Source organism: Nannospalax galili, unplaced genomic scaffold (assembly GCF_000622305.1).
Source record: "Nannospalax galili isolate Female #2095 unplaced genomic scaffold, S.galili_v1.0 scaffold185, whole genome shotgun sequence".
NCBI lineage: Eukaryota > Metazoa > Chordata > Mammalia > Rodentia > Spalacidae > Nannospalax > Nannospalax galili.
This window is the reverse complement of record NW_008355474.1, coordinates 2,713,963-2,785,668: the sequence shown is the minus strand read 5'-3', so window position 1 is coordinate 2,785,668 and position 71,706 is coordinate 2,713,963. Positions and strand designations below refer to the sequence as shown.

General features: G+C 44.2%; 2 protein-coding genes across 4 annotated transcripts; one reads left to right on the top strand and one right to left on the bottom strand.

Annotated features, from left to right (window-relative positions):
* Positions 1-32,884: 32,884 nt before the first annotated feature.
* Positions 32,885-41,128, bottom strand: Mrpl46 (mitochondrial ribosomal protein L46). The gene is made up of 4 exons (XM_008852845.3): positions 40,779-41,128; positions 39,344-39,533; positions 38,396-38,569; positions 32,885-33,412 (listed from the first exon to the last, which is right to left on the bottom strand). Exons 1-4 carry the CDS (start codon positions 41,007-41,009, stop codon positions 33,162-33,164), a joined length of 846 nt encoding a protein of 281 aa, XP_008851067.1. The 5' UTR covers positions 41,010-41,128; the 3' UTR covers positions 32,885-33,161.
* On the top strand, positions 41,076-59,915 carry Mrps11 (mitochondrial ribosomal protein S11). Of its 3 annotated transcripts, XM_008852846.3 has the most exons (7): positions 41,076-41,141; positions 41,283-41,416; positions 41,534-41,641; positions 47,079-47,177; positions 49,559-49,688; positions 50,872-50,937; positions 51,566-51,931. In XM_008852846.3, the coding sequence occupies exons 2-7, from the start codon at positions 41,289-41,291 to the stop codon at positions 51,671-51,673; spliced, it is 639 nt and encodes a 212-aa protein (XP_008851068.1). In that variant the 5' UTR covers positions 41,076-41,141; positions 41,283-41,288; the 3' UTR covers positions 51,674-51,931. The 3 variants fall into 3 exon arrangements, with proteins under 3 accessions (XP_008851068.1, XP_029411786.1, XP_029411787.1); XM_029555926.1 differs by lacking the exons at positions 41,076-41,141; positions 51,566-51,931 and adding an exon at positions 59,810-59,915 and having other exon boundaries at positions 41,151-41,416; XM_029555927.1 differs by lacking the exons at positions 41,076-41,141; positions 51,566-51,931 and adding an exon at positions 51,239-51,548 and having other exon boundaries at positions 41,151-41,416.
* The last annotated feature ends 11,791 nt before the right edge of the window (positions 59,916-71,706 follow it).

Below are 71,706 nucleotides of genomic sequence, written 5' to 3'. Positions count from 1 at the left end.
CCAGGGTCCTCTTCAAGAGCAGCCAGTGAGCCATCTCTCCAGTCCTCAAAAACTGAGGGTTTTTTAAAATATTTTATTATTTTTATTTTATGTGAATGTGTGTATTGCCTGCATGCATGTAAGTGCACCCATGTTGTGCAATGCCTGTGGAGTACAGAAGAGGCTGTCGGATCCCCTGGAACTGGAGTTATGGACAGTTGTTAGCTGCCGTGTGGGTGCTGGGATTTGAACCTGAGTCTTCCTCAAGAACAGCTAGTGTTCTTAACTACTGAGCAATCTCTCCAGTCCCAAAACCTGAGTTTTTTAAATAACAGCATCAACCACTGAAAGCCATCCCTGTCCATTTGGTTACTGCCTTTAATAGAATTGATATGCTTCGGAGCATTTCTTTATTTAATAATTCTAAATTAAATTTAGAATCTTTACAGCATTACTATTAAATATGTGTCACCTATTTTGAACCATATATAAAAGTGTTTATAAGAACTGTGTGCATTTCCAAGTATGTACTCAATCTTCTAAATTAACCTTTGAATTTCTGCAAAGTGCCTCATTAAGCATGTCACTTCTCTTAATACATTGCATAAAGAGATTCATGAGAATTAACATTGTTTTGAGCATTCATCTACTTAGTCAAAATTCTGTATATGTTTGTGTGCTTTTAATTAATATGGGATTTTAATTTTTCAAGAAAGGCAAAAATGGCTAATCAAATGTAAGAATTCTGAGAAGCCACAGAGGAACAACTTATTCAACTTTAGAGAGGAAATCACATACACTGATGCTGAACTGAAACCGTCACAGTGAAGGGGAACCAGAGACCTGAGGGGGGGGAAGAAAAAAGACTGGGAATGGGAGAAAAGAGCATGCCGCAGAACAAAGACAAAGAATTATTCCAGATATCAATCATCAACAAGCTCTAACCAACATGGCAGGGCCCAAGGGAGGAAACACGGAACAAATCCAGCATCCCCGTGACCTCACTCACTGCTCTCCCCCACTATGTTGCCCTCCACACTCAAATGAACAGGTTCCTGTTTTTTGGTATTTTTTTCTTTTCACTGATCAGCTTCAAGCCCCGGGGAAAAGCTTTGGACAGAACTTCAAATCCTAGAGAATGATATGGTCTGTGAAGAGTTTGATCATTGGGCTCATTAAAAGTTATATTAGAGAAGCGAAAGATTAACCATTCACAATGAAGTGGATAGGGGAAAATGATTGCATTCATAGCAGGTAAGATCTGTCATAATGAGGTGGGCTTCACTGAGAATGGCTCATTTCCCATCAACCCCTGCTCTTTGGGTCCTCTAAAGGACATTCTGATCCATGCCTCAGGCACAGACTGGATTTGAAAAAAGGACAGACTGGTATGGTGTCCAAGGTGTAGAAGTTGTTTGCACTTGATGATCGAGATTCCTGGCTAATTATTTTCCCTAAGTGTATACAATGAGCACACACACACATATATGCCATGCATGTGTCTCTGGCTACCTGAGCTCTTCCCCTTCCCTTCTAAAAAAGATCATTATGTTTGCATTTAAGGTAGACTTTGCTGAGATCCAAGGACTTCAGTGGCTAGAGGACTGTCATCTGTGAGTACCAGTGGCCTTTTCAGGTACATTCTGAACATTTTCCCCACAGTAACACTTAGGAAAGACATGAAGAGCTTAAGTATGGAATTCCCTAAGTACCAGTGGATCTTAACAAAAACTTTACAACTTTTTCCATTAAAAAAAAAAAAGAAAAAAGATCAACCAGGCATGGTGGCGCATGCCTTTGATCCCAGCACTAGGTGGATCTCTGTGAGTTTGAGGCCAGCCTGATCTACATAGCAAGTTCCAGGCTAGGTGGGGCTACAGGGAGACGTTAAAAAAAAAAAAAAAAAAAAAAAAAAAAAAAAAAATCAAGGGCAATAAAATAATGGCCATTGGGTCCTTGAGTCTGAGTCTGCATTATATTGTTAAGTAGTTGAAAGTCCTTGAAAATGGGGTGATTTTCATAATAAAAGAACAAGATCTAGGCTTCCAACATACTTCTGCCATAGTAATTTCTTACTATGTTCTAAATATACATTCTTATAATTACAGACAAGTATACCTCTCACAACTCATCGAAGAACCTTCTTTTTTTTCTTTTGTCTCTTTTGAGACAGGGTCTCCCTGTAGCCCCATCTGTCCTGGAACTCACAATGTAGACCAGGCTGGCCTTGAACTCTCAGTGATCCACCTGCCTCTGCCTCCCGAGTGTGAACCTTCTTTTTGCAACAGATGGAGAATATTAAAAAGTTCCACAACTGGTCAAACACAGAAAATAATTGACTGTGAGGTGCCTGACCCTAATAAATCTACAATGCGACCTCAACACCTAAGGCTCAGGGAACACTGCAGAAGAGAGAGTGGAAAGAATGTAAGAGCTGGAGAGACAAGACACCTGCTACTAGTTAATGTATTCTAGACATGATGGGAAAGCCTACATAAATGAAATATACGTAGTATTGTAGTCTAACAAAATCTGCATAATGACAAAACCAATTGACATGCCAAAGTGGATGGGGAAAAATTCACAGGTCCCACCTCAAGATGAAGAGCTAGAGGCAATCAGTGGATGCTGAGGGAGGGAGAATCAGTTTTCTCTGGGGACTACCTCCCTAAGAGGTAGTCTCATCCCAATGGACAGCCCTAAACACAGGTACACAGAGCACAATTAGATGGACTCAGTGGAATGTGTGTGTGCGCGTGTGTGTGTGTGTGTGTGTGTTTATGTAACAATAATAACCAAAGAGGACAAGAAATTGAAAGGGAGTAGGGGGGACATGGGAGGTATTGAAGGGTGACTGGGAGGGATGGAAATAATGCAAATACCCAGGTATGAAATTTTCAAAAAGAAAATCTAGTCTTCCAGGTAGGATGGACAAAGTCATGAAAGACAGTCACTGTTCCACCATAGCATGAGGAAATGTGAAAATAAACTAAAAGAAATCAAGCCTACAGAGAACTAGAAAAGCCAAGAACACTAATGACCTAAACTCTAAAGTTATTCAAGCCATTTGTAAGTCTCTAAGGACTAGTGGATGCTTTTACTCTGCCTTGTTATCTATAGAGAGGCAGAGATTGAAACATGCAACAGATAGGGGTATTTTATCTAATTAAGGAGAACCAAGATTACCTTGTAATGACCATAGAGCTGGAATGGTATAGTGGATTTTTAATGGAGTCCTTAAAGCAGAGATGACAATCATGACTACCAATTCTCCCCCACAGGACTTTTTTTGAGTATACAGCTGTGTGCAGACTTGGGCTAAGAAGCAAGACCTTCCACAGAATAAAAATCTTGAGGCTGGAAAGGAAATAAGACTGAGATCATATAGTCATTTAATACTTAGATTCCAATAGAGAGGCTGGATACTGCTCTCAAAATGTCTAAAACCAATGGGACCATTATTTGTTTTCTACTGAAAGAAAGAACATTGCCTTTCTGGGGGTTAATATTCCCTGCTTTAATTTCTACTATCTTCCCTTTATATACCCTGTGATTTAAAATTCTAATAAATGTAAAGAATGACAACTACAACCAAGAGAAAAATAGTCAATAGAAGCAGACCTACAGATGGCCTTAATCATAGAATTAACAGGCAAGGATTTTGAAATAACAATAACAAACATTTTAGGAAATTAGTGAAAATCATAAAGGTAATAGATAAAAAAAAGAATTTCATTTAAGAATCAGAAATTTTAGAGAAGAGTCAAATAGAAATTTCAGGCCTAAGGAAAAAATCTTACCTCTGAAATAAATAAGCAACTTAGTAATAGACTGAACAGACCAGAAGAAAGGATGGGTAAACTCAAAGCCAGATCAATAAGAAAAATAACAGGCATGGGAGCAAGAAGATAAAGAAGGAGGAGGAAGGAGAAGGAGGAGGAGGAGGAGGAAGAGTGTGTCACTAAATAAACAAGCTCAAAGCTAATTGTAAAAAACATACTTTAAATATAAGGACATAGCTTGAAAGTAAACAAATTAAAAAAGATAGGCCATCTAACCAGCAATCAGATGAAAGTTGGAGTGGCCATTCTTGTTTGTATCAGATAGACAGTCCTTTACTAGAAGCAAAAGAGCACATTGTAATGATAAAAGACTTCACAACCATAAATGCACATGCACCTAATGATAGAGCTTCAAAATATATGAAGTAAAAACTAACATAGATTAGAGGAGAGCTGTGCATGGTGGAATATGACTTTAGTCCCAGCATTCAGGAGGCTGAAACAGGTGAATCTCTGTGAGATTGATGCCAGCCTGGTCTACATAGTGAATTCCAGGTCAGCTGTGGCTACAGAGAAACCCTGTCTCAAAAAAGTTAGAGGAGAAACAAATCTACAAACATAGTTGAACATTTTAAATTTTATCTTTATTATTTTAAAATATCTGTACATGAGTGCATGTGTAGACCTAAAGGCTATATAACAAGAACACAGTGCCAGACAGGAGAAACTCCCTTCAATTTTTTGGTCAGAGTATTCCAAGAAACTCCCAAAATAACACAGGCTATTGCCACAGCCCTTGACTTGAAGGTAAGACCCTACTGCTGAAGACAGGACATACTTCAGAGACAGGATTTACTTTGAGCAATGGAGCTGGAACTGACCCGGAAGCCTCCTACCCTGAAGACTAGCTCTCATAGTTTCAGAGGATACTATGCAAGCTGCTAAGGGATAAAATCAATCAATGGTCCAACCCTACTTTAAAGCCTAATAACCACAACAATGACCAGCACAGCAAACTATCTTTATTGGTGCAATAGTGACACTCCTATCTTGGGGCTAATCAACTGTGTCCCAGGGCCCTGGTTCCCCCAAGGGGCAGAGCCTTCTGACGAGAATTGACTGCAGAGAGTTAGCCACAGAAGGAGGGGCTTCTGGGCACCATCTTGGGATGGAAACCACAAATGGCATGCGGCAGCTGGCATGGAAAGAAAGATGGCCCCATGTGGACACGAGAGGAGACATTTACCAACCTAAGGCAAGACTTCAGGCCCAAGATGCCTTGGCAAAAGTTAATGGAGACTGTGGGCGGTGGCCGAAGCAATCTGGAACTGCAAGCCGAGCCGTGCAGAGTTGGGTGCTGGGTGTCGAGTGTTCATTTCTTTGTAAGTTTCTCTATCTCCCCCATCCCTACCCAAGATACAAAATGAAAAATTCACATAAAGCTATATTATATGGTTTTCTGATAGCACAAGAGACCCCAAGAGAACTCGGACAACATCAACAAATGAACAGCTATATAATTGAACTTAAAGCCTGCACAATGGAAGGGAACTCATGTGTGGTACTGTAAACATGGCCAAATACATGGCTGGAGAAGTCAGAGATCCTAGAGAAATCACATCCCTAGACAAATATAATTTCTTACTGTATGCTAAATATGTATCTTTACATTTACAGACACATATACCTGTCACCACTCTTCGAAGAAGCTTCTTTTTGCAACAGATGGAGACAACTACAGAGTTCCACAACTGGTCAAACACAAAATAAGTGTCTGTGAGATTCCCAGCCCTAAGTGACACATCTACAGTGGAACCTCTACACCTAAGGCTCATGGAACATAGAGGAATAGGGGGTTGAGAAAATACTAATGCATCTCTCAACTCTCACCAGTGAAGTTTCTTCATGCAACTAACACAGAATTAACTGACCAAAATATAGATAATAAGAGGCTGCAGAGAACATGTCCCTGGATAGAATTCCTATGTTAAACCTCACCCACCCAGGGCTCAAGGACCATTGTAGAAGAGGGGGCAGAAAGATTGTAAGAGCCAGGGGTGGTGGATGATCTCAAGGAAACAGTCTTCCAGGCTTCTGAGAACTTGCTCATATGAATTTACAGCAATGGTGACTCATGCAAACACAAATGAGACAAAAAACAATTGGGGAAATGGGTAAGAAGCCCCAACCTTCACCAAGGAATTATTGGCAGCTGATCACTGATGGGTGAGGGAGAGTTGGTCTTCTTTAAGGGAATGACATTAGATAAGCTGACCACGTCTAGTGGATGAACTCATACTGAGGGACATCTGGGAACACAAACTTAACTCAATAGAGCTTAGTGTATATGACAAAATGCATGAAATCCAGTTTGGGGGGCAGAGTACAGATAGGAGGAGGGGTCTAACTATGAATAAGATGTATAAAATGCACAAAAACTCAATAAAAGTATATATTGAAAAAAAGCTATTTTTCTTATTTTTAAATTTCTGTGTATGGGGGATGTAGGGGTTGTGCACATGAGTGCAGGTTCCCATGAAGGCCAGAGGCAACAGTAACCCCAGAACTAGAGTTTCAGGCAACAATTGTGAGTCACCTTACCTGGGTGCTGGAAATCAAATGCTAGTTCTCTGCAGGAGCAGCACGTCCTCTTAACCACTGAACCATTTCTCTATCCCTGAACACTTTAACATACCTTCTCAGTAATAGATGGAAAACTGAAATACGTAGAAGATTGAATACTATCAAAACTACCAAGTATGAATGCAACTACTTTATTGAATTGAGATCCATAGAATACAATATTCAACAACTATGGATTATTATAATTTGTGTTAAGTTGAAATGAAAGAAGGCTGGGAGCATAGCTGAGTGAAGTGCTTACCTAGTACCTGCAAAGCTCAAGCTCAATCTCTGCTATCAAAAGTAAATCCAAAGATCACAAGGAAGAGCAACCGAAGGAACATAAAACAAAACTTGATGAATCTCAAAAGACTAAAACCATAGAGCATGTTCTCTGACCACAATGGATTAAGATAGAAATCATAAAATAAAGCTTAAACATAACCTAAACAATATATATGTAAGTAATATACATATAATACAAAATAAAAAGGGGTCAGCAAGATGGTTCAGCAGGAAAAAGTACTTACCTCCAAACCTGAAGACCTGAGTTCAGTCCCCCAGGCTCACATGGTGGAAGGAGAGAACCAATTCCCGCAGGTTGTCCTTCTACTTTCATACACACACCATGGAACACATGGCACATGCATACATGCACATGCATATAAAACAAATAAATGTTAAATCATCATGATGATGATGGTGATGATGATGGTGGTGATGATGATGCTGATGGTGATGAATCACCCCAATTAAAAAGAAAAAAGGAAGACAAGGAATTGAAAAGGATTATTTTTTCTTTTTCTTCTGCAATGTTATGGATTGAATCCAGGGACTCACACCTGCTAGGTAAGCACTCTACCATTGAGTAAATTCCCAGCCCTAGAAAATGAACTTTATAAAAGAAGATACTGAATAGTCAATAAATATACATAGAGATGATCAATATCATCATTCATCGGGGAATGCAAATTAAATCCACAATGAGGTACCATTACACAGCCAGGAAGACAGCCAAAAGTGCTGATGAAGATGTGGATCCACTAGAATGCTCATGCACTGATGGTGGTAATGTAAGTTGATATAACCTTTATGGAAATATATCAGTTACTAATAAAGTTACATGTACCTATCTTTTTTTTTTTTTTTTGGTCTTTTTGAGACAGGGTCTCCCTGTAGCCTCAGCTGGGCTGGAACTCACTATATAGACCAGACTGGCCTTGAACTCACAGAGATCCACCTGCCTGTGCCTCCTAAGTGCTGGGATTAAAGGCATGCACCACCATACCCGACCCATACCTATCTTTTTTTAATTTTATTTATTATTTTTATTTCGTGTATATGAGCGTATTGCCTGTATGTATGTGAGTGCACCTGTGTCACGCAATGCTGCAGAGGTCAGAAGAGGGCTTCGGATTCCCCTGGAACTGGAGTTAAGGACAGTTTTTAGCCTCCGTGTGGGTACTGGGAATTGAACCCGGGTCCTCTGCAAGAGGAGTCAGTACTCTTAACCGCTGAGCCATCTCTCCAGCCCCACATGTACCTATCTTATGACCCACTGATGTACATGTGTGTACCAAAGATAAATTGAATGTGTGTGTACCAAAAATAGACCTATGGAAGTTCATGGTAGCTTTAGTCACAATAACCCACAAGTGAAAATAAACCAAATATTTATTCCTCAAGAACAAACACAGACAAATCTAAATATTTGGTCATACTCAGTAACAAAAATGAATGGCTTAGTGGCGGATACAATATGGATAAATCTTGATACTGGAGCTGGGCATGTAAAGCTAGATGCTTGAGAGGCTGAATCAGAAAGATCACAAGTTCAAAGTCAATCTGGGCTATATAGTGAGACCCTGTCTCAAAACAAAAACAAAAACAGGTATGCATAAACCTAGAAAGTATTATATTAAACAAGAGAAAATAGCTACAAAGAATACAGACTGTAAAGTTTTTAATCATAGGAACTTCAAGATCAGACAAAGCTAATCTATGCTATACAAGTCAGCAGTTACCTTTATTGGGAGCAGGAGAACCCAGGGACCAGAAAAGAGCACAGGGAAACTTTCTGGGGGGTGGGAATGGTCCAGGTCTTTATACATGAAGGTAATATATGCAAAATGTATACATATGTGAAAATTCATTGTTGGTGTGACTTATTGGATGCCAATTATACCTCAAAAACACAACTGCACATACATGTGGTTTCTTTTGAAAGCATGAGATAATCTGGTAAGACAGGGCCTATGCTTCTACATGGCCACAGTTGACTGGGGAAACACATGTGCCACTTCACCACAGACACCATCACACTCTATTGTCACCTCCAACTCACCCCCCACCCCATTTCTACTGCCTGCCTGGCTCCATAATGGGAGCATTTACACCAATGAAATACTGCCCAAATCCAACCACTTTGGCATACCACTTAGGCTATGAGTCCTGAGCAAGGCACAATAGCAGCCACCAACCCAGACTGCAAGCTCCAGGCTAATCTGACTTGAACCATTTCTCTGCCTGACTTTAGGAAGTGGGTCTGCTTCCTTCATAAGGAGCCAACAAAAGAGCCGCAAAAGAGAGATCCCAAATAAACTTCTAAATAATAAAGATTGCTCAAGCAACTAATTGGAGAAATAAAAGAAATATGATGGAATTTGCATTCCAAGCTGGAGAAGCAGATCATATTGATTGCATTTTTAATCATTTAAGCAAACCATGTGCAAAGTCTATTCTAATGGAGACAGACTCTCTCTGTTGTGCCAGTTCAGACTCCAGATACAATGCTTCCCCTTTGTCTTATAGTAGTGCTCAGAGGCCATAAGAGGAGGGAAGTTTCACAAAGTAGCTGACAGTGGTGAGCTAGGCATTATGCCCATAAGTCCAGGCCACTGGATGGACTAACCTGACAGCTTGGGAGAGTGGAGGCCTGTGATACCCAAAACTGGTCCAGCACAGGCTTAACTAATGAGGTGTAGCACTGACTAATTCACTAAAGCAGGAGCCTCATCACTGCAGAGAATGGATTATCAAAGAGTTTGGAATGCTCACCAGAGAAGGAGCAAAAAGTTCTTGAGGTGGTGACTGTTTACCAATCAGAATGAACACTTGTCATTTTACTTTAAGTACTGGTGATCAAACCCAGGGTCTTGTGAATGCTGAGCAGGTGCTCTACCTTGAGCTACACCGTAACCCTGTAATACTTATAAAGCAGCCTTCCCCTACAAGTGGGTGCCAAGCTTGAGTTTTGCTGGAACCAATTTACACCAACCTTTAGGAGCTAGTATTTTGTATCTCTTCTTGGCTCTGCAGTTAGTAGGATCTCAAAGCCAACCATGATGGGAGTATTTACACCAATGAAATCAATCAATACAGGCTGAAAAACATCCTACCATCTCCCACCCACCATTTCCAAATTTTGTTTATTAGCATACTACTGATATGAACTATCAGCTACAACCCAACCCACAAGCAGGATAATTTAGGACCTTGGCAACAACCAGGGTCTTCTAAAGAAGACTTCTAAAGAAGAGTCTTCTTTCAATAGACACTTCAGGGCTAGGGGTGTGGGTTACTGACAAAGTGTTTGTCTAGCATGTGTAAGTCCATGGGTTCAATCCCCATAATCACAAAATGACTGACTGAATAAATAAATGAATGTGCACACATGGGCTTGCAGGATGGCTCAGCAAGTAAAGGGTCTTTCTTTCAAACCTGGCAACCCGAGTTTCATTCCCAGGATGCACATGGTAGAAGGAAAAGGCTGACCAACCCCTGAAACTTATCTCTCACCTCTACACATGTGCTGTAGCACATGTATGCTCACACTCATACAAATAAATAGTGTAATTTTAAATTTTAAATAAGCAAACATAGTCCACATAGCAACCCCAGAAGATATGGGTAATTCTCCAAATTCATACAGCACGTGAGTTCAAACAGTGGTCTAAAGGCAGAATCAATGTGCTTTGCCCCTACATGACACTGCCCTACTTCTCTTTTTTCCCTTTCAAAATCTTGGGGACTCTGCACTTTCTATCAACCATGAATGCAGAATCCAAATTCTCAGCTGTAGAAAACCTGAATCCCCTTCTTTGGAGGCAGAGAAGGCCGTGGCTTCACTGCTCAGGCTTCTTCAAGAGGATGGGAGCGCTTAGCATCTCATCTTGAGAAAAATTACCTTCCCACTACTCCAACCCCAGAATTGTGCCTAATGATGCTTTCTAAACTGCAAAGTTGGGTTTTCATTACAAAAACAGGTGGACTGCCCATATGTAGCATTATTGGTAATGAATGGTTTTCCACATCCCCGCTCTGCTACAGCTGCCCTGCCCTCCTCTCTGATACTGAGGGCACAAACTATCCTAGGCCTTCCAGGCCCCTTGGAAAATGCTGGCCTGGACTGAGGGATAAGAAACACAGCCAGTCCTAGCCCCAGTCCTGTTGGGGCCTTATAGAGGTCCTGGCTAGTAGCATCAAGACCAGATGGCTGAGGAGATTACTACGATTTCATTTCCACATAATCCATAAACTTGGATGAGCTAATGTTTCTTTGTATGCATTATCTTGTAATCCCAGGGAAAGCTGTACAGGGCCAGGAGCCTGGTTCTCTGGCCTCCACATGCCTGGTGTGCTAGTTAATCCCCTGCTCTACCCAACAGGTCTTCAAAGGCCAAGGAGCTCTGCCAGTGAGGGAGAAGATGCTGGCACCGGGGCAGGGCTGATTCCTGGGAGGCTGGTATTTGAGGCAATGAAGAAGGCCCCCAGCCTCCCAGCAGACACAAGAAACCCCACGCTGGAACTAAGAGGACTCTGTATAACAAGCCCAGGCTGCGAATTGGGAATCCCAGAGTCTCTTGCTTTTGCCTCTGTTCCAAGGCCTGAGACAAGTGACTCTCCCTCTCTCTGCTTCATTGCACCCAAATGTGACAAGGGGTGTAGTCCAAGCCCACTGTGCCTCACTGCTGTGAGACCAAGTTCAGCACTGCCTCCCTGTGATATGCCAGGACCTGCTGGTCAGATGTCACCCAATCCCACCCCATGCTAGGGCCCCCCACTATTCTAATTGCTTCCAGTAGGTGTCATGCATGAGCCTGGCATCCTGATGCATGAAGACTGGGCATAAGACCCAGTTCTGCCATTGACTAGCTGCTATGCAAACGTATCCCCCCCCAGTTCTGCCCTCCCCTCATCTGTCAATTTAGGGATGCTTATTCAACCCTACTTTCCTACTGCATCTCAGAAGGATCAGAGAAATTTAGGGCCCTGGACTACAGGGAGAATCTAGCAAAGCAATCTGCTCTGGGTAAAAATATGTTACACTGAATCAGATGCACAGAACTTCCTTGCTCTTGTTCTTCTTCTTCTTTCTCTCTACCCTTTCACATCCTACTTCTCCTAAATGTCCATACCCTTAGTGATTCAGCCTAATCCTATCAGTTCATTCTAATGCATTAACCTAATGTATTAACGATTTGGTTGGTGACTTCTACTTCGCAATACAGTTCCTTGTTTACAGTGGCCCTTCAGCACCTTAATTCAGTTTGTAATAGGCAGATGGCCACCTGGTGGTAATAACACACCAGAAGGTGTTGGGAAAGGAAAAGCCTGTGGGTTTTCTGATCCACAGCTTTCTTTTGGCCATGTGTCTGGGTTGTTTATACATTTGTGTGTGGTGCCTCCCTGTGGGAAAAATATGTTACTGCATGGGACCCACCCGGATCACCAACATGCATGAACCAACAGCAGCCCCCACCAGGATATGAGTCCAATTTCCTTGTGCTACCAGTGAAGAAAACAAGGCCCACATGCTGGCAGAAAACTTGTTCAAGATTAAAAAGTTCCCTTGGCATTTTTCAAATAGAATAAATGATTGGCAACAGTACCTCATAATGCTGGGAACAAGAAAGATGAAGCAAAGTGTGGCTTGCCTAAGTCAGTCTCAGAGCTGGGAATTTAGATTCAATGACCAATTCTTAGATCATATATCTTCAGGGAGACAGAGGCCCCATTCTTACCTGTTTAACCCAGGTAGTGATGGTTCCCTTGCTTCTGAAGCCTACCTACTGATGCAAAAATCTGGTTATACACAATGTCTCCTGTAAACTTCCTCAGGGGCACTGTCCATCCTCCACATGGACTCTGCTCAAGGAGATCAGGACTGTCGTGAGGTTGGGAGAAGCCTGAAGATGTTCCTGAGGTTAGGATTCAGGGATGCAAATTTTTTGTTTCAGAAAAATCCTGGAACAGCAGCAGGGAGAGAGGTTACCTCTGGACTCATTCATTAAGCAAATACTGACCAGTCCAAACCAGGGTTTGAGTCAATGGAGATCTGACGACAGAGGAAACACTGCAGGCCCAAGATGAGAATATTCTGGTGTGAGTGTTGCTCCTGAGTATGTCCTCAATGGAATCAAAACCAGCATATGTTAGAGATACCTGCACACCCATGGTGACTGCAGCATACTCACAATAGCCAAAGCATGGAATCAGCCTCTACATGTGAATAAAGAAAATGTGGCATATATGTACAATGTACTATTATTATTCAGCCACAAAGAAGAACAAAGTCATGTCATTTCTGGGGAAATGGGTAGAACTGAAGATCATCATGTTAAGTGAAATATACTTAAAAATAAGTATCACATGTGTTCTTTCATATACGGACTCTAAAGAAAAAAAATAAGGATGCCACACAAAAGTTGAAGGGAAATACTAAGGAAGAAGGGGGAGTAGGAGGAGGAAGGAGGGAGTAATATGATCAAAGTATATTACATGCGTGTATAAAAGTCACAATGAAACTCATCATTATGGTGTTGGCTGAAAATCAGTCAGGATCCAGTTAGGAAAAAATGGCCCATGTCAGGTAGTTCAAAACAGAGGATTCAGTACAGGGAGCTAATTACAAAGGTGTTGGAAAGACTGAAACATGAAACAGGGTCTGAGAAAGCAGTTCAGAGACCAGCAAGAGTAAAAGGTGCCACTATCCCTCGGTCTGGAGACAGTAGAAGAAAGTGATGCTACCTCAGCCACCCTGAAGGGAGGTGAAACACTGCCACAGAATCTACAACAGAGATGCCGGGATGTGACTAAGCACAGACTGTGCTTAGGTGTGCTGGATAGCTTTAGTTATCAACTTGACACACCTGGGTAGAGGGAGCCTCAGATGGGGGACTGCCTCCATTGGACTGGCCTATGGCCATGCCTGTGGAGCATTTTCTTGATTGTTGAGTGATATGAGAGGACCCAGCCCATTTGTGGTGGTGCCGCCCCCAGATAGGTGGCCCTCTATTGTATAAGAAAGCAAGTTGAGCATAGACCAGAGGACCAATACCTCCATAGTCTGCTCCAGGTTTCTGCCCTGAGTTCCTACCTCGGGCTCCCTCAGTAATAAACTGTGACCTTGGAGATATAAGCCAAATAACCCCTTTCCTCCTCAAATTGGTATTGGTCAGAGTGTTTTGTCATAGCAATAAGAGAAGCTAACTAGAACAGCAGGAATACTTAGCTTCTCTTCCCTTCAAACCCTTACCAGTACCTCTCATTGGCCAAATCCAGATGAAATCCAATCCAAAAGAAAGCTTAAGAAATGTAATTTGCAGAGGTTATCGCAAACATTCCCCAACACACGCACACACACACAAAAAAAAAATCTGAAAGCAGCAGGCAAAGGACCTGAACAATATGAGGTAAATATTCATCAGTGTGTACATGTGATGTGAATGCTCAAAAATGTGTACATGTGTATTATACTATCAGTTTCAAAGATACACTTGAATAATGTACATGTGTGTGGCGCTTCAACTATTCAAAGGTACAGGTGTATCAGATGAATCTCAAAGGTTTGTATCTCAAAGGTCTGTATGTGACAGGGAAAAGCATCCAAGGGTTTGTGTGTGATGTGAACGTTCAAGGGTATGTGACTGTGGTAAGACTATTTAAAGCTTCTGGCGTACACATTTGTGTGTGCTGTGAATGTCCAAGGAGGTGAATATGTGATGTGAATGATAAAAGGCAAGTGACATGATGTTCCAGGATTTCAGAGAAAAAGTGGGGATGGGAGAACAGAAGTGTACAGAAATGTTCTCTGTGCAGCACATGGTAGAAAAATGTGGCCATGGATCTTCTAAAAAATTCTTTTGTTCACTTATGCACACAAAATGGTTAGGAGGATTGCTGTTCAAAAAGCTTGTACAAGAGATATGACTACAAGAAAGAAAATTTGTTTTCAAATCTCACTATACCACCCAAATGAGTGTCATCTTCAAAGTCATCACCTTAAGAAGCTAATTTTTTATTTATTGGTGCAGCCATGGCCTGGTGAGATTTTTAGACCTGTTTTCAGAGTCCACTTAAATGACAATCTCCAATCTCTACTCATAATCACATACTCTTATCAGCTGAGGCAAAAATAATCTGACTTAGTTACTTAACTCATTCCCACTGTTGACTTAAGAACATCCCCCAACCCCAGCCAGGAGGCAAAAGCAGGCAGATCTCTGAGTTTAAGATCAGCCTAGACTACATAGCAAGTTCCAAGTAAGCCAAGGCTATATTAAAAGACCATGTCTCAAAATAAGTAACTACAACTTTTTTAAAAAAGAACCCCTCCCCAGAGTGGGGGAGCTAGTTTGTCATCTTTGAGGCCAAAGCTCCTTTTAGGTATGTGGATTAAAACACAAGCTTTGGGGCTGGAGTGTAGCTCAGTGGTAGAACACTTGCCTACTATGTGAGGCCCTGGGATCAAATCCAACACCAAAACAAACAAAAGGCACAAATGTCATTCCTTGGTAATAAATTGTAGGTAAGGGTGCATGGGGAGCTATAGGAACGCTGTGAACGCAGAACACTGCAGAATCTGTGGTCGCACCATATCATATTTGATTTTTATTAATTCAGACTATTAGAGGTGGCTCTTTGAGGGTGAGACAAATAATGCTGTAAACACTTCTGTTCTTTTCCAGGGCTTGTGCTCTGGGGTGAACCTGGGGCAGGTGAAGTGAGTTCATCTTGAATGCTGGGTATCTGTCTTCATGCAAGCACCTCATAAGTTTGAGTGGTACTGAGTCCTCTTCATATTCTCCCAAATGCCTCAATTTAGCCAGGTGTGGGTACATGCCTGTAATCCTGCACTTGGGAAGGAGACAGGAAGATCAGGAGTCCAAGGTCATTGTGGCTACATAGTGAGTTTAAGACCAGACTGAGCTACATGAGACATTGTTAAAAAGAAAAAAAGAAAAAGCCCTAATTTGGTTCTTTCTAGACATGGAGACACAGACCTGCAGTTAACTGTCCCTCACTGACAAATACAGGAATCTTAGTACCTTATACATTATGGCCTCTGAACAGAAGCCAGATGGTTAATCCTGGGCTCAATCTGATAAAGCATGATTAGTTCCATGATGATAGGACACACTGGCCACATTGGACTCCCAAGAAACCTGGGCCAGCCACCAATGCAACACCTTCCTAAGAGATATTTCCATAGCCAACTTAGATTCCAATCAACATACAAGATGTGATTCTACATGAGATCAAGTAATTTATCCCCTGCCTTCAGAAAAAAATCATTTTTGAGACAGGGTCTCTCTGTAGCCACAGCTGGCCTTGGAACTCACTATGTAGGCTAGCCTTGATCTCACAGAGATCCATCTGTGTATGCCTCCAGACTGCTGGGTTTAAAGGTATGTGCCACCACACCTGACAGACAAAACCAAAGGCAGAAGATTGACTACCCACAGTCTACCCTCCTACTCCCCAGGACTCTGTCCAGGGCTCTGTGGCTTTGTGCAGATTTCTTACCTGTCCTCTCCTAGCTCCCTCCTCCTTATTCTTGGATTCCCAGAATCTCAACTCAGCCATAACTGGGAGGCCTTCTCTGAGTCTGATATGGCCAAGAGCACAGCACACATTCCCCTTTACTTGTTGACAGGTTTGATTTGCCCCCACCCACAGAGTATTGGGAGTATTTTGACCACTGTTTTATCCCCAGTTGTTGGCAGTAAAGTACCCTCCACTGCAAATATTTGTTGCAAATACTGTTGGAAGGTTTCAAGAATTCACTTTTTTATGTGAAGGAAGTCTCAAGCCTACCTTCTCAGAATTCCTACTGCTGTGTCTGAAACTTGCTTCCTCATGCAGATGAACTGACCTGTGTAAGCAAATATACACACAGGAAGACCATGGCTTTTGTCCAAGAGAAACCTTAAGTCCCATAGTTCTCCAAATTCTTCTCACTCTCTAAACCTTTCCAGGGGTCCACCATCCTTCAGTGGGTGTCTTTTGGTGAATGATTCAGTCATTTTGATTCAAAAGGTAAGTGTCCAGGCAGCAGCGGACATGGGTGGCTTCAGAATTATATGGCTCTGGTTCAAATGCTGTTCCCACATATTAACTAAAGACCTTCACAAAGTCTCTTTGCCTCCCTAAACTCATCTACTGAGCTACAAATGGCAAGAATACAACTTGCCACACAGGGCCGACATGAGGCAGATATGGACAGGCAAGACTGTGTGTAGGAAGCTTGGGTCCCTTTTTCCCTTCTAGAGGACACACCCATTTGTGACACTCCTAGAAATGGCCACAAGAACCCCCAATCTGTCCAGACTAGTAGCTTGTCAGCTTAACCCTTGTAGCTTGTAGCTTGCCCCTTAACCCAGAGAGCAGGGAAGCACAGCCTCTACTCAGCCTGAGGCAAGAAGCTGCTTCAAAGGCAGTGACCTAAGACCAGGTTTCCTGGTTAGTTTTCATTGTCAACTTGATACAAGCTAGAGTCACCTGGGAAGACAGAGCCTCAACCGAAGAATCGTCTCAGATTGGCCTGTGGCCATGTCTGTGAGACTCTCTTGATGAGATTGATATGGGAGGACCCACCCACTGTGGGCAGCACCATCCTTAGGCAAGTGAGCCTGGGCTGTATAATCAAGCTAACTGAGCATAAGCCAGTGGGCAAGTCAGTAAATAGCATTCCTCCATAGCTTCTGTTTCAGTTTCTGCTTGAATTTGTCCTGATTTCCCTCTAATAATAGATTGTGACCTGAAGGTGTAAGCTGAAATAAACCCTTTCAACACTGGCTCAGCCAGCACTCTTATGGAGGCTACTACAGAGCTGCACATCTGGTCAGGCACAGATCCCCAGTATGAGGTGACACATCTGCAGTCGAAGCTCTACAACCGAGGCTCATGGAACAAAGGGGTAGAGAGAGGGCTAATGTACCCCTCAACTTTCACCAGTGAGGGTTCCATGTACATCAGAGTGTGATACACACATAAGGCCACAACTGGCCAAGTTTTGGAGAATAAGAAACTGTACAGTGTAGGATGGGACTCCTATATGGAACTTCACCACCCATGGCTCAGGGACCACTGCGGAAGAGGAGGCAGAAAGATTGCAAGAGCCAGGGCTGGTTCATGAACTAAGGAGGTGGAGGCTTCCAGGCCACTGGAGGCTTGTCTGTGGCATCAGTGGCTTCAAACTCAAGACCCATGTCAGGTCAATTAAACGAGGGCCCAAAGGGGAGGTGAGAAATATGTGGCAGGCCAGCACTAGATTGAGAACTATTTAAAATTGATTGCTGCTGGGTGAGGGAGAGTATGACTTATATACAACCATTGGATGGGCTGACTAGGCTCCAGTGGACTCATTTACACTGAAGGACATTTGGGTACAAACACCAGAGTCCTGAATGAATAGGCTCAGCATGTATGGCAGAGTGCATAGGGTTCAGTGGGGGTATACGGGAGGCATGGATGGGGGAGGGGGGCCTGGATTTGAGTGGGAAATGTTGTATGAACTTTAAAAGCTCAATTAAAAAAAATCTGTAACCAGAATTGTCAATTATTACTAAAGAAAGCCATACTGTGGCTGCCTTAATGATGCTCACTTCTTTTAAAAAATTAATTGATTAATTAATTAATAATAAATAAACCCTTTCCCTACAATGTTGCTTTTGGTCATCACTGTAACAAAAAAGAAAACTAGAACACCAGGTGTGGTGAAGGCTTCCAGGGACAGTCTTAGTTCCCAGAAAAAAGTGCACATCACATCAGACAAACTCCACCTTGTAGTTGGTACTCATGGGTATGACCCTACCCACTAGTGAGAAAGCTGCAAGCTACCCATCCATCCTCACATGGCTTCTAAGTCTGGGGTGTCCTATCTTTTTTCACTGTCTACCCCAGGCTTCCTATCTGGAAGTGTCTCCCCAAGTCCCTACTCCCAGTGGGTTAGTGTCATCTATCAGCCCCATTGCCCCCTATAGCTAAAATTCCTTCTGGGACACAGAAACATCATCCATCCCCCTCCTCCTTTGGTTCCTATGACAAACCAAGGTCTGATTTCACCAAACTGCAGTCTGGGAAACGAGTGAGTTTACTGAACTTACATACAGAGCAATGGGTGATTCACTTACAGGAGTGTAGGTGCTCCCCTCCTATGGCCACATTGGAAAGTTTCCATCCAGGCATAGATCATGACTCCCCCACACCAGCTTCACAAAATGTTGAGAGACCCTCCCCATAGCTTCCTCAGTTGATATATCCTTAGCCCCTCCCTGTCATGCAACTAGGACTGACTGGTTGGTTGGGAGTATGACTGACTCCCTATCCCTCCTTTCTTGCTGAAAGTAACAGTCAACAAGTTCAGCTGTGATGATCCTAGGCAAGAAGGTATAACCAAGCTCGGAAAGAGGGCGTCTGTCCATGGTCTGCCTGAAGGAGGATGACAGTCCTATGCAACACTCCACCCCTTCCTCCAGCTCTTACATTCTTCCCACCATCTTCTTCCACAAGAGTCCCTGAGCCTTGGTGGGTGTGACATAGATGTAGAACAATCTTTCTCCCACTATGGAAAGATACTTAACTCTTGGACTTTTTTTTTTTTGTCTTTTTGGATCTCCCTGTAGCTCCAGCTAGCCTGGAACTCACTATGTAGACCAGGCTGGCCTTGAACTCACAGAGATCCTGCCTCTGACTCCGAAGTGCTGGGACTACAAGCATGTGCTACCACACCCAGCTAAATATCAGTTTTATTTTATGTGTATGAGTGTATTTCCTGCATGTAAGTAGGTGCATCCCTTCTGTGCAGTGCCCACAGAGGTCAGAAGAGGGAAGAGGTGTTGGATCCCCTAGAACTGGAGTTAGAGACAGTTGTTACCTGCCATGTGGGTGCTGGGAAATGAATCCCAGTCCTCAGCGAGAGCAGCCAGTGCTCTTAACTGCTGAGCCATCTCTCTAACCCCACTCTTGGATCTTTTTATTATCTGTTTTCAGGACATACTTGTTGACCCATCTCAGTGGTTTTCCTCCTACTATAAAATGAAAAGGAAGAAGCAGGTAACAAGAAAACATGAAAGCAGACATTGACTGTTGTCATAACCTATGGGCATAAACAAAAATGCTTGGAAGGCACCTTACCAGGTGCATCACATCCATCGAACCAAACAATTGCAATGGTCTATAACTTCCCCTGCCACCTGGCACTAGCCTGGCTTGCAGTACCAGACATGTACTGTTCCCCAAAGAGTAGGCCTTAAATCCAATTGGAAAGTTGGTTGTAATACACTTGTCACACTACTATTGAACTGGCAGGCACATCTCACTTGGCATGTTGATCATGTACCATGCAGGCCAATCATTAAGCTAGACTGTAGGGGACAACTCTCCCCCAGTGATCTGCATAGCACCTGCTGGCACTATGAACATCAGCCATTTGGCTGCAGGGAGTTTCCAATTTAGTCCTAGCTTTATTTCTTTCTTCCTTTTCCATGCTCACATCATGTGGTATCTTCAGCAATAGGGTCTTACCATCTAGTTCTGGCATGCAACCAACATTAGTGGCCTTTATCATTTGAGGGGCCTCTGAGGCCTGCACTGTGAGTTTCATTTAGCAATCATACAGTTTCTGGGAGCTTCTGTTTTTATTTGCATAAGCTATCTTTGTTTATTCCTTAGCATCTACATGCCCAGACTATTGTAGACTTTTCCCAACCATGCTGGTGGGTATCATCTGTGCCTTCCCCAACCATAAAGCTCTCAAGAATTTCAAAACTGCAACAGGGCCTTGTATCCCTTGTGAATCTTTTTAATCCTTGTCTCTCGGGGTGTGCTTCATTTCTCAAATGAGTTCCACATCTAAAAAACACTCAGAGGTTAACACTATGTACTAATCAAACATAAACAAGATCTAGCATGGTATGGAAAGATTTTATCCATTTGTATCAACTACTTTCTCAAAAGATTCATGTTAGGTACAATAGCATGGATAAGAGGCATTAACTTAGTTAGCTCTTTACTATGTTCAGTCATTTTCTTGGAGCCATTCAGTATCCTGGAGTTCTTACATGGAGCCTCCCTCCATTTCTCCATCCCTTCTCTATAGTTGACACTGACTCAAGTTGCCCCATTCTGCACAGAGTCTAGGAGGAATCAGGCTCCTCTTTCCCCTGCTGTACCTGCTGGTTCCCTGGGTCACATAGGCCCTGGGTCTGATCCATGGCTGTAGCCACATCTGTTTTCTCTCCAAAAACCACACCTGGATGCTGTGGGAGGTCCTGGTTGATCAAACTGTCTCTGTCCCTAGCATAACTTTTCAGGGGAGGGAAATGTACCCAGGTTAATCTGGAAGGGATCAGTGCCCTCCCCTTGGACAAATTTTATCTTCTGCACCACACCTGTATTGTTTTAGTATGGATGCCTTCTATAAACTGCTCCTCAGGTTTTAAAGCCTTCCAGAAACTTCTTAGCAGAGAACTTGGCTTGTCATTTTTTTTTCTTTAGGAATTTGGGCTCAACACAAATCTTCCCACATTTGCCTTCAAGTAACCCAAACAGACCTCTTTGTCTGATGTCTTTTTCCTCTCACCCAGGTTGCTCTACCATTTTACAGACACATTTCACATGCTAGTCTAAGTTACTTAGATCTGCCAAAGCCTCTCCTACTTCATAAAGATCCTCCCCCACTAAGGGACTCAGCAAAGCCACTAAAGCTCCATACCAATCTTGAAGTCCCTGCTGAATCAAGTTCTTCTTTTAATCTCTGGTGAATGCAGTCCTATCTGACCAGGGAACTGGGCATCATACATTGCTGTGATGGCTAATCCTGGGTGTCAACTTGACTGGATCCGGGATTAAATGAAATTAGATATTCTTAATTGGATCATCTGAAGCTGGAAGACATGCCCTAAATGTCAGTGCTACCTTCTGACAGCAGCCTGTATAAAAGACCATGGCAGAGGAGAACACCTGGCTTCTGGTTGCTTGCCTTCTCTCTCACTGGTGAGTTTATCTTGCTGCTGTAGACTGAAGACTAGCTGATCTTCTGGAATTCATCAGACCTTCAGCGCCAGATTGGGACTACTGAGATATCTAGCCTCACAAACTGAGTGACTACAGGTTCTCAGTCTCTCCAGTGTGGTGCAGCCATTGTTGGACTATTCAGACTACCCTGTGAGATGAGCTGATAAATCTCTAGACATAGATATTCATTCTACCAGTTCTGTTTCTTTGGAGAACCCTAATACAAATTGTGGTACCAGGAGTGGGGTTCTAGAGAAAAAGAACTGAAAGGATGAATTTCTTTAATGGGCTTGTTGGTATTTGGAGCAGGCTTTCCAACTCAGAGTCTTCAGGTATCATGGAGAGCACTGAAAAGCCATGGTGTAGACTATTTGAAACAATTATGGAGATAGATGCATTTGAATCTTCTAACTTACCTCCTGTGAAGAGCAAGAATTTTAGTGACTCTATACACAAAACATTTGACAATCTATGGAAAAATAAGAAAAATAGTGATGTTGGCTGGTTACTTCTAGCATCTCTGGATAAAATGATGAAGATAAACAATGAGTTTAATGATAAAATTGACAAGCTCCAGATTCAAATCAGCAGTTTAAAAGTTTCCAAGTGTTCCCTGGAAGAGAATCTTCTCTCCAGCAGCCAGAGAGCTAAAGCTGCAGAAAATCACACTGGAGCCCTTATTATACGTTTGGCTGACCTAAAACGCAAATTTAATTCCAAGCCTCAACGGGTATCAGCAGTAAAGGTGAGGGCATTGGTAGGGAAAGACTGGAATCCTGACACATGGCATGAAGATGTGTGGGAGAACCCTGAGGACACTGAGGATTTTGAATTCTCAGACTCTGAGGAATTTGCTTCACCTAATGAATTAATCCCACCCTCAGCAGACCCACTCTCCCCACTCTTGCATGAGGAAACTAATCCCATTGAGGAAACTAATCCCATTCAGCAAGACAAAGCTGATGTCCCTCAGGGCCCAGTTGTTGTTGCCTCTAGACCTATAACCAGACTCAAAGCTAAGCAGACCCCTAGAGGAGAGATAGAAAATGTGGTCCATGAGGAGGTGTGCTACACCACTAAAGAACTTAGTGAATTCACTAATTCATTCAAGCAGAAATCTAATGAATATGTCTGGGAATAGATTTTAAGGGTATGGGATAATGGTGGAAGGAACATAAAATTGGATCACGCTGAGTTTATTGACATGGGCCCCCTGACTGGAGATTCTAGGTTTAATATGGAAGCTCGTGCAGTTAAAAAAGGTGTTAAAAGTTTATTTGATTGGTTGGCCGAAGTATTTGTCAAAAGATGGCCTAGTGACAGAGAGCTGGAGATACCTGATATCTCTTGGCTTAGTGTTGATGAAGGGATTGTAAGTCTCAGGCAAATTGGTATGCTCGAGTGGATTCACAGTGCAACACCAAATCCTCCACAATGGGATGGCCCAAAGGACATGTCTTTTACTGATTTTATAAGATGGAAAGTACTGAGCGAGACACCAGAATGTTTGAAGAGCTTTGTTTTTGCTCTTATCCTTATGCCGAATCTTACAGTTGGAGATGCTGCTGCTCAATTGCATAAATTAAATGTAAATATAATAGGTGTAACAGGACTTCGGAGTAGGGGTCAGGTGGCAGCAATGAATTACCAAAGGCAAGGTGAGCGTACTTATCATTATCATAATGGGTGGCAAAGGCAAAACAATACCTATAATAGCATGACTCAAATGGACCTGTGGTACTGGCTAATCAATCATGGTGTTTCCAGGGACCACATACATAAGAAGCCTACTAAGTTTTTATTTGATCTGTATTATCAGAAAAGCTCTAGGACAAATGACAGGAAGTCAGTGTTGGATGGTAGCAATAGAGAATCTCGCTCAGTCAACCAATTTCCAGACTTGAGACAGTTTACAGACCCCTTGAATGAAGGGAAGGCCGGGTGCTCTTAAGGACCTTGTCACAGTACCAAACAGTTATGCTATTCGCCTCTCACCCATACTTCTCCAGAGGGACCTATTGCCTTTTACTAGAGTAACTGTACATTGGGGGAAAGGAAATAATCAGATTTTCCATAGTCTATTGGATACTGGTTCTGAGTTGACACTGATTCCAGAAGACCCTAAAAAGCATTGTGGCCCTCCAGTTAAAGTAGGGGCTTATGGAGGTCAGGTGATAAATGGAGGTTTGGCTGCAGTCTGACTGACAGTGTGTCCCTGAACTCATCCTGTGGTTATTTCCCCAGTACCAGAATGTATAATTGGGATAGATATAATTAAGAATTGGCAGAATCCCCACATTGGTTCTATGATCTGTGGAGTGAGGGCTACTATGTTTGGAAAGGCCAAATGTAAACCACTGGAATTGCCTCTGCCAGGGAAAATAGTGAACCCAAAACAGTATCACATCCCTGGAGGGATTGCAGAAATCAGTGCTACCATCAAGGATTTGAAAGATGCAGGGGTGGTGATTCCCACCGTATCTCCTTTTAACTCTCCTATTTGGCCTGTACAGAAGACAGATGGGTCGTGGAGAACAACAGTTGACTATTAAAAACTTAATCAAGTAGTGACTCCAATTGCAGCTGCTGTACCAGGTATGGTTTCCTTACTCGAGCAGATTAATACATTTCCTGGTACCTGGTATGTAGCTATTGATTTGGCAATTGCTTTCTTATTGATACTGGTTCATAAGGACCACCAGAAGCAACTTGCTTTCAGCTGGCAAGGCCAACAGTATACCTTTACTGTCCTGCTTCAAGGGTATATTAACTCTCCAGCATTGTGCCATAACTTGGTTCAGTTGATCACCTGACTCTTCCACAAAATATCACACTGGTCCACTATATTGATGTTACGCTGATTGGATCCAGTAGGCAGGAGGTAGCAGGTAGTCTGGACTTGTTGGTAAAGCATAAGTGCATGAGAGGATGGGAAATAAATCCAACCAAAATTCAAGGGCCTTCTACTTCAGTGAAATTTCTAGGAGTTCAGTAGTGTGGAGCATGCAGAGACATTCCTTCTAAGGTGAAGAATAAGTTGTTGCACTTAGCCCCTCCCTCCACCAAGAAAGAAGGACAATGCTTAGTGGATTCTAGAGGCAGCACATTCCTCAACTGGGTGTGTTACTATGACCCATATATCAAATGACTTGGAAGGCAGCTACCTTTGAGTGGGGCCTGGAACAGGAAAGGGACCTTCAACAGGTCCAGGCTGCTGAACAAGCTGCTCTGCCCCTTGGGCCATATGATCCAGCAGACCTGATGGTGCTTGAAGTATCAGTGGAAGATAAAGATGCTGTTTGGAGTCTCTGACAGGCCCCCATAGGGGAAACACAGCGGAGGCTGTTGGGATTTTGGAATAAGGCTGCCTTCATCTGCAGACAACTATTCTCCCTTTGAGAGACAGCTCTTAGCCTGCTATTGGGCCTTAGTGGAAACTGAACGCTTGACAATGGGCCACCAAGTCACCATGCGACTGAAGCTGCCCATCATGAGCTGGGTGTTACCTGACACCCCCCCCCCAAAATAAAATAGGACATGCACAGCAACAACCCGTTATCAAATGGAAGTGATATATATGTGATCAGGCCCAAGCAGGCCCAGAGGGCCCAAGCAAGTTACATGAAGAAGTTGCCCAAATGCCTATGGTTCCTACTCCTGTTACGATGCCTCCTGTTCTCAAGCATGCACCTATGGCTTCATGGGGTGTGCCCTACGATCAGTTGACTGAGGAAGAGACTAGGGCTTGGTTTACAGATGGCTCTGCACACTATGCAGGCACCACTCAGAAGTGGACAGCTGTGGCATTACAGCCAATTCCTGGAACAACCCTGAAGGACACTGGGGAAAGAAAGTCTTCACAGTGGACAGAACTTTGGGCAGTGCACATGGTCGTGCATTTTGCTTGGAAGGAGAAATGGCCAGAAGTGCGATTATATACTGATTCATGGGCTGTAGCCAATGGTTTGGCTGGATGGTCAGGGACTTGGAAGGAGCATGATTGGAAAATTGGTGAGAAAGACATTTGGGGAAGAAGTATGTGGATAGATCTCTCCAAATGAGCAAAGGATGTGAACATATTTGTGTCTCACGTAAATGCTCATCAAAAGGTGGCTTCAGCAGAAGACGAGTTCAATAATCAAGTAGATCGGATGACCTGCTCTGTGGATTATCAGCCTCTTTCTTCAGCTAGCCCTGTTATTGCTCAATGAGCCCATGAACAAAGTGGCCATGGTGGCAGAGATGGAGGTTACGCATGTGAGCTGGACAGCATGGACTCCCACTCACGAAAGCTGACCTGGCTACAGCTGCTGCTGAGTGCCAGATCTGCCAACAGCAGAGACCAACACTGAGCCCCCAATATGACACTATTCCCCATGGTGACCAGCCTGCAACCTGATGGCAGGTTGACTACATTGGCCCACTTCCATCTTGGAGGGGCAGCGTTTTGTCATTACAGGAATAGACACTTATTCTGGTTATGGATTTGCCTTTCCTGCACGTAATGCTTCTGCCAAAACTACCATCCAGGGACTTACAGAATGCCTTATCCACCAACATGGTATTCTTCACAGCATTGCTTCTGACCAGGGAACTCACTTCACAGCCAAAGAAGTGTGACAGTGGGCCCATGGTCATGGAATCCACTGGTCTTACCATGTTCCCCACCATCCTGAAGCAGCTGGCTTGATAGAACGATGGAATGGCCTCTTAAACACACAATTACAGCACCAATAAGGTGGCAAGAGCCTGGAGGGCTGGGGTAGGGTCCTCCAGAAAGCAGTGTATGCTTTGAATCAGCATCCAATATATGGTAGTTTCTCCTATAGCCGGGATTGACAGGTCCAGGAATCAAGGGGTGGAAGTGGAAATGATTCCATTCACTATCACCCCTGGTGAACCACTAGGAAATATTTTGCTTCCTGTATCCTCAACTTTGCACTCTACTGGCTTGGATGTTTTGGTTCCAGAGGAGGGAGTGCTTCTGCCAGGAGAGACAACATTCTTTTGAACTAGAAGCTAAGAGTTTCCCCTGGACACTTCAGGCTTCTGATGCCTTTAAGTCAGTAGACTAAGAAAGGAAAAACTATATCAGGAGGGGTGATTGGCCCAGACTACCAGGGGGAAATTGGACTGGTTCTCCACAATGGAGGTAATGAAGATTATATCTGGAAGGCAGGAGATTCCTTAGGGCGACTTTTGGTGTTACCATGTCCTGTGATTAAGGTCAATGGGAAACTGCAACAACCCAATCCAGACAGGACAACAAATGGCCCAGACCCTTCAGGGATGAAAGTATGGGTCACTCCCCCAGGGAAAGAGCCAAGACCTGCAGAGGTGCTTGCTGATGGTGGAGGAAATACAGAATGGGTAGTAGAGGAAGGTAGTTACAAATACCAACTTAGGCCACATGATCAGTTGCAGAAATGTGGATTGTAATTGACATGAGTATTCTTGTCCTATTTGGTTAAGAATAGGCTGTGCATGTATACACATATGTTAAGCACATACTTGTTATACTTTTTTGAATGTGCAATTGAGATTAAGTGTTAAGTGGTTGTGTTGTGAACCTATATGATTATATTGGGTCATGAGATACTAAAAGACTAAGCATTCCTCGAAGACCTTATCATGTACTCTAAGATATATAATGCATTGGTCATTGTATGATGGGATAGTCATATCATGTTAGGTGAAATTATGACCTCAACGTTGTTTACATTTGAAAATTAAGTATGACATAGATGCTATTGGGTGTCAAGTTGACAAGGGGTGGACTTGTGATGGCTAATCCTGGGTGTCAACTTAACTAGATCTGGGATTAATTGAAATGAGAGAGATCTTCTTAATTGGATCATCTGAAGCTGGAAGACACACCCTAAATGTCGGCGCTACCTTCTGACAGCAGCCCATATAAAAGGCCATGGCAGAGGTGAACGCCTGGCTTCTTGCTGCTTGCCTTCTCTCTCGCTGGTGAGTTCGTCTTACTGCTGTAGACTGAAGACTAGCTGATCTTTCGGAATTCATCAGACCTTCAGCACCAGATTGGGACTACTGAGACATCCAGCCTCATGGACTGTTGACTACGGATTCTCAGCCTCTCCAGTGTGGTGCAGCCATTGTTGGACTACTCGGACTCTATCCTGTGAGCTAAGCTGATAAATCTCTATACATATTCATTCTACCAATTCTGTTTCTTTGGAGAACCCTAATACAATTGCTTTCCCTCAGTAGTGCCTGTACCTCCTCTGCTGTTCTCCAGCCCCTGATATCCACGGGAACCTCCACTGATGATGAAGAAGTATCTATAACGGTTTGTACAAACCAGTCCATCAGACACTGATTCCCCTTGTATTACCTCAGGTTATGCAGCCTGTGTCTCAAGGAAGGATGGGTGGTTATGTTGCTCAGCTTTTTCTGCTTCTGCAGCACTTAAACTAATTCTATCTGCTCCCGTGTCCTACAGCCTCAGAAGCAAGGTGGTGAGGGGATCCCACTGCTTGTCTGAAAGTCTTCCCTAGTTCTAACAGATCCAGTCCTGAGTATTCTCTGATTAGTGTCTCACACTAGACCATTCATTGTTAAGGCCTCCATCACCATGGATTTTCCTTTTCTTTAAAGGTTGAACCCAAGGGGCAGCTTCAGCTATTTCTAAGTTGCTCCCTTCCTCATCACTATCTGCCTTCTCCATGGGTTCCAACTTTTGGGGTCCTAGGATGAGCCTTGTATTATCCATCTAATATGGGCTCTCTTCCCCTTCTGGCCCCCTAGCCATAAACAATGGCAGGCTAACACCTCTATCTCTTTTATCCAATTTACTGGCAAAGTCAGAGGCCAATAGTGAAGAGGCCAGCCTCACAGTCCTTTCTTACTGCAATTACTTTCTCACACTTCAGTCTCCCTCCAGGTTTCTGACTCCACCTGGGTCAGATCTCTTATTACCCACAGGAGCAGCCAGGCTGCATCTGCAGTTGCTGGCTGATACCTCCACTCCTGGTGAGCTACTCCCAGGACTTGTGATGTCTGCTCTAGACCTTTGGCAGTTCTCAAAGCATCTCCATATTTCTAAGGCAGACCCCACTGGTCAAGCAGTCGTGCCACTCTATTCCAGCAAGAAGACTGCCATCCCAGGATCTCTGCACTGACATTATCTGCTTAGGCGGCCTCACCCTGGTTGTACATCTCACTACCCACCACACTGCCCATGGCACTGCTGCTACCTCCACCAGCCCTATAGAGATAGCCCATGTTAAAATGTCCTCTGCCAACACTCTCCCCTCACTCAGCTTCCCTTCAGTTGGTCTCCTTCCCCATATCTGAGACAACATCATCACTTCCTAAACTCATCTTTGACTCTGTTATATCCTGTCAACTATGCCAAATTGTGACTAAAATTCCTCCTGGGAGGCACAAACAACATTAAGCCCCCCTCCTTCCTTTGTCCCTATGACAAACCTAGGTCCAATTTCACCAAACGACAGTCTGGGAAACCAGTTTATTGGGCTTACTTACAGAGCAATTTGTAAGGGTTTATTTCTATGAACGTGGGAGTACCCCTCCCAGTGCCACACTGGAAAGTCTCCATCTAGTCATGGATCATGACTTCCCCACAACCTAACAAAATGACAATGTTTATATACCCTTTGTTTACACACTCTTAGCCCCTTCCCCTTGTGCAACTATGACTGACTGGTGAGTTGATAGGTGTGGCTGACTCTCCCTGCTCCTCCATTCTTGCTGAGAGAAACTGTCAACAAGCTTAGTTATGACGATCCTAGGCAAGCAAGTGCAACCAAACTTGGGAAGATAGCATCTTTCCATGATCTGGCTGTCAGAGGACAGTGCTATGCAACACCCACAAAGACCCCTAAGTCCAAGGAGCAATCTGTTTTAGGGTAGTTGTATCCTTACTAGGCCAAAGGGGAGCTTGTGAGGCGGAAGGCCTCTCCCCCAAAACCAATCCTTTCTTCATCCACTCAGCACCTACTGGAGCAAGGCATCCAGCTTCAGTGCTCAATGGTGTCTGTCTACACTGCCAAGCCTCCCATTTCAGAGTGGAATGGCCAAGTGTTATGTTCACGTCCGTGTGTACATGTACACAGGCACCTACTTTTCATTGTATTTCAATGCCCTCTAGGCCTCATTGAGACCCACCAGTTTGACTCCTCACCTGCAGCAGAAGTGGATCATCTGGAATGACCTGAGTCCTACACAGCATCCACACTGGATGCCATCACAGGAAGTAAAGATGAGAAGTTTCCTCCCTCCCTGTTTCATGCTCTAGGAAGTAAAGCTGAGAAGTGTGAAAGCTGCAGCTGCCCCAAGAGTTTGAGCTAACAGGCTTTATCTCACCTTTTGTCCCTGTAGCTTACCTATCTGGGAGCACTTAAATTAGGTTGCTGAAGTTTCAGCCAGCATCTTTTCTCTTCATAGGGTAATAGAATGGGTCAGTGGGCGTTTAGTGCCCCACAGGCCTGTGTCTAAGTGTGGCTCTAGATTTCCTGGCCCCACATGGGACAAGGCTAACATATTCAAGCTATGGGACAGATCCACCACACTCCTGTTTGAGAATTCACCAATGTATAAATTACCCATATCCCTTTTCCAAACAGGTCAAATATAGTTGGTTATCACAATGCATACTCTAAGAAAGATGAGAGAAGTTGTGAGTCCCATGAATCATACAGCTGGGCATTTAGGAGCCTATGCTGGAAGGAGGGAAAGGTTTACTTAGTGTGTATGACAAGCCATGCATTGTGATAAAGATCACATCACCTGAGATGCAGCAGCATCTTCATCATACAGGTGAGATAGTTAAAGCAGGCTAAGAACTAGCTGTGCGCATGGAGCTTAGGTTCCAGCCCCTTTACATGATACCAAGTAATCCTGAACCATGTCTTTGAGTGTATTTTCTCGTGCATAAAATGGGGATAATACCTGCCCTGCTGGTTTAAAGAAAAAGGTACCTTCTAAGTGAGGAACCTCATATTGTTCCCGGCTCTTAGGAGTTAGTTACTTCACAATGTTTATGTAACAGTGGTCAAAACATGCCTATGGTCACAAATTCAAATCCTGCTTATCTGATTCTAAGTCTGTTCTCATGGGGAGAGTAGCTGATTCACTTACATTCTTTGAAGTCCAGTTAGGTATAAGCATCAGGCTATCATATGAAGGGCTAACTGTAGAAGCAATGCAGAAATGGCCCAAAAGGAGATGACCATGAGGCTCAGTTTATAAGCATGCCAGAATTTTCTTTCAGAACCAACCAAGGTGGGCTCAGAAAGACTGGAAATCACTGGGAAAAGGAATGATCAAGTGGAGGGGAGGGTAAATTTACCTAACTCTGAAGGAGCCTTCTGGAAAGCCTGGTTCCATGTCAGACACAAAGACACAGACAGACAGACAGACACACACACACACACACACACACACACGTACTTCCTGGTTGCACAACCACACCTCAAATGTAAACTCCTAGCCCCTCACCATCACACACAATACCCTCTCCTCTTCCCACATTCCACTTTGAAGTCACCCTGCCCCTAAAATAGAGCCATCATCTCTAAGTTTTCCCTGGCCGTCTTCCCCCAAAGGATACATTAGGAACAATGCTGGTCATGTTTAGCAGTCAATGAAAAGTTCAAGATGGCACTCAGCAAATAGTTATTTCTACCACCATGCTCAATACCTTGCATTCTGCAAAATCACACTTCAAATAGAACAAAAAGGGGGCTTTGGAGAAGACTACTCAAAATCTATGGAATTTTGTAGACAAGAGTGCTAACAGCAGAATCAAGTCCAACGAGGACATGGACACAGCTAAGTCTCATCCACCTAGCACACTCGTCCCTGACTGCCTTGAATACTAGGCACATCCACTTCCTGAGAGGTAGGCTCTTGGAAACAGAGATCCTCATACAGATCAAAATGAAAAATGTGGTCCAGGAATGGCTCTTTCATCAAATTTTAAAAATCAAGCGGGGGGGGGGGGTATCCTCACAGCTCCCTCTCTCTACTCAGTTTTCCCAGATACCTAACCACATTGGAAAGGCTATTAGGGACTTAAAGCTACTAAACTAGTAACTACTTAAAGGAAGGCACATCTAAATTCTTCAGCTTTTTCTTAAAAGTACTCAATTTTATCTCTGATGATCTCAAAATACTAATGCTCTGAGGGAAATCTCACAGAAACTAGCAGAATTTCAAGTTATCCTGAAACCATTTCTCAACTTACAAATTGCATATATTATTTACCACAAAGAGACAATGTTGTAAGCTGGGCACAAGGCAGTCATGAAGTGTTTGCCTAACATGCACAAAGAAGCCCAAGGCTGGCCCCAGCCCCACAATAAATGAAAACAACCAAGTAAACAAACAATGTAACATGGGATCTTATGCATGTGTATGAAAATTAACCAACATTGCACCCTGGTGATCCCCTGCTGTCTAGGTTAGAGGTGCCATGGTCCTAACAGCAAGAAGAACAGTTCACATACACAACATACTCCAAAGTCCAGATAGTGCACACTGGTCTTATAGCTGTGCCCACAGTTCACTCCAAGAGTTCCCTGACCCTGTGAATGAACACCAGGTAATATTTGATGCAGAAACAGAAATCCCATTTCACAAGCTCACATCAAAAGGGCCAGGCTGTTTGTTGAGAAGTCTGTAGGAGGAAATTAGGAAGTGTGTGATGGATTCCATGACTGCCTTAGCTGGGCAGACAGTGCATCTGAACTGCTTGCACTCTCATGCTCATGTAGCGAATTTATACTCTATATGCCAGGTGCTGGGGATGAATGATGACCCAAGCAACACACTAAACAGCCAAAAGCCCCAGTCTAGAGTCAAGAAGATTCCCCTGGTACCATCAGCCAGCATGACTGACCCACATCATAACTGGACCAACCATGATTCTTCTGCTGGTAGGATGGAGAAAAGATGGACTTGCTTATTTCACTTGACTGTGAAAAATGGGAAAAATGTAATTTCTTTTAAAACATAAAACACTTTCAAAAGGGGGGAGGGGACATTATTTCCTAACCTAGATTTATTATGAAATGTAAAGGGAAAACCACAATGGAAAACAGCTAAGAAACTATATAGAATTAGGTTTTTCTCATGGGTCTAGAAACTTTCTCAAGGCTCTAGGTCGATTCATTTCCTCTGTTCTTTCTTCCTGGGCCCAGTAAGCCAGTTAATTCACTATAAAATAATGCTTTAATTCACTATAAAGAAATACTCCATTCTTAGCTTGAGAAAAATGGAAAGGCTCCTATATAGTCGGCCCACTCTTCACTGGGAAAAGCCAGTTGTCCTCAAAGGGAAAATCAGGGTCCAACACAATGACAACCTCATTTAATTCTCAGAATTTAGTCTGTTGTTTGATAGTTGCTGTAAATGTAGACAATCTACCATGTCCTTGAGGTCCTAACCACTTGACTTGTCTGAGCATCATCCACAGGCAGCTGAGTCCCATCAGAGGTCCAAAAGAAACCTCCTAACCTGAGCCAGGTATTTTGGTTGCAGATAGTCAGCCAGCTCCTCCTTACTGACCCACACATGATGGGCGTTCTTCCCAGCCTGGGAAAAGTCTCCAGTTATCAGCAGGGCTTTGAAGAAGAATACTTTGGCCCCGATGTTACTCTCTGTCCGAATCGCCTTGGGGAACTTGAACTTGTAGTGGCCACAAGGTGCATTTCCTAGGAACTTAGCTTCCATGTTGTTTTCTGAAGTTGGGAGGGAAAAAGCAGAATTGGAAGGTAAGGATACACCCATCTCTTTATTCTGTCCCCTGACCCCCAAATAATAGGCTATCTCTGTAAAAGCCATATAGGTAAAAGGGATCCCTGAGTGTAGTAGAGGGGTATTCCTGAAAAGGCTCCATCCTTCTCAATCCAAATGCTTTCTAAGCCATGGAGATTGGATCATTCCCAGACGTTAGGCTGCCACTTTGGGCCTGGAAGTCAGCAATGTAATTAATACTATCTGGGAGTCACAGCAGCTGGCTTCTGCATTCAGCCTAGTTAGTGACTGATATACAACCACCACATGTAGTATCTGTAAAGCAAAGTTCATCACCTCTAGAACAGGTGTCACAAAAAGGACTTAAATTTGACATTTTTAGGGGACAATGAGGGGTTTGGGGGGTAAAGTCTTACCATGTCAATTAAATAGTCTAGAACCCTCTATGTAGCTCAGGCTGGCTTCAAACTGGTGATCGTCCTGCTTCAATTTCTCAAGTGCTGGGTTCAAAGGCATCCAATCACCACACCCAGGTCAGATTTGACTTTTATAGTGTGCAAACGCCATAAACAAAGTTCAAATAAAGTATCTGAAACCTATAAATAGGGTTAACAACACTAATCTAGCATTTCAAAGAATGGAAAAATAAATAATTAATTACTAAATGGCACTTGAAGAACTAGCTAGCTAAAAGAGAAAACAGCTGAGCCCAACCTCAGACCTCACACCATAACTCGCACCATGGGCCCAATATTTAGCAAAAATTTCAAAGTTTCAGAAAAGGTTCGTTCACTTTGGATGAACAAATTGTTTCATGAGCAATTCATATTTTCCAAATTCTGATGATTTTTTTTAATTTTTTTAAAAAATTAAATAGTATTAGAAGAAAATGTGGTATTTTACATATTACTTTTCATAGTGGACAGCCTTTCCAAACAAGATATTAAATTCAAATAACCAAAAAAAGAAAAGGTTTATATTTGCCCATATAAAAATTAAAACTTTCTACAAGGAAAAATGGAAGTACAAAAATGTTAAAGGCAAAATGATAAATGTGAACAGGATGTGGTGGTGCAGGCCTTAACCCTAGCATGTGGGAAGTAGAGGCAAGAGATCAGCAGTTCAAAGTTACCTCAGCTACACAGTGAGTTCAAGGCCAGCCTGGGCTACATGAGATACTCTCTCAAAGAACAACAATAAAAAAAGATAAACTTACAAAAACATTTTCAGCACATTCAACAGAGGAATGAACTTTTTTTTCTTTTGACAGGGTCTCATTATGTATCCCTAACATCCTACAACTCACTATGTAATCCTGAAACTCACTTTGCCGCCCTAGAGCTGGGATCAAAGACATGTGCCACTATGCCCAGTTTAGGAATAATATCCTAAAATATCAAGAAGCATTTAGGGGCAGGGTATGGTGGTACATGTCTATAATATCAGCACTGTGGAGGCTGAGCTAAGAGGACTACAAGTTCAAGGTCAGACTGGACTACACAGTGAGTTCAAGCCCACCTTGGCTATATAATGAGAGCCTATCTCAAAATAAAATGGAAAATAGGGCCAGGGTTATGGCTTAGTGGGTATAGTCACCTGCCACTAAGTCTGATGATCTAAGCTGGATCACTGGGACCCATATGGTGGAAGGAAAGAACTAACATCTACATGTGTGTTGTATGTGTGCCCACCCCTCGCATATACATAAATACATAAATATGACAAAAAAATTTTTAAAGAGATGAAAAATATTTATGTGCTTGAATATGCACAGAAATTTTCTAAAAGAATGCAAGAAAAAAAAACTGTTAATGAGGCTTATCGCTAAGGAAGAAAATATTTCCTATTTAATACATTTACTGGATATTGATAACTGCTCAGCATATGCATGAATTGTTCTCATATTTTAAAAAACTACTAGCATTAAATGAACTTTTTTTACAATGTGAACACATATAAAATACTACGGTAATGCAGTGAGTATGTGAAGTAGTGGGTTATACTGGAATGTTTCTTTATACTTTCCTGAACTCTCCAAACTTAATTCAATAATGCGTGTTTTTCCATAATCTAGAAAAGATGGATTATATTATCAAGTTAAAAAGGATTAAAAACAGCTCATTACAAACATGAATAAAGGATCTGAACAGGAAGTTCAAAGAATTAAAAAATACAAACAATGAACATATGAAAAGAAGGTCAGTCCTGCTGGTAAAGAGGCAAATACTAATTCTAGAGATCATTTTTACTGACTGCACAGGTACAAACTGAAAAGGGACTATTTCACATATTGGTGAGGTCTAGTGAATAGGCACCATCATAAACTGCTCAAGACATGAGTTATTACATACTATCTGAAAGACAAATGGCAGTGTTCACCAAATCCTTAAGTGTGCATACCTTGGACCCATTAACTCTACCACTAGAAATTCCATCTTGCAGAAGTGTAGAGTCAGAGGGGAAGGAATACACTTTCACTTTTCTTTTTTTTGTTTTCAATTATGTGTATGTGTGTGTCTGAGTGTAGGTTTGTGCATGTGCATGCAGTGTCCTCAGAGGCCAGTAGAGGGCATCAGTTATGCTGACGCTGGAGTAATGAGCTGCTCAACTGAGTACTGGGAACCAAAGTCCATCCTCTGAAAGAACAAGCACTCTTAGTCATTTCTCCAGCCCATATTTTCACTTTCTTATGTATTTATGACATAAGAAGTAGCTGCTCTAAATATATTTGCTACTTTAATCACCTTGCAATAAATATTTGTAATCAATTAAATGTATTATTAAATGTAAATACATCTGTTAATATCATTTTCTATTTCCTTCAACGTTTATTTCTTTAACATTTCAACAGGTATGTTAAAAGAAAAGAAGAATAGTCCTGAGACAGAATCTCTTTCCATAAGGCACAGAGAAGGTAGAGCTAGGCGAATGTCAGGTTTTTACAGATTTGTGTGAGGGAACTTGAGAATAAGCATCCAAAGATCTTGGCACAAAAACCAGCTGCCAAATTCCTTATGGCAGCTGAGACACTGACAGCAGCAACCCTTCCCCCTCCCCATGCCATTTTGCTCTGCTCAATCTCCTGCAGGCCAAAGAAGGCCCTGGTGAGAAAGGGTCAAGGGGCACGCTGACTTCTGTCTGCTTATGCATGTGGCTGGGCCAGTCAAAAGGCTATGCAGCTACACTACCACCCAAGCCATTTACTTAACAAATAGCTGGCAAGTGCTCACTATTGCTAGGTACCTTGCTGAGAGATGAGATCATGAAGAAAAGTTCTGTCCAGACATTCAGGAAACTCAAATTTCTTGCTGGAGCTGAACTGTGTTGATAAACCATTACAGTCCAATGACATAAGTGAAAGAAGGTATTCTCCACTAGAACATAAGCAGGTAGGGAGCACACAAGCCCAATTCATCACTGTGACCCCACAGCCAGAGAGGCCTGGCAAATGGAAGGTACTGGGAGAATATTTGCTATATGCTGTATAAGCTGAGTGTACCCAGGACAAAGGAACACTCTCTCTACCTGGAGGAAGCACTCTGCCTAGAGGGATCTACATGCCCCAAGGCAGAGATGCACTAAAGTCACATTATTCAAGGAACACAAATGCTTTACTAGGTCAGAACTTGGATTATACATTAACAGTAACACAGAAGACTGTTGAGATTAGGACTGGGGCAAAAAGGATTTGGAGGTTATATTTAAGTATTGCTATACTTATGGAAAATGTTTAAGAATTCTATGCAAAAGAGTGACAAGGCATTCTGTTTCAGAAACCTCACATTAGCACCACTGGAGAGTATAAAATAAAGGCAAGGAGGAACATTTTTGGCATCTCCAGTATAGTGTTTCTCAACCACTGTAATTTTGCTCCCCAGGTAATATCTGGCAATGAGTAGAGGCACCGTGGTTGTCATGCTGAGATGGGAACGGGGTAGGAACTGAAGTAGTGCTATGGGCAACTAATGGGTAGAGGCCACAGGTGCTAAGCATCTTGCAATATGCAGAGAACTTCTCACAAAGAATTATCTGGCCCCAAACACTAACAATTCCATAGCTGAAAAAATTCTGGTCTGGTGAAAAGCGAATGGGGCCACATCTAAAACTGTGAGAAGAAAAACGGATTTAGAATAGACCAGGTGAGACTCCAAGACACCTATGTTAGAACAAGATCAAGGATAATGCTGAGGTTTCTAGATGAGTGAATGGATAAGCTATGGTACCAAGAAGCGTGGCTGGGACTAGAACTCAGTAGTAGAGTACTTGCCTAGTGATTACAAGGCCCCAGGTTCAATCCCCAATACTGAATGAAGAAAAAAAGTCCAATTTCGTGAATGTAAGAATTCTGTTTGTATAGTTACGGCCGAGTGGTAAGGATGGACCAGAAATCCAGCTCCTAGTACAGGTTTGAACTCAGCCAACTACAGTTCCTTTCCTTGGAGATAAAAATGTAACTCAGTTGGTACAGTGTTTGCCTAGCATACAGGAGGCTCCGAGTTCAATCCCCAGTACTGTATCAAACTGGGTATGGTGGCACACACATACAATCCCAACATTCAGAAGGTGCGCAAGAAGATCAGAAGTTCAAGGCCACCCTCAGCTACATAAAATAGCAAGATGAATACCACTGTGGGCTACCCACCCCACTCCCCCCAATAAAGAGAAAGAAGAGAAAGGAGGGTGTTGAGGGTGAAGAAAGACAGGAAAGGAGAGGAGAGCAGTGGGAAAGAGTGGTGGAGAAAGGAAGGAAGGGCAGAGGGGAGGAGAGGGCTAGAAATGGTAGACACATCTGTTCTTAAGGTACTAAAATCTCAGTGAGCAAAGATAAGATACTCACCTGTTCTAACGGAAAATCCTTACCTGAATTCTTAATCACAGTATCATTAAACTTCCCATTCCACCTGTATGTCACATCGCACAGTCAACCTGCAATAAGTCTTAAAAGATCTGGAAGGGAGAGAACTCACCTGAGAGTGTAGCCAAGGTTCGCTCAGCAGTCCCTCGGAGGGTTTCCCCAGGCTGCCACTCTACCTGAGGCAGTAACCAAATATCCTGGTCTCCAAGCTTCTCTTTGACTAACAAGACAAGATTGCTGTCTAACTTCCGGTGCAATGAGGCTCGATCATTTTTTTTATCAGCTTCTACAAAGGAGGTCAGAGGAAAGGGGGTAAAAAAGACTGTGATCTGCCAGAATTAAGGAATTTTGAGTTTTAGAATCTTCCTTTAAGGACAAACCCAATCCTGTACCTCTAAGAACTTGTAGCCAGATTATAACCCTAACTTGTTTCTCTAGTTCTGACCTCTTTCAGGATAGAACACCATGTTCTTAAGGAAACTGCAAGGTAAGAACTGGATACTAAACTTCTCTCACTAGTAAACTCTGAGCCTTTGGGAAAGAAGCAACACCCATAACAATTTAAATACAAGACGGCTCTGGGCTCAGTTCCCAACATGCCCCCCAAAAAGTTCAAGCACATTACTCCACTGAATTTAACACTATACTGATCTAACTAACCCCCACTCTCATGTTCTTCAATCTTTACCTGCAAAACAAGGCCAAAAGAACTCAACCCCTGCTTTCAGAGTGATTTCCAATAAAACAGGAACTGGCTTAACTTCTCCCACTTTCTGATCCAGAAGAGGAGTTAAACCCAAATTCCAATCACAAAGTTTAACTGAAAGAGAAAGACTACTCCAACACCTTTTTACTTCCACTCAAAATAGCATAGGTCTTTTAAAAATTTATTACAGAGGCTATAAGGAATAGGGGGGAAAAATTATTTTCCTGAAAGTTGTTTTGTTATTTGAAGCTACTTGTTATTAAAATGCAAAGCAGGGGCTAGGGAACCGTCCTTCATATGGAAATCACAATACCTAACTTTCCTTTCTTTTTGTTGGCCTACAAGGTCACAAACCTGTTACTCGAGCTCCAGGTTTGAACTGTAGGAATGCCTGCTCCCACATATCTTCCAAGTCTTGTACAAGCATAATATCCTGTTCATCTTCATCATCATCATACAGGTCCGCTTTCTTCTTGGCCAGTCGCTGAGCTTCATCAAGAGCACGAAGCTCATGGTCTGAATATAGGCTTTTCTCTATCTCAATCTGGGAATATTAAAAGGAAGAAGAAAAAAGCTACAGGACCCTTAACAGGCTCAGAAGTATATCACTTTATACACTCAGAAATATAATCAAGACACTATATGGAAAGAAAACAGAGACAAAGAAAAAAAAAGACCCACTGGCCTTTAAGCTTCAGTTAAACAAAATGTCAGAATATGATGAGGGGTAAGGACTGCCAGGAAGAACAGAGGGCTGGATAGGCTTGTGGGCCCACTTCCCAAGCTCCAGGCATATCAATCTTTGATTAGCATCTTACCCATCAAGGACTTTCCTGCCTTGGGAACTTTACAGACATTGTCCCTTCTTCCTAGAATGTTTTTCTTCACACTCTTTCTCCCAAATTTCTACTCATCCTTCTGATCTCAATTTAGATAGCACTTTCTTAGAGAGACATTCCTAGACACTTCCAGAAAAATCAAAACTACATGGCCCACTGAAACACTCTTATCTGTGTTTCCTCTATCACACTTACCAAAGTCTGCAGTTAGTTGTATGCTTGGTTACTGACTGCACCCCTCACTCCAATGCACAGAAACTTTCTGGGAACCCGAGCTCTAGGCCTGTCTTATTCACTACTGTATCTCTAATCACTTAACACACTGATACACAGTGTGAGCTATGAAAACCTTTACACTATCTCTCAAGAGTGAATAAATAAATAATAAATAAATAGAGCAAAAAAACCACAGAAGAGATGTTTACACTAGTAGCCCAAGACAAAAACATCGCAGAGTCTAGGGAACTAGCTACAGGGACTTAACACACTGACGGCAACTACACTCGGTGTATTTGCCCATATTTCCTCATTTGCCTTTCACAGAAATCGTCCTGTGAGGTTAAGACGGATAGCTTTACCAAACGCATCTTAAAGTGCCCACTGCTTCTAGAGCTTTCTTCTTCACACTCATCCAATCACAAGGACTTTCCTCTAGTCTGAGTTCCGAAATGACAGGAAGTGATTCCTGTTCACCCCCGATCCCTATTGTTTTGAATAAGAAAGAACGAAAATATCTCCATAGAGTCCCCAAGTGACAACAAAGAACGAGAACAAACTGTTGAACGTTAACTACGTCGTACTAACCCAAATCAACAACGGTACGTCCATCTTGCAGTTGCTACTAAAGTTCAAAGAGGTGAAGTGGTTTTCTCAAGGTCACAGAGTACCTGAGTCGGGGTGGAATCAAGGCCCGCCTGCTGTTACTGCGTTCCTTCTCACCTCTGCCTTACCTGCCGCAGTAGAGCCGCCATCTCTTCCTGCAACGGGGTGAGAGGCTTGGTGACCAGCGGTGGCCGTTGCAGACACAGGGCTCCCAACAAGCGCCATGGGGATCGGTTGCCTGAGGGCGCGGCCTCGAGAACCAGGCCGCGTGAAGCCGAGCTACCTGCCCACAGCCTGTCGAACCGCCGCCGCCAGCCCCCAGCTACCCCTGGCAGAACCCACCTCACTGGCGCCACCATCTTTCTGTCTTCCCACAATGCACCTCGGCTCTCGGCGAGGCGCTCAGCCAACTGTGCCTTCCCAAGAGGCGACTCGGGGCCGCAAGGGGAGGGTTGGCCGAGTAGAACCAACCATTGCAACGGGGAGAATGGGTAAGGTGCTCGTGTCAGACCATTAAGAGAGGGAGAGACTTCATATCGATAGTTTATGGCGCATTTAAATTGAAATAAAAGTGGGTGACGGGCCACACAGAGAGCAGTCAGCTGATTTCCCTTCGGTGAACTTCCCCACAGGCGCACATGGTGCTGGCTCCAGCCGGGCCGGGCTCGGCGGACGGAAGCCGGGGAGGATCAAGTCCAGTCATGCAGGTCGTAAGAAACGCTGGGTCTTGGCTCCTGCGGTCATGGACTGGGCCCGTGACAGCTAGGTAAGGATGAATGCCTTTTCGAGCCCACGGCCACCCCTGGGACCGCGCTCCTGCGTGTGCCACTTGGGCCCCAAGGGCCGTTAGGCCAGTGACTCACAGTGCTTTTCTTCTCGGCAGGGCAGTGGCGGGTGTCCCAGCTCAGACCATCCACACCAACGCCCAGGAGATGGAAGACGCGGCCCCCAAGACGGAAGTTGAAAGGAAGGCGGCTCCGAGCCGCTTCAGGTGAGGGCCACGCGGGACTAGCCCTCTGCAGACTCTCACCCTTATGACTCTGGCCCGCCACCCTCCAGGGTCAAGAACAAGTGAATTCTTTGTCACTTGCCGTCTGTGGGATCCTGTGCAAATCAGTTTTTGAGCCTCTGCAGAGAGGTTGTGAGGGTAGATGAGATGAGCTCTGATACAAAGTAGCTGCTCAGTGAGCGTTTGTTGAATGACTTGAGTGTCAGATGTACATAATACCAGCTTCACCAGGTAGGTTTCACATCAGATTAGCAACTTTTCCCCACCTAGGACACAAATGTCTTGAGGGACTACAGTAAGTGCACGTTTTGGAGTTAGTTAAAGGTCCAGAATGACTTTTGTGCCCAGCCCTGGAACTGGCGTCTTGCTTCCCTGTACCTCTGTATGCAAGCCATATACTTGTCCACTTAACTTCACATCTACTTAACAATTACGGGGAACTTGCTGTGTGCTGAGTACCTTCCTAGGTACTGGAAATAGAAAAGAGTATTCCTCTCCTGCAGTAGTTCACAGTCTTCCAAGGACTGTTTTCTGTATAATCTGCAGTATAATAGAAGTAAGAACTGGCTGAGAAATTGGAAGTGGTATGGCACTCCCAAGGAAGTTTGGCCAGACTGGAGAAGGTAATGTGGAATGCAGAGTGAACTGAATGGGAGTTCATCTGGACAAGATGAGTGTGATCATCACAGGCCAAGGTAACAGTCTGTGGTTTCAAGGGAGGCAGGCAGAAAGAAGGTAGTGTATTCAGGGGTGTGTGGGATGGCAAGTAAGACAAGTGAGGCAAGAAGGATCAGGATAGTTGGCTTGCCCTTCACACTGGAGCTTCCACATGCCCCTACTACAGGCAAGCGAGAAGCTGCTGGTGGGGTTTAAACCAAGATTCTGTTGTAGGTTTTCATTAGGCAGTGCCAGGCACTGTTCAAAATGCTAGAGCTATATCCCTGACCCAACAGAGAAAAAGCCCTGCCCAGATGGTCTCGTGCAGCCCAGACTAGCCTCAAATTCATAATCCTCCTACCTCAGCCTCCTGAGCGCTGGGATTATAAGAGTGTGCCACCATACCCAGCAACCTTGCTTACTTGTTAAAGTCTCTTTAGCCGCTGAATTGGTATTAAGCCATAGGGGGCGAGGATGGATGCTGGCAGACATATTTAAAGCAGTTAGAAGAAAATAGCAATAAATTAGGTAAAAGTGACAGGATCTGGACTGGGTAATAGTTGATCCATTTTGCTGGTATAGCCAGCAGGATTTGGTTTTGGTTGGTTGGTTGGTTGGTTGGATGGATGGTTGGTTTTGAGACAAGGTTTCATTCAATGACTTAGGCTGGCCTGGAATTTGTGGCAGTCCTCCTGCCTTAGCCTCTGAGTATCAAAATTATAAGCATGCATCAACATATCCAGCTTACTATAAAGTATGAGGAAAAAGAGAAGTAAAGGAAAAGTCAGATTTTTGGGCTAAACAAGTAAACTACAGAATCCTTATGTATTGTGATAGCAGAGACTGAAGGAGTTTAGATCTGGTGGTTAAGTCTGAGATGCCTTAAAAGGCATGAAAATGGCCTTGCATAACCCTGAATAATAAAAGAAAAAATGTCGATGCCTAACATGTAAGTGGAGATATAATATAGATAGAGATTTGGGAAATAAGAAAGACCCTTAAGACAGGTAGTAGGAAAACCAGGCAAGACTTTCTTGTTTTTTAGTGTGTTTCAAAGTAGAAAGATGGACTATGTTAGATACTGAGATAAGATGACTTGACAGGCAGATGGCAAGATTGCTCATTGAATTTAACAGTGTAGAGTCTTGACAGAACATTTCTGATTGAGTGGAAAGCGATAAGATCTGGTTGGAGTGGGTTCAAAGAGACTAAAAGACAGAAGAAGCAAGTAAAGTCATCCCCTTGAGGAGGCTTTGAGAGAATCGGGAGATGAGGCGCTCATGGGAACTTTGGGCTCAAGAGGTTAAGGGAGGTATTTGCTCTTCGTTTTTTGTATTTAGGAAATGACAGTATGTTTTGCTGCTAGGAACCATGGGAAAGAGTGATGATGCTGAAAATGGGAGCATTGCTGGAGCAGTGTCCTTGTGGGTTAGTACACAACTGGAACATTGTAACCAGAGAGATCTCAAAGGCTAGGGGCACAGATGTTTGGCAGTAGAAGCAGGAACCAATTCTGATTGCTTCTATTTCCCTGTAGAGGTCCTCAGCTGGTATTGAGGAAGCAGGAAGGAGCTGAAGTTTAAGGAAACAAAGTATTGAAGAGGCATCCAGGAGAACAGAAGGATAATTGAGCTGAGGCTGATTTCCAGGCGTCCTCAGAACCTACTTGATGCTGGAAATAATTAAAAATAGAACAGTAATTCTCAGCAGGGACCAACTTTACCCCACAGGGGAAATTTAGCAGTGTTTAAAGACCTCTGATGGTCATAAATTAGGAGATAATACCCAGTGAATTAAGGCTAGGGATGCTACCAAGCACCCCACAGTTCATAGGAGAGCCTCCTACAACAATGTCTTATCCAAAATGTCAGTAAGACTGAGGTGGAGCCCTGATGATGTAGAGAGACCAGTAGCCTTGAAATATTTCCACAGGCTCAGGAGAGATGGATTTAGCAAGGGCTGGGAGTTTCCTGGGAGAATGTGATCAAGCAAGACAGACGATTGAGGCTAGCCGTGGGATTTAGTCCAGGTGAGGAGAGAAGACTCGAGGCATGTGAGCAGTAATAGAGAGCTAATGGGCTCATCAGACTGCAAGCCCTGTGGGATTGAAGGGTACCTGGAGTGAAGATAGCAAGGAAGCCAGGGGGTGGTAACCAGAAAGCTTGAGGCCAAGGTTATAGTACATGTACTGGTAATAATAAAGGCTGGGTCTGATCCCAGGAAATAAGTAGCCAATGACCATTGAAGGAAAGGATGTTTAGAAACAAAAGCCCAGAGCTTAGAGAGAGCTTACTAAAATCAGCAGTTTCATAGATGTAGTGCCAAGGGATCATGAGTCCCAGCCATAGTCTTGTATTTTTCTGCACTTATTTGCATTTAAAAAATTGTTTCTAGCCACAATTAGAAAATAGTTTGCTTCTCCACACCTCCCTGGTGTGAAGGCAGGTAGAAAAACAAGTGCCAGAAAACATTGACCTTTTTAGGCCTTCCTTGGGTGAAAACCATTGCTGCTTTTTTTTTTTTTTTTAATTTTTTATTTTATGTGTATGAGTGTATCGCTTGCATGTATGTGAGCGCACCCGTGTCCTGCAGTGCCATGGAGGTCAGAAGAGGGCTTTGGATTCCCCTGGAACTAGAGTGAAGGACGATTCGTAGCCACCATGTAGGTACTGGGAATCGAGCCCCAGTCCTCTGCAAGAGCAATCAGTGCTCTTAACCACTGAGCCATCTCTCCAGCCCAGACCATTGCTTCTTGATACACTGAACCTGGAAGAATATTTTTTTGTTTTGTTGGTTTTTGAGACTGGCTCTTGCTACGTAGCCCAGGATGGCAAGGAACTCTATATAATCCTACCTGGCCTTGAACACATGGTGATCATTTTAGCTGGGATTAGAGGCATGCACTACACACCCAGCTGAACCTCAAAGTTTTAAGGCCTCATCTTGACCACGTCTTTGTCTTTGATTAAATGGCTGAAGCTAGGGCTGGAGAGATGGCTCAGCTGTTAAGAACAACACTGGTTGTTCTTGCAAAAGACCCGGGTTCAAATCCCAGCACCCACATGGCAGCTAACTCCAGTCCCAGGGGATCCAACAGCCTCTTCGGACCTCTGAGGGTATTACACAACATAGGTGCACTTACCTACATGGAGGCAATACACACATACACATAAAATAAAAAAATAAAATTTAAATGGCTGAAGCTTAGAGTTTCAAAATCTTACATTGTGTAGACTCAGACCTGTGTTTGTTGACTCCCAAGTAAACAGGAAATTATCAGTAGGGAAATAATCATCATTAAAACATGTCGTCTTCAGGCTTGGACACTTTCCTTCTTGGAATGTGCCCTGATATACCAATGACCTGTTGAGGTTCTATGTCATAGATCAGGCCACCAGGAAAGAGAGGGCACTATGTTTTTGTTTTGTTTTTGAAAATATCTCTAGAAAAAAAGATGTGTCTGGGAGTGCTCAGATTATAGCATGTTTTCTAAAATGGATTTCAGCATATTAGAAATACCTTGGCTGTGTGGGTATAAAATTTGAATCTGATTTAGGTATGTAGGCATGGTGGAACAACAAGTTAACTTCCATCTGAAATGCTGAGTGACAGATAATGTTTACTTTATTATTGTTGTTATTATTATTATTATTGGTCATTTTGAGACAAGGTCTCCCTGTAGCTCCAGCTGTCCTGGAACTCACTATGTAGACCAGGCTGGCCTTGAACTCCGCAGTCCTGGGATTACAGGTGTGCACCACCACAATGCCTACTTCTGCCTCCTGAGTGCTGGGACTAAAGGCATGCGCTACCACACCCAGCGCAATGTTTACATTTTTCAAGAGCAAAGCTCAGGACTAGAGCAGTGGCTCATGGGTTGAGCACTTGCTGCTTGCTGCTTTTATAAAGGGCCCAGGTTCAGTTCCAGTGTCCACATGGTAACTCACTGCCATCTGCAACTCCAGTTTCAGGGGATTCGAAACCCTCAGTGCACATACATGCAGGCAAAAATACACATAAAAAATAAAAATTAGGGGCTGGAGAGATGATTCAAAAGTTAAGAGCACTGACTGCTCTTGTAGAGGACCCAGGTTCTATTCCCAGCACTCACATGGTAGCTAACGACCATCTGTAACTCCAGTTCCAGGGGAATCCAGTGCCTTCTTCTGACCTCCACAGGCATTGCATGACACGGTTGCACTTACATACATGCAGGCAATACACTCATACACATAAAATAAAAATAATAAATATAAAGAATAAAAATAAATCTTTAAAGAGCAGAGCTGAGACCTAAGGCCTAGCTTCCTCGCTCACTAGCCCTATGCCTGTTCAGACTTGAGTTTTTCTTCCTGAAAATGAAGAGTACTCCCCCAAGGAAGGCCAGAAAATAGACTAAGACTGAATGATCTTGAATACAATACAGTGTCTAGCCCAGCATTCCCAGAAGCTTTGGGAAGGAATGGTGAAGGCAGCTGCCCCAGAGTCAAGGGCTCTTACCTTTCATTCTGGGTTGTCTGTGCTGTTTGATCACTGATTGGTTTTTGTTTTGTTTCGGGGGTGGGCTTCTTTTGGGGAGGTTCAGGGAGGAGACAAGAGTCTTGCTATATAGCCTAAGCTGTGTGTATCCCAGGTTGGCCTTGAACTCCGCAGTCCTGGGATCACAGGTGTGCACCACCACAATGAACCAATTTTATCTTGTTTTAACTACATGTGTATTGCTTTGATTGTTTTTAAAATAAAATGTTTCTTCTAATTGCAGCATTTACCCCCCAGTTCCAGGACAAGAAGGCTCTCTACGCTGGGCAGGAATGAAATTTGAAGAGGTTCCAATTGCACACATTAAAGCAACTAACAACAAGTGAGAAGGGAAGGGAAGATCCCCGGCCAGTCTCTTGCGAGTTTCTTCTGCCTCAGCCCTTCTTGCAGTAGAAATCAATGTCAGATGCTAGCTTCCTCTTGTTTGGGGGAAACACCTCTGTCTTTATAAAGTTTACTTGAGTTTCAGGAGCTAGAGAGTTGACTTAGTGATTAAGATCACTTGCTCACTTGCTGCTCTTACAGAGAACCCAGGTTTGGTTTCCAGCACCCACATAGTGGCTAACAGTCATGTGTAATTCCATTTCCAGGGTACCTATTGCTCTCTTCTGGCCTCTGGAAACCAGGCATGCACATGGTATGCATGCATACCTGCAGGCAAAACACTCATAAAAAAGAAAAAAAAATTAAAAGTTTAAGTTTCATGGAAAGGTGAAATGGATTGAGTATGTTGTATTTATAAGGTTTTTCTGCCTTGGGATTCCTATGCAAGAGTTAGAAGGACTAGATTAGAAACAAATGGTCTTGTCATAAAGGTATTTGTTAAGTGCTGCTGAGTTCTGGGGGACTGGGGGTGATACATAAGAGGAAAGAAGCAATCTGCAAATACATGATTTGTTAATAAACTAGACTATAAACCTCCAAATAAGTGCCAGCCTTCTAACATACTCAACAACATACTCTAACATAACTCACTCAAGGCCCCTGGATGCTGCCTCCTGCCTTGTAGGGCTAAAAAGGGAATGGTGAAGTAAAACAGCAAGACTAGTGCTTTTGTGTGACCTGTGCACAGATGTATAGGGGGCTCCCAGCCAGCCATGTGCTGGCTGCCAGAAGCATTGGTGGCAACTTTATAGGTTGGTCCCCACTTAGAAGTGGGATCTATATTTGGTCACAGTCTGTCTGCCACACCATTTCGAGTACAACACAAGGGACTGTAGTCATGGCCTAGAGTGTAGCACAGATGACACACTGGCATCCACATCAGCATCTCTCTTCCCCTCTTAAGCTAATTCAGATATAGGTTCTATGCTTTCTGTTTGTTTTTATGTCTGTATGTATGTTTTCCATACACCCCGTATCAAAAGCTACCATCTTCTGTTTCTGTTCAGTGTAGGAAATGCAAGAAGCCTTAGGGGAGGGATGACAACCATAACCAGACCAACGGGCAGGAGGACCCAGCCCGGGGCTGACTCCAGTAGGTCTCATACAGTTACCCTCCCCTTCCCATGAGCTCCCAGAAAGCTCTGCACACCAGAAATTGGGGTGATGATAACCAAAGGGGAAATAAAAAGCATGCCTTTGGATTTTCTTAAAGTCATTAATTATAATTCAGCCTTTCAAAAAATTTTTTCTTTATTATTTCTATTTTATGTGTATGAGTGTATTGCCAGCATGTGTATAAGTGCACCCATGTCGTGCAGTGCTAGCAGAGGTCAGAACAACATCAGATCCCCTGGAACTGGATTTACGGACAGTTGTTAACCTTCATATGGGTACTGGGAATCGAACCTGCATCCTCAGCAAGAGCACTCAGTGCTCTTAACCACTGGGCCATCTCTCTATCCCCTAATTCAGCTACTTAAAGCTAATTAGAAAACCTTCGTGTGTTTAAAATAATTTTGATCATGGAATAGAATGTCATAAGCATTTCAATTACTGTGATAATATTGCTCATGATAATGGTCTTGTGGAATTTTTTATGAGCATCTTTTTGAGAGAGACATTCAAGTACTTACATCTGAAATGATAGGTCTTAGATCTACTTCTGAACTGTCTGTTGAGGGGAATGGGAAAAGCGTTTAGACACACACTGCATAAGACAGGAGCTAGTCCTTATTGAAGCAGAGTAACAGGTGTCTAGGAATTCATATACTGTTTTTCTTTCTTTTAATTTTTTGTTTCATTTTTATGTACTTGGAGGTGGGGCACACCCATACCACAGCCTGTGTGGAGGTTAGAGGACAACTTGCATTTCTCTCCTTTCACCTGTGGGTCCTGAGATTTGAACTTGGGTCATCAAGCTTGGTAACCTTTACCACCATCTTGCCAGTCCTCAACACACTGTTCTTTTTACTGTTATAGGGAGGATATTTGAAAGTTTTCTGATGTCCAGTCTTTTTTTTTTAATTACCTAATATGAAACATAGATTTTTAGAAAAATGCAGAGAAGGCTATTATCTCTAATATGACTGCTGCTTCAGGGAAGATGTTAGGTGGAAATGTGCCGTTTCTTCTGGTGATGCTTTCCTTTCCTACCAGGGTCATGGCACTCCCTGTAGAGTAGTTAACTCATTGGTCTTCCAAGGGACTTGAGGAAGCAAGTGACTCTATCCTTTCTCACTCATGCTTCTAAGGGCCTGAGCTAGCTCCCTTCCTTCCCTGAGCAGAACTATAGCTATATATCTCCCCCTCTTTTCCCAGCACACAGATCCAGGTAGTCTCTACCACTAATGTGCCCCTGGCTCGGGCCTCCTGTGGCACGGAAGGTTTTCGAAATGCCAAGAAAGGCACTGGCATCGCAGCCCAGACAGCAGGCATAGCAGCAGCAGCGGTGAGTACCTGGGCTTTGCGGTGCCCTCTGGTATGTTCTGCTCTCTCTGTGGCTGATGGTGTAGAATTCTCACTAAACCAGACATTCAGAAGCAATGAAATATTCACCAGCCTGTGTTAGATGCCCTGACCCTGCAGCTGCTTGAAGAGGCCTGTGTGGTAAGGTTGTCTTCTTTCTCACTTCATGGAGAAGAAAGGTTGGTTTGTTTTCAGGGGAAGACCATATTACTGAAAGCTTAGAAATAAAGCCCCTTCAATTGAAGGGTCAGTGGGATGGTGTAGGGGTGATAATATTCCCTTCAAGGAGTATGTCTTACAATGAGGACTCTTCTAGCACAAGTTCCCGTGAGAAGTGCTACAAACCTTTCGAGAAACCAATTAAGCAACTGTATTTCAGACATTTCACACTGATTATCATGAATCTTTGGAAGACCCCCACTATTGTCTACTGTTTCAAGAGCCAGTTGAGAATCAATGTGTATGATTGGTGGGAGCCAGGCAGCTAGTTCAGCTCCCTGGTGTGGACTCAGAATAGGCTTGGACCAGAGCCTGCATGCTTTCTACAGTAGAGACCTCACAAATGTGCGTACTCTGCCACGCAGGTATTTCCTGAAGGAAAACTGGCCTTCAGGCAAAGCTAGACATCCAAGATACATTGATTGCTGTAGTAATGATCATCAAAAATCATAATGATGTAATTACCCAAGGGGCAGGTGGTGTTCATTTAAAAGAGACATGTCAGTATTTGCAGTGACTTCTCTACAGTAGGTTATGAGTGACTTCTGGGTATATTCTAGGCTCCTTAATGAACTGCATTTATAATCAGGATACAAATTTAATTCTAAAGATGCCAAGTTACACTTTATTGATGGTATTTAGGTCCAGCCTTGACATCCTGAGTGGCACCTTATGCTCTGAAATTCTGCATTTTCTGAGGACAACCCGAGCGCTATCTAGAAGTGTCCATTAGGTGGCAGTGCTGTCCTGTCATTTAGGTTCTTGGCACTCTGATCCCTGGTTTGTACTGGTGTCTCATCTACTATAGCCATCTGTCCTTTGCTTCCTCCTATGTCTCCTGTCTCCCTGTTTTCTTCTGCTGGTTCCCTCTTCTGGAGGAAGTAACAAGAGACTGGGGGGAAGCCATTCTGTTTCAGGGGCACTGACCACTTGCCTCTTCTCTTCAGAAGGCGACAGGGAAGGGAGTGACCCACATCCGAGTTGTAGTGAAAGGCCTGGGACCAGGACGCTGGGTAAGTGACTGTGGTTCTCCATAGTATGTGCACATTCCTCTTAGACCAAGTGTGGGGAGAGTGGAAACGTCCCTTTTACTGGATTTCCGTGACATGAATTGGAGTTGCTTTCTCTTGTTCCTATAATCTACCAAGCCCTTCAGAGCAAGCCTAAATCACATACTTTAATTCATCATCCCCTTGAGTGTCTGCTCTGTGCCAGCCCTTGGGATTGGGAGGTGGTTGCTTGAGGACCCTTACAGGCAGATCCTCCTAAGATTACAGTGGAGAAGTGTGAGCCAAGATGCTGGGTGCTTTGTAGGGAGAGGAAGGAGACATCCTCAGCCCAGCAGGGATGTGGCTTCCCCAAGGAGGTGACTTCTCATCTAACTTTGCAAGAATGAGGCATTAAGGTGTGAGTATGTGTGTCCTAGGGAGAGGAAAATGCTCATGTAAAGCTATTGGAGTGCCAGGGTCAAATCTGTTCTCAGATTGTAAAGTGCAAGGTGGAGAAGCAGGTGCTTAGAATTATAGGTATCAGCTGGTGAACCTCCCTGCTCCCTTCCTGCCACTTCCCTCTTGGGCCCTCTATGGAAATGCTGAGTCATAAATTTGGGGACTGCTCTTCACTTGTTTCTGATCCCTCCAGTCTGCCATCAAGGGACTGACCATGGGGGGCCTGGAAGTGATCTCAATCACAGACAACACCCCTGTCCCACACAATGGCTGTCGCCCCAAGAAGGTTCGGAGGCTGTGATGGGAAGCCTGTACTTGAACCTGACCTCGTCTCAACTCCAGGTGGACCGTGCAGAAAGCTGACTGTGAGAGCTGCAGAGCTGGCAGCTCCCAAGCCCTCCTTAGGGGAGCTTCACCTTTGCTTGTACCTCTGCCCAGAGCAGGAGGTCCCCACAAAGAAGGTGGCCTCACTTGGACATGAGGGGGTGGGAGCTGCAGCCACAGCTATGGCCCCACACCAGCCTCTGCTCTGTAAAAATAAAAGACTCTATTCTCTGTAGTAGCAGTGAGTTTTTGCTCCCAGTGTTAACAAACAGCAGTCCCCACTTCTGAAAGGTTGTGAATGAAAGTGCAACCCTAACTGGGAGGATTACAGTGCAGGTGTGGGCTGCAGGCCACCTTCCACCTTCTTTGGTTTCAAATTGCTCTTAAAGCCCCTCAGCCAAGGCGTCCAGATCTCATCACAGCAACTGTTCTTACCAGTGACTCGGAATTTGACCCAAGTAGGGTCAGAGCTTTTTATCATCCTCTCGATTCTGTTAGATTTTACAGCTAGTAGGCAGACTTGAAGTTAGCCCTAGCAATGTGAGAAGGTGTTCCAAAGTTCAGATTTTCTGGGAGTTTGTATCTTGTATACTCCATGGACTTTGGCAGTCCCAGAACCCAAGAGGGAGTGTCTCAAAAACAAGGCTGGAATTTAATTTTCCAGAAACCAGGGTCGAAGGGAGAACATAAATCAGGAAGTACAATGGCGCACACAGGTTGCACAGTTTAGAATCCCCAGGGAGGGCTGATAGCCCCTCAGTCAGGGTTATGGCCCCAAAGCCAAAGGTGAGGGCTTTAGAGGCACAGCAGGGGAGACCCTTCTTCCTCAGGCAGAACACCAAGAGGGAACATCACAGAAGCTGAAAAAGACCCGCCCAGTACACAGCACCACTCCTCCCAGACAAGGCTGCAAGAAGGACCTGCTGGGGAGGGTGCTTCAGCCCTGCTGGCCACACCCTAAGCCTCCTGATTACAGTGTAGTGAGATTCACAACTGCTCCTCAGGCGCAAGGGGCTGTTAGAGCTGGAGAAAGGGCAAGACCATGAACTTGGAATTTAGAAGGACAACTGTCTCCCAGGTGCCTTTTAATCCTTAGGACCTGTGAAGGGTCTGAGACCAGTGGCTAAAGCCCAGATGGAGGCTTCAAGTGGACAGAGGGCCTGATGCTATTGGGCATATCTCAAGCAAGAAACAGTTAAAAAGTTTAGGAGAAAACCTTAGTGAAGCTTCTTTACAGAGGATGAGGCAGGGTCAAGGGAAGGAATGAAGAGGGCAGGGCTAGACACCCATGACTGGTGGGAAGATGAAGTTGAATGAAGAAACAGTCACCAGAACCTAGAAGAATCCTGGCCAAGGAGGTAGGTACCTCACAGGAGCTGTGGCCACAGAGACAGGCTCTCCCAAAGTTATGACCTAGAGGGAAAATAAGTTCCCTGACAGCTTTCCCCAGTGGGCACCAGCGCTGAAGCCAACAGGTAGCAAGACTGCAGTGGACTGGCTGGAGAGATGGCTCAGCAGGGAAAAGCACTCGTTGTTCTTGAAGATGACCCGGGTTCAGTTCCCAACACCCATATGGTGGCTAACAACCATCTATAACTCCAGTTCCTAGGAATCCGACACCCTCTTCTGGCCTCTGTGGTCATTGCACAACACAGGCAATACACTCATACACATAAAATAAAAATAGTAAAATATTTTTAAAGGCAGTGGAGCCCCCAGTAGTATGGTCCTTGGTAGCTGGAGGGGCCCATGGCAAATAGCAAGTACAGATGTCTTCCTGAAATGAAATCCTCCATAGTCCATTCTTTCAGAAAGTGTTACTCATTTAGCTGGGTGTGGTGGCACTTGTCTATAATCCTAACAGGAGGGGTGGAGGCAGGAAGGTCAGTGGTTCAAGGTCATCCTTAGGGAGTTTGAGGCCAGTCTGGGATGTGACATGGGGCATTGTCTCAAAACAACAAAAATGTTACTATCAAGGAGGCTTGAAAAAAGATCCAGCCCAATGGATCCTACAGTACAGAAATAAATGCCTAGCACATACCTAGCCTCAGATGTCTGCATGTATAGACCATCCTTTTTAAAGCTTTATCAGGAAAGCCACACAGCTTTATTGTCACGTGCTGTTGGTACACACTGGTTTCCAGCCTCTTCAGCCAACAAAATTCTCTTTCCCTATATTATCTCTTAGTCATTCTATCTTGGCTTCTCAAAGGCTGGTATCTACCCCCTGTGGAAACTAAGGCATCCTCACTGAAGACTGGCCAATCAAGGCAGTTTTTACTGTCTTAACATACTGGACTTTTGCCATGGCCCTTCTCAGGAGTAGGTGCTGCCCAGAGGAAACAGTGGGCTCTGAACTCTGAAAGTTGGTATAATTGTTGGCATTGGCCTGACAGGCCTTAAGTACCTTCTGTGGTGGCATGTACAATTTTGCTCCTAAAACCAATGACACAGGACTGGCTATGTAAGGGACTCCTTTCCTCTCCTGTGTACACAAAGAAAAATGTGATTTTTTTTTTTTCCTTTCAGCATAGACGCAATGTTTTTGCTTTTCCCAGCCAAGGCCATTACCTGTCACTGAGATACAGTCTGTGCCAAAGGAAATCTATTTAACACTAGTGTCCCTGAATGCTAGCAGAATATCACTCTGTACTTTAGGAGAACCCATATCCCAATTACATCTGCCCACAACCTGGTTCTGACATGTCCTTTTTAAAAAGAAATGCATGTATACCCTCCCCCTCCACGATCCCTTTTTTCTTTCTCTATTCTTTGTTTTGCTGCTTTGAAACGGGCTCATAAAGTCCAGGCCAGCCTATGTAGCTGAAGATGACACTGAACTCCTGTCCTGCCTTCATCTCCCAAGTGCCTGGTTGCTGATATGTATGTACCACCATGCCCAGCTTTCTTAGTCTCCCCGCCACCCCTTGCCTATTTGGAAAGACAGGTTGCTATTTAAATTTGAGTGTTATCACCCCAAGGTGATGGAGTGATCACTCCAATTTGCTTTTGCTGAAAACAGAAACTGTCCACTTAACCAAATTGGACCACCATAGGTTCTTCCACAAAACACAGAAGTTGGGCACAGGGGGCACAGAGGTCTGGGGTGGTCACTGCTCTCCTGAGCCTCACAGTCTGAGGAGGCTAGACATGGATATGGCAGAATCACAATGACATTCCATGAAAAAGGCATACATGTTACTGATGTTTGTAGAAGTGATCCCCTTAAGGGAATAGAAGGGAAAGCTTGAAGATGAGATGGCACTGGCGACAGGCAGAGGGGTCTGTGCATGTCACTAGGACCTGAAAGTGATTCAAGGCAGTAAAGGCAGGTGTGAAAGTTCATCAGTTCACTGTTACAGCCTCGTTGTCCTGGGGGGGTCTTGGGATTCAGATTGGATAAGGGGGTATATGGATTCAAAGCAGTCAAGGCAGGTGTGAAAGTTCATCAGTTCACTGTTACAGCCTCATTGTCCTAGGGGGTCTTGGGATTCAGATTGGATAAGGGGGTATATGGATAAGGTCAAAGCTTGACAAAATAAAAATAAAAATACCTTATAGTCACACCAAGACAAGACAGGTTCAGCTGATGTGATGCGGGGCGGGGGGAGGGAGGCAGTATGTAGAAGACTATGACCAGAAAGGAACTTCAGAGTCAGATCTTAAGAATAGGAGGTGAGATTGGCTACATAGTGTCTAAAATAGAGTTGAACCAAAAGTGAATGAAGCAATTATGAGATATGAACCAAGAAAATATTATGAGATATGAGCCATGGGACTTAATGAAGTCCTATGGCTGTTAGGGAAGGAAAAGAGTCTGTGAGGTTTGGAGTTCTTGAAAGCATAAACAAACTTGGACGGCCTCGAATCTAGGAAGAAATATGTGACTTTAGAAAGGGAAGAAAGGCTGGAAAGATGGCTCAGTGGTTAATAGCACTGACTGCTCTTGGAGAGGACCCAGGTTCAGTTCCCAGTACCCACATAGCAGCTAACAACCATCCATAACTGGTGTTCCAGGGAATCTGATGCCCTCTTCTGGCCTCCACAGGCACTGCATGACATAAAAGGAAAGAAAAGATAGTAGGAACTTCAAAAGAGATGGACTGTCGTGTGCAGGTGGCAGAAAGCACAATGTGTGGAAGGCAATGGGGGAGTCAGGAAGAGATGCAGCAGTCCCTGGTCCCTGGGGACAGGTGGGGTTATAGTGCAAGGTGAGGGAAAAGAAAGCTTGTCAGGGAGATGATGGTGATGGGAGGCTGTCTCTTCCCAACAGGATGAATGGGCATGTCAGGACCACGGAAGATAGGAGGGGAGGGCGAGAGTGGAGAAGAGTGCAGGCTATGGGCTGGGGCAGGATACCCTGGTAATGAGAGGCGGGGATGCTGAAAAGAGGCAGATGAAGAGCTGGCCAGTACAGGAAGGGCTGGGGCCAGAACTCTGCCTGGGGCAAGATCTGGATTGAAATTTAATACTCAATATCTACTCTGCTACTAACCCACCTTAATAAGGGAAGATATGCAGAAGACCACTCAGTCTAGCAAGTAGTCTGTTAACTGTCATCCTCCCAATGCAGACATGCTAATCAAAGCCACCGTGTACCCAAGCTTTAGAGCAAAATCCTGGGCTCTGGCAACCCCAGAGTCCACTGAAGTTCCCTGCTACACTAATTAAAGAAACTAGTAATGGTAAAGAGCACAGAAAGGAGATTTATCTCATATGATTACATTGAGAAGAACAAATAAAAGGGGTCCAGTGAATCCCAAGTCCTTTAGCATATTGAAATGAGCTTTAGATTTAAGTAGAAAACGAACTGGAACAAGGGGCAAGAGGTGTGCACAGGAGTCTCACCAAGTGTGGCCGGCCATCATTTTCTCAATTCTGTGCAAGGTGCTCTGAAGAAATCCTCCAAGATGTCCTTATCAGCTGCCATTTGAGAGACTTGGTCTGGTTCCTACTAGTGATTCCAAGGTAGGAATTTTTGCCCTCCTGGATAATTGCCCTCATCTGAGGTCGGAATGCTGCCCTGTGAGATTTTATTCTTCCTAGAATCCAAGGTGACTGTGGGCCCATGTGAAAAGTCAATGCTTTTTAGCAAAAGCACCTTGTAAGTGCCAGTGGGCATGAGACTTGCCCAGGGAAAAGTACAGAATGAGGAAAAAAGATGGTCCAGTCTAAATTCTTGAGGAGAGCCAGCAAAGGGGTGGGGATAGAGTGATGAGAGACGGGAGTGTGCCCCTCAGGGACTATAAGGGCCTAGTACAGGACAAAGGGACAGTGAACATGTAGAATACTGCCCAGAGGTCAACTAGATGCTCTGTGGAATGGGCTCTGGCAGCATGGAGGTAATGATTCATCAAAGGGAGAGTGAGAGACAATGGGAAGGGAGGAAATGGAGACCTAGGTCAAGTACTGAGTCTGGTTAAGCATGCTGCAGGACCCGTGGCGGTCCAGCACTTTCCCCCTCACATGGTAGCCATTGGAAGGCACAGAGAACATAAGAAGCCTTAGAGCTAGGAAGAAGCAGGTCTTGGCAAGGTGCGGAAGTCACCAGGGAGACAGCCATGAGAGACCCTAGGGACAGTGTGCCCATTGTGAGCTGGGAACTGCTGCTCTACAGGGAGCAACACAGACTAATCAGAAGCAGAATGTCCTTGGATTCAGTGCACTTGTTCTTTCTAAGATTGCTATGAGTGTTCTGAAACAGAAGAACTCTCCCCACCAGCTCTTACTGAGGCAGTGCAAACAGAGCTGCTTCACAGGGAAAACTGTATTAGACGCTGGATCTCATGCTGGCCTTTGGCTTCATAATCACTTGTAGGAACATGCCATCCAGGAGGCAGCTCTGTTCATAAGAACTCTCTGCCCACTGGCAACACTCCATATCTATTCTCCCATCAAGAAAGCCACTAGCTCCACATGGCTCTTGCATGCGGCTAGTAGAGCTGAAGAACTCAATTTTAAGATTTAATTTTAATTTATTGAATCTGAGTTAATTTAAGTGTAGATATCCACATGCAGCTGGTACTCCCATATGGCATAGTGTGGTTTTGGGTATCCTCCCCTGGACTAAGTATGCAAAGACAGTCATAGAGGCACTATGAATCAGGGCAAAAGATTGGAACCTAAATGCCTATCAGTAGGGAGTTAGCGAAAGACATGTCAGACCATCTACAGAGTGTGTTAGCCCCCAAAGAAGCCAAGATGTGTTGCTAAGCAACAAGACGTGGGCTGTAGAATGACATACATGTTGTAGGTGCAGGGTTTTGTAGGAAAAGGAGAGAACATGATACATACATGTACATATGTACGATGACTATCTGTAAAGACATGTTCCCAGAACAGTAGTAGCATGCTTAGCTCTACAGAGAGAAACCAAGAGTGAGGGAAAAGTAAAGAAAGACTTAGGTGTTTGTCTTTCTTGCCTTTAGAAGTACGTGCCATGTTACTCAGATTAATTACAAAACCAATAAAATAATAGAAATCAAGGTCCATTTTTAACATATTTAGTGTATATGTGAATGCATATAGGAGCTGCAGTTGGACAGGGTGTAAATTATCTGCTGCAGTGTGTACAGAACATTTTTAAATAGAATTTGATACACATGAACCCTGTAACACTGTCCATGCCCCTTGGTGGTCCTGTAAAAGACACTGGCTTTGGCTCAGAAGTTTGTTTTGCTAATTAATCTGATTTCTCCCCTCTGTCAACCAAGGTTCAAATCAAATTGTGCTATTGCTGTTAAATTAGCATAGCAAGTCTTGCCAGAAAAGTCACCTCAGTGTGATTATTGCCTGGCTGGAAGGAGGGGTAGACAGCAGAGTGCTCTGTTTCCATAGTGCCCTGTGGAAGCTTAACCACCTTAGATTTGTATAATCCCCTTGAACTAAAAAGAAATGTCAACTGAGGGGCAGTGCAGTGTCACAAGGGGCCCTGGCTGGGAAGACACCTGTTGTCTAGACTCAGGTGTCTAGGTATTGAGCCCACACTCCCCTCCCTCATCAGGCCTTAGTACCTCAGGACAATGGAGGAGGGAGGAAGACTGTCGCTGGCATACAAAGAGTTTAAAGCCACCATGGAGGATTGATTAAGAGGAGAACCCCAGCATTGCCACAAAGCCAGATTGGTTATCCCTAGAAATCCAATTAAGTTGTCCCTGAATCTTGGCTACTGTTCCCTGTGGTCTCCTACTCCTTCCTGCCTGTTGGGATGGGAAGAGCTTGGGATTTAGAGTCCCACAGATAGGGTTTAAAATCCAGCTGTGCTGTGTGACTTTGGAGAAATGAGTGCATCTCTCTGAACCTCAGCTACTCCCCTCCTATTAGGAGCTGATAGGAGGATCCATTAAGATTACTACACTCTGCTTGTACTCAGCTAGTATTATCCAGAATGGTTCTGCCTCCCCTGCCTCCTGCTCTTCTTGTACCTCAGAGGTAGAGACCCTCAGTTCCCTTCTGTGGAGCCCTGGCTAGAAACCTTGTAGTAAATACAGGTACCAATCTACCTGGCCCTGGCTGCTGCTGCTGTTCGTATTCTTATTCTCAAATATTTATCCTGAGATTGTAATTAGAAAATGTATAAAAGCCACTAACCCGTCTTCCTGTTTCCCTTCCTCCACTCAACTGTACAGTAAGCCATATTGTTAAAAATTTGCAGCCAAAAACTGAAATTAAATTTATAAAGCCAAATGAGTCAAGATATCCCTCAAAAGACTTTCTTCCCTCTATCAATAATCAGATCTCGAAGCCCTGGTAACTTCCCTGAGCAGATAAGTGGGCCAGTTGGGGAGAGAAATTCCAAAGCCTATGGTACAGGACAGCATGTGAATGTGAGTGTGCATGTGTGTGTGTGTGAGGTGAGTGTATGTGGTGGCAGCAGTGTTGGTAAGAAGAATCAAAAAACACTTCCTAGAGGAGGGGACACTGGAGCTCAAAATCAGAATCAGACGGTGAAAGTGAGGTGGTCGGCAGTGGGGATTCCCTGTAGGAAGAATGGCAGCAAGCAGGAAAGTGTGCAAACGTGGCACAGACTAAGTGTGTTAGTTACTGTTCTTGTTACTGTGACCAAAATCCCTGGGAAGAAACAACCTGAAAGAAGTGCTTATTTTGCTTACAGTTGGAGGAGACACGGTCCATCAGGGTGGGGAAGGCATGGTGGCAGGATCATAAACCAGCTGGTCACCTTGTGTCCACAGTCAGAAAGCAGAGATGAATGCTCAGAGGTGAGTGATCAGCTCAGTTTCTCCTTTTTATTCGGTCCGAGACTCCAGCCTACCAGTGGTGCCATCTTCATGTGGGGTGATCTCTCTTCAGTTAAACCTTTCTGTGAATGCCCTATAGATACGCCTAGAGATGTGTTTCCCTGGTGATCCTAAATCCAAGCTAATTGACAATGAAGATTAACCATCAGAATGTGGCAAGTGGCAAACAGCACAGGGGGAAGTAGGATGAGCGCAGCAGGCTCCCAAAGACAGCAGATTCTAACCAGAAACCTGCACTTGCCTCATAGGAAAGCAGTTTGCAGATGCAATTAAATTAAGAATCCTGAGATGGGGTGCAGGGAGTTACTCAGGATTATCTGTGAGGATCCTACATGCAATCCTGTGGTTCCTTATAAAATGGAGGTTTGGCCATAGGCAAGAAAGAAGGTTGTGTGACTTGGAGACAGATGAGAGAGGCACAGAAGCTAGGATGCTTTTCTGGAGCCTCTGAGGAAACAGACCTGACAGCATCTTGATTTGGGTCCAGTGCTGCCTGACTTCAGATTCCTAGCCTCCTAGCCTGAAGAATAAAATTGTTAGTTTTGTTTGTTTGTTTGTTTTTTACTGTCTTGGGACTCGAACATTGGGCCTCAAATGTGCTAGGTAAGCACTCTACCACTGAGTCCCAACACCACTTCCCCCTCCCCTTTTTTTGAGACAAGGTCTCAATAAATTACTTAGGCTGGCCTTGAACTTAGTTAACCCAGACAGGTCTTGAACCCAAGAGCCTCCTGTTTCAACCTCCCATGTAGCTGATATTACAGACCTGTGCCACTAGGTCTGACTAGTTATGTTGTTTTGAGGCCTCCAATGTATGGATATTTGTTCCAGGAGCCTCAGGCTTGCATACAGAGGCGCAGGAGAAAAAGCTGTAGAAGTCAGTGAGGATGGAGGAAATGGGTCAAGGGCCATCATGTGGGAGAAAACTGAACCAGGCATGGGTCTGCTGGGTGGGGAAAGAAAGTGTGGAATGTCAGCAGGACCTTTGGGGACCAGAAGGCAGTGGGAGCCCTTGGCAGTTACTAGAGCCACAGCATAGGAAGGAGGTATTTTAGAAAAACCTCTCTAGGGCTTGTGATGGAGGCCAGGGGACCAGAAGTCCTGCTGTAACCCAGGTGGAAGATGAACCTGGAAGAAAACAATAGCAAGCAAGAGTATGGTGCAGGGCTGATTCCAGAGAAGGTTAGGAGGGGCAAAGACCGGGAGAGACACCAGGGCTGCTGTGGGGCCTGTCTGACAGAGCAACCTGTACATTCTCCCAGATGCCCTAGCCTCTGAGGGATGAGATACCCTTCCTACACCTGCATCCTGGGACCTAGAATGGGCAAGTGCACCTGAGGCTGTGGTGAGGATGACTCTCTAGCACCTCTGGGCTGTGTCAGCTAAGTACAAAGCTGCCCAGGAGGGACAGGCAGGGGATCCTGACCACTGCATCCTGGGAGCAGGCAAAAGCACATTTTTTGTCCTGTTGGGACTGGGATAATTGGGGCATTAAGGGAAATGCATTTCTCACCTATTTTCTGTCTGATTGAAAAGTACTTTGCAGCCATTTAGAGCCCTCACACCTCCTATAATCAGAGTTCAGTTCACTCAGATGGAGGCAGAAAACTGGGACATCATGTGGCTCCAGAGGCTCCCAAGATTTGACAAGCAAGAAATACAACCTCACCCCCTTCCCTGTCACCTGAGAACATGGCTAGTCTAGGAAGACTGAGTCCCTTTCCTGGCTGGCCCCTTCGTGAGCATGCCCAAATCCCAGGGACTCCCAAGAGAGACTGCATTTCCCTCCCATCACTGCCTCAAGTCAACTGTGTATGTAGTATCTTCCTTTTTAGATCCCTGCAGCATCTCAAGAAGAGTCCCTGACTTTGTGGTTATTCTTAATTGTAAGAATAAGTTCCATTTGGGGCTGGGACACAGGGTGTAGCTCAGTGATGGAATACTTTCCTATCATGTACAAGGCACTAGGTTCATCCCTCACTACCACAAAAAACAAAAAAGAAAAAGAAACACACACACACACACACACACACACACACACACACACACACACACACTGAGGCATGGTGGGGTTTTTGTTAGAGGGAAAAAAGAGAAAGTCCATATGTGACTAAGAATAGCCGTTTCCTGGTGTTTCCTCAAGTCTCTGGCACTTGGATTGCCTGATCTCCCTAGCAGAACTCAACCATATGAGAGTTAAGTAGAAAAGGTGACCCTTTTAAAGAATGGCCTTTTTCCTCCAGCACAGCTGGCATAAAACTGGGTTGGATAGCACATGCCTGTAATCCCAGCACACAGGAAGATCAGAAGTTCAAGGTCAGTCTCCTGGAATACATGAGACCCTGTCTTCCAAAAAAGTTCAATTTGACAGTTACAGTTCTTCAGAGATCTAGAACTCTAGTCAAGTCCACATCAAAACTTAAGCCTCACAGCCTGCTCAAAGTATATCCCCTCCCCTACCAAATTCCCTTCTTCCATTTCCAGGACTAAGTGGTATAAAGTGGATCTGAGAGGTTGTGCAGAGGTTGCTATGTTTGGCAGGTGCCATCTTAGGGGCTCTCTTGGCCAACACTGGCTGTCACACCTCCTTTACAGGATGGTTCTGTCACGGGCCCCATGCCCTGTTCTTTGGAGACACACACACCCCACATACCACACCACACCCCCAACTTCACCCATGCAGAGCCCTCTGCCCCAGGCCTTTCTATGCTGGCTACCAATCTATGCTGCCCAGGCCTGCAACAGCTGGAAGTACTGCTGGCCCAGGCACAACCCTAGGGATCCGTCTCATTTATTTTGCACCCTTCCAATGGCCAGTCAAGATCATGGTCATAAAAACCAAAACCACTCTGAATTTTTGGAGCAAAAAAGGAGTTGTAACTGGAAATTGTGTGTTCATAACATCTGGGAAGGACCCAGCTTTGTCCCTCAGATACTATAAGTTCCTCCAGCTTTAGCTCCTCAGGAAGAGATTCTGTGGGGCTTGTAGGGGTGGGTGACCATTGCTTCTCCTTGAATAAAGAATGGGGAGGCTGCAAAAGCCACCAGCCACAACTGGCAAAACTGCCAGAAAAAGTCTTAACATCTTCCCAGCCAAAGTGGGGTGTAGTTGACAGTGGTCTTTGCCTCAATTCCTTTCAACTCTCATGCAGCCTACTCATAAGACAGCATGCACAGCCTTGGCTGCTCCATATACACACACCATGCTTCCAAGTGGTGGAGGGAATGACTAGGCATGGGTGCTGTCACAGATTTCATGATCTGACCAGAAGTCTTGCTGAATTGCAGGCCTGTGAACCGGCTCCATGCCACCTAGAGGACAGAATTTGACAGTAGCTTTCCTGGGAGTGAATCACCGATGGTATCACAGAGCTTGACTGTGACACATTGTGTCCCAAGGGGTGGGGCCTGCTGCAGAGAATTGGCTGGGGAGAGTTAGCCATGGAGGGAGGAGCGTTAGCACCATCTTGGAAGTGAGCAGAGCGGAAAAAATGACCCCGGTGTCTCGCCCATGTGGACACAAGAGGGGTATTTACCAACCTGGGGCAAGACTGCAGGCCCACCAGGCATGAGCGAAAGCTAACAGAGACTGTGGGCGGAGCACGGAAGGGATCTAGAATGGTGGGCCACTGAGCCACAGAGCAGAACAGGGTGCCGGGTGTTCGCCTTTGTAAATTCCTCTATTTCCCCTACCCAGGATGCAAACTATGAAAAATTCAGATAAAGATGTGTTATATGGTTTGTCTAAGAGTGCCAGGAGCAAGGGACTGGCAAGAGAATGCCAGTGACAAATTGGTGTAGTCAGCAGGATGACAGCACTAGGAATGACAAACTGCAGGAGTTTGGAAAAAGCTAGGTAGCTAATGGCAGTGCTAACATGGATCTTATAATGGATTATAAAATATGTAACTAAAAAGGAGCTGGCCATGCAGAAGCATGGGCCACAGCTGTGTTGTAAATGTGGGGAAATAGCCCAGTTGCGGGTATATGAAAATTTGTTAAAGGTTATGGAAGGGCTAGAAAAACTGTTACAACACTGGGACAGGAGCAGAGAACCCAGAGAGGGGGCATGGCTACTTTGTATAATAAAAGACTTTCCCAAGGCAGGGGAAGCTGAAAAGGCTACGGAGGTACTGGCAGATTCAGTTGCAGAACTTGAGAGAGGAAAAAAAAGGGACATTTTAACTTGTGTAAGATCAAAGGACTCTGAAAAAAAGACAGATAATAATGAAAAAGGAAATGACCTAAAAATGAAAGAGGCTAAGGCTGCCCCTCAGTTCCAACCTTTGATACAGAAAGGAAAGTAAGCTAGCAGTACTGTAGCTAGGAAATGCTCTACACTGGAACTGTTAAAACTAGGAAAAACTTATAAGCAAGCAATCAAAGAGCCCCTCACCACATGGCTAGTGAGGGTATGGGACATGGGAGCAAATAACATCAGTCTAAGTCCTTCAGAAGCTTCACAGCTGAGTGATATGACCACCCATCCATCCTTGTGATATAGGCTGTTCAACCTAGGTCACTGCAGCGGGGAGCAGTCCTTAATGGGATGGCTGGTTGAAGGCATTAGAGATACATGGTCATTACCAAGAGGAACTTCCATAATTAACAGAGGCTGGAGGACTATAAAGGAGGGACAGGCATTACCGAGAGAACTAGGTATGAGAAAAGCAATATATGATGCCCAGTTCACTGGGCCAGATAAGACTGTGTTCACCAGAGATATAAAGGAAAGCTTAATTCAACTGGGACCTTGAGAATGGTATGGAGCTTTAATGGTTTTGCTAAGCCCTTTAATAGGACAGGATCTTTGTAAAGTGAGAGAGGCTTTAGCAGATCTAAGCGACTCTGACCAACGTGCAAAATGTGTCTATAGAATAATAGAACACCCTACAAGAGATCTAAAAAAAACCATACAGAAGAAATGGTCCGTTTAGGTTACTCGAAGACAAATGTGGCAAGACATGTCAAACCCAAATTCCCAGAGAAAAAAAAATTGATAGAAAACCAAATTTGGTACTAAGGAGTTTCTGGGAGGCTTTAAAACCAGAAGGTCTCTGTGAGTTCAAGGCCAGCCTGGTCTACATAGTGAGTTCCAGGACAGCTGGGGCTACAGGGAGAACCTGTCTCAAAAAGACCAAAAAATTTTTTAAAAAGGCATTTGAAGGATAAAAACTGTCCCAGGGGTGGTTAAGGATCCCCAAAGATTAAAAAGGTGCATTTCTGTCCTTCTAAAGGCTATACTAGGGTGGAGGCAGTTTTTCCCACCAGGGCCTCCCCAGAAGCCAGGTATGGTCAATGGAGAGATGAAAGATATGGCTACAGTCAGGAGGCAGACCCAGGGCCTGCCTGACTCAAGGAACCAACAGGTACAGCAGGAACAAGAAACTGCCCCCCTCACCCCGCTTCCTTAGCCCAGTGCAGGGTTAGGCAACTGGCGCCAAGACCTATAAATGTATTAAGGATAAAAGAATACAGAGAGACTCCATGTAAAATCCCCAAAATGCAAAGTGACTCCAAAGGGATAACTAAAGATAGTAAAGAACTAACCAAATTGATACCTTGTACCCATGCTATGGTACCTAACAAGGATCCATGGAGAAAACAGTTAATACAAATGGATAAAACCTTTCCATGCTGTTAGGCCTTGTCTATGATTGATTTAATATATGATGTTAACCTTCCTTTGAGTGTTTTACAGATGTGAAACCCATTTGAAAGAAACCTGAAGAAACAAAGGCCAGCTATAGCTATAAGATTCTTGGGAGTTCTATGGTTGGGTAAGATAAAAACAGAGGCTCCCAAACTACACAATTGTTAAGAAATCCACAGTACCAGGGGTGGGTTGCCCCACTATGAGCTGTTGGTCAGAGAGAGATCCTAGAGGTCCTCAAATTCACCAAGGCTATTGCCACTAACGCAGTTGTACTCTAGAGAGGTTGGTAAGGCCATGTTGCTGAAGACACTGCATTATGTGAGCACAGGAGGAAAAGAAAAGATGGAGCTGAGACTAAGCCAAAAGCTCCATGCCACTGGATGACATTCACAGTACCAGAAGGTGCTATGCAGATGGTTGGGCAAGAAAGGATCCCCTATGATTATACTCAACAATGGACCCTGTGCTGCACACTATGGACATGCCAAGCAATGCCTGCAATGCAATAATGGCTCGACTAACATATGTACAACTGACAAATATCTAATTGGATAAGACACATTCCTAGGGGTGGAACACACATCTGGTGTCAGGCCAACTCCCTGTGTCAAGAAAGGCTACAGGCCCTAGTGGAGAAGCCATCACAAGTATACTGTTTAATGAATATAGTACACCTACTGGGATATCCTCTAGACATTTGTATTTACATTCGTGTTTGTTTAGATGTGTCTACTTCCTTCCATTTGTCTTTACAGTAGAAGAAACACCACTAAGATAGATCAATGGCCATGGCTTGAAGACAAATAATGGGGAGGCCCAAGAAGTCATTATCTCGCTATGATACAAGAGAGATCACCCTACATCTGTCACCCCCTCCAAGGCTCAGGGACCTTAGCAGAAGATTGGTGGAAAGATTGGAAGAGCCAGAGGAAGGGGTGGAGTGTGTCCCAAGGGGTACATATTCCTCCAAGGGGTGGGGCCTGATGCAGAGAATTGGATGTGGAGAGTTAGCCGTGGAGGGAAGGGTGTCGGAGCCATCTTGGAAGCGAACAGAACGGGAAAAAATGGCATAGACACAAGAGGGGGCATTCACCAACCTGGGGCAAGACCACAGGCCCACGAGGCATGAGCAAAAGCTAATGGAGACTGTGGACAGGATGCAAAAGCAATCTGGAATGGCAGGCTGCTGAGCCACAGAGCAGAAAGGGGCACTGGATGTTCACCTTTGTAAGTTACTCTATTTCCCCTACCCAGGATATAAACTATGAAAAATTCAGATAAAGATGTGCTATATGGTTTGTCTAATAGCACCAGGAGCAAGGGACCCTAAGAGAACTCAGGCAACACACATATAGAAAGATGGAGATTGGCACCTGCTACCAGTCAGTAGAAGCTAGGCTGCCCTGCAGGAAAAGGAGAGAGGGCAGTGGTCAGGAAGGGAAGCTATCAATTGGTGAGACAAGGGTTGCCAGGGACCACCAAGGGCCTTGTGGCCCAGCAGGCACTGTGGAGAGAGTTGAGCTTAAGCCAATGTTGCTGGTACCTGTCTCGCCCTAGTTAATTCTAGGAAAGGGTTGACTTGGGGCTGGAGCTGAGATGGGTAAGAGGAATCAGCCCCAGAGTGTGCCTGCTTGTCAGTGAAGGAGATGTGTTTGGGTTCTGCAGGAAGCTGAAACAGCACTTTCTCAGATTAGATGTGATCTTCCCTCCACAATGTATCCAGGTATGACTACTTACCATCTCTGTGGATGTTACAGTGGTCTTGCCAAGCCTATTGCCTTGACCTCCTCACTGGGCCTCCCTGTTTCTTGCCACCCCTCCTCCAAGCACAGCCCATATTTCCCTCTACGTCAGAGTGGTCTCTCAAAACACAAACAATGCCATGTCATTTCTTACTAGCTTCCTTGTCTATGCTCGGGTTTGTCAGCTAAGTTGATAAAGGCAGGAACTTCAGGATCTGGGTCCTGAGAAAGCACTGATGTGAAGAATGCTCAATCATCAGGTGTTGTGGGCCTCACTGAACAAAGGTCTTAAGCTAGTGGCTAAGGCGGGGTGGGGTCTTGCTGCTAACTTGTAACCAAACCAGTTACCCAGGGGTGCCCTGACCTAGTCCCCAATGTAGACAGCAAACACCCAGCTCTAGATTTAGCCTACCAGAAAATGCCAACAGAATGCTGAAGAATATAACAAAATGTGACTTTTAAGGTGATTTTCAAGAATGTTTCTGGAACATTTCAAAACAATAATTGCAAAACCAGCTTACAGTCAAGATGACTGCTGTGGTATCTGTGACTCAAACTATTAGCCAGAGCCTGAGTCCAAAAGGCTACAGCAGTGTCTCTAAAGTATGACAAAGAAATTTGGAAGTTTAAAGAAGAAAATATTCCTAAAACATCAGTATGGGCTTTAAAACATAAGGCAGCTGGGCACAGCTGCAGAAGCAGCATTTTTGAGGTCCTAAGGAAGTCCAGGCATACTGTCCACCCCTGGTAGCCAGCCCATGTACCCCTCTGGCTCCAAAATCACTCTTTTCCAAAATCACTTATTTCATTCCCATATTATTTTGAAATTTTTTAAAGTTAAATGTACTTACTATGGCTGGAGAGATGGCTCAGCAGTTGAGCCCTGGCTGCTCTAGCAGAGGACCCAGGTTCAGTTTGTGGCTAACAACCATCTGTAACTCCAGTTCCAGGGGATCCAACACCCTCTTCTGATCTTTGAGGGCAATGCACAACAGGGGTGCATTACATGCAGGCAAGCAATATATTCATACACATAAAATTTTTAAAAATAAATTTTAAAAAGTACTTATGTAACTTTAATATCTGAGGTGAAATACTTTTTTCCTTTCAATTTCCATAACAAAAAAAAGGACTAAAACATATGCATATTCTACATATATTTCAATAACATAACATCGTATATAATATATATGCACAAATGTGAAGGCTTTATGGAAAGCAGAACGTCTACAAGGGACTACAATTATATTTTGGGCTAGTGAGAGGGCTCATTGGGTAGAAGCACTTGCTGCACAAGCATGACAAGTTGAGGTCAGTAACTGGGACCTGTAGTAGAAGAAAAGAACTGACCCCTGAAAGTTGTCTTCTGACTGCCACATGCATGCTGTGGTGCATGTGTGCCTGCACTCATACAAGCATATCACACACACACACACACACAAACAACAACAACAACAATAATAATAATAAATGAAAAGATTTACTTACAGATCAGCAAGATGGCTCATCAGGTAAAGGAGCTTGCCACCAAGCCTGATGATCTGAGTCTGAGCTCAGCATCCATATAGTAGAAACAAAGAACTAACTCCTGAAAGTTGCCCTCTGACCTTCACACGTACTGTGTGTGCCCCCACACTGACACAAATAAATTAATGTGCTCACATTTTATATGCACATAACACATTTTCTTCTGCTTATTAGATGACAGGTGAAATCACAGTTCACCTGTGAATAGCTTATTCACAAATCCCTGCATCACAATTTGCAGGGATGATTCAAAGAATGCCTATAATATTTCAAAACAAATTAATGGGTAACTTTTCCCAAGAAGAAACTAAAGTAGAAGGGTTTTCAATAGCCTCAATCAGTTCGTTTACTTATTTATTTTCATTTTATGTGTATCAGTGTTTTGTCTGCATATGTGTAAGTGCACCATGTACATGCAATGCCCACAGAGGCTAGAAAAAGGCATCAGATCCCTCAGAATTGTAGTCACGGATGTTGTTAGCTGCCATGTGGGTGCTGAGAACTGAACCAGGTCTTCTGCAAGAACAGCCAGTGCTCTTAACCACTGAGGTATCTCTCCAACAATGCCCCCCCCCAGTATTATTTTTTAAAATACAATAATTAGGGGCTGGAGAGATGGCTCAGTGATTAGGAGCTTGTATTACTCCTTCGGAGGACTGGAGTTCTATTCCCAGCACCCCTATCAGGTGGCTAGCAACTCCCTGTAACCCCAGTTCCAAGGAACCTGTAGCCTCTGGCCTTCAAGGGCACCTACCTGTACACACATAAACACACCCACACATAGACATAATTTAAAAATAAGTGAGTAGGGTGTGGTGGTGCATGCCTTTAATCCCAGCACTTGGGTGGCAGAGGAACACCGCTCTCTATAAGAGCGAGACCAGCCTGGTCTACAAGAGTTCCAGGCTAGCTGGGGGATACAGGGAAACCCTGTCTCAAAAAACAAACAAAAAATTAAATACACTAATTAATTATGTATTCATGTGTATGCATGTGCAGATAGAGGGCTAGAGGGTAACGTAGAGTCAGTTCTCTCCTTCCACCATGTAGGCTCAAGTGATTGAACTCAGGGCATCAGGCTTGGCAGCAACCCCTTTACCTACTGAGCGACACACCTGCCCCACAGTTTTCTTCTAAGCCACAAAAAAATGTACATGTTTTGTTAGTGTTTAAAAGCACAACCATAAACCAGGTAAAGGCACATGCCTTTAATCCCAGCACTAGGGAGGCAGAGGCAGGAAGATCCTGGTGAGTTCTCAAGGCCAGCCTGGCCTACATAGCAAGTTCCAGGCCAGCTGGGGCTACAAGGGAGACCCTATCTCAAAAAGACACCCCCCCCAGAAAAGCACAAACATAATTATAAAATAAAAGCCAAGAGACAGTCAACTGTCTGTACCCTCTTGGTGAGAATGTAGACATATTTGAGTGCTTCTGGAAGTTTCTTGGCCCATGCATCACTAGAGTACAATAGTCCCCTGTATTGCCTGGTATGGTGGTGTACACCTGTAATCCTAGCCCTAGGAAAGAAGGAGCAGAAGGATCAAGAGTTCAAGATCATCCTCAACTATGTATCAAGTTCAAAGACAACCTGGTCTACATGCGCTCCAGTCTCAAAAGAAAGAATGAGAAAAAGAGAGGGGAAGGGAGGGAGGAAGGGGGGATGGAGAAAAAGGAAGGAAGAGAGGAAGGAAGAAGAAAGGAAGGGGAGAAGGAAGGACAGGAGGAAGGGAGGAATCGAGAGGACAGGAAAGTGGCCTTTGCCCCCAGTTATAGACTCAGGGCCCGATGGCCCAGTCTTCCATCATTTCTAGAAGTGAGGACACAGGGAAGTGCTCTGGGTGATTTGGAAAAGCTTTCTACTCTCTTAGTTCTTCAGATTGAGATCTCCTGGCCATTGACAGGAGAAGAGTCCACTGCCTTAAGGACGGCTGTCACCTTCTGCTGCCATGGGGATGGAGATTAACAAGCATCATGTAGCCAGGATTTGGAGTTGCTGGAACGGCCATCCAGAAGGGCCCATAGTGCACCACTATCCAATGGTCACTGAAGTTCCTGAGTACACCTAATCCTGCTGTCACCCTGCACTTGCCACTGGGGCTTTCTCTTGCAAACAGCAGCTCCATGGCTCCCATCTGCCACCCGCCATCCCAGGCCAGAGATGCACAGGTGTCTCTAAGAGAGCCCTTATCATTGGAGCATCTCATCCCATTCCATCTGCTTTGGATCAGTGGCTCATGTGGGGATTTGCATCTTTCCCATGCAGCTGGCCTCCTGCATGCAGCATGAGCCCCAGATATGCAGGCTGCCCTCCCTCCATCCATGGCCTTCCCCAGTGCCCCTCACCACCTGTCAAATGAGGGGGTAGCTGAAATGTAGACTGACATCTCAGAATTCTGTCTCCAGTGACTTCTTTAACCTCTGTGTCCCCAAGTTCCTTTTCCATAAGATGGAAATACTACCAATAGGCACTTCAGGAAGCTGAGCATATTAAATTAGTAAACATACCAAAAACTGAGCACAGTATCTGCTCAAGTGCCCAAGAAATGCTTAGTTTTCTTAGCTACCCTGTAATACATTGGAGACTTGTAGTCCAAAGCAGTGGGACCACCTTTGACCTCTACTTTCATATGCTGTTTCCAGATATAAAGAAAAAAGCTACTTTGATACTAAAATACAGCAGTCATTAATATCTAGAGCCCTATCAAGCAAGCTCCCTATGCCAACACAGCTGGTTCTGGAAATCTGGCATGGGAGCGCTGATGGGCAGAGCTTCAGCTTCAATGGCCCTGTTGGGGAGGCTGACCTTGGCTCACACAAACCTAGAAAA

What these genes read in the sequence shown, in the direction of transcription:
- Mrps11 (XM_008852846.3), top strand. Translation starts at nt 41,289, where the DNA reads ATGGTGCTGGCTCCAGCCGGGCCGGGCTCGGCGGACGGAAGCCGGGGA. An exon ending in GCGGCTCCGAGCCGCTTCAG is followed by an intron (nt 41,642 to 47,078) that starts GTGAGGGCCACG and finishes TTCTAATTGCAG; the next exon opens with CATTTACCCCCCAGTTCCAG. An exon ending in GCCTGGGACCAGGACGCTGG is followed by an intron (nt 50,938 to 51,565) that starts GTAAGTGACTGT and finishes TGATCCCTCCAG; the next exon opens with TCTGCCATCAAGGGACTGAC.
- Mrpl46 (XM_008852845.3), bottom strand. Translation starts at nt 41,009, where the DNA reads ATGGTGGCGCCAGTGAGGTGGGTTCTGCCAGGGGTAGCTGGGGGCTGG. An exon ending in TGGCGGCTCTACTGCGGCAG is followed by an intron (nt 39,534 to 40,778) that starts GTAAGGCAGAGG and finishes TAATATTCCCAG; the next exon opens with ATTGAGATAGAGAAAAGCCT. An exon ending in ACCTGGAGCTCGAGTAACAG is followed by an intron (nt 38,570 to 39,343) that starts GTTTGTGACCTT and finishes CCTCCTTTGTAG; the next exon opens with AAGCTGATAAAAAAAATGAT.